Source organism: Dendrobates tinctorius, unplaced genomic scaffold, assembly GCF_039654945.1.
Source record: "Dendrobates tinctorius isolate UK_male_01 unplaced genomic scaffold, ASM3965494v1 ptg000030l, whole genome shotgun sequence".
NCBI classification, from domain to species: Eukaryota; Metazoa; Chordata; class Amphibia; order Anura; family Dendrobatidae; genus Dendrobates; species Dendrobates tinctorius.
In genome coordinates, this window is record NW_027361698.1 from 21,437,501 (window position 1) to 21,502,394 (window position 64,894).

The 64,894-nt window shown below is 43.5% G+C and overlaps 1 long non-coding RNA gene across 1 annotated transcript; it reads left to right on the forward strand.

Annotated features, from left to right (window-relative positions):
* Positions 1-23,592: 23,592 nt before the first annotated feature.
* LOC141086048 (uncharacterized) lies at positions 23,593-52,344 on the forward strand. The gene is made up of 2 exons (XR_012231484.1): positions 23,593-23,770; positions 51,752-52,344. It is a non-coding gene; the product is annotated as an uncharacterized lncRNA (long non-coding RNA).
* The last annotated feature ends 12,550 nt before the right edge of the window (positions 52,345-64,894 follow it).

Sequence of the window (64,894 nt, forward strand, 5' to 3'; positions counted from 1 at the left end):
AAGTAAACAGTGTACAGGGTCGGGACACCACAGCGCCACCACTGTGTAGAGGCCTTACTTGGGTACTGCAATTCAGCTTCCTTTCATTTCAATCCATATATTGTTCACTTCAGACAACCACAGCTCGCGTAAACAGCTGATCGTTGGGGTTGCTGGGTGCCAAACTCCACCCATCTGGTAATAACAAGACATCAATATCTAAATGGTGTACAACTCCTTTAAAATCAGCACAGCCCAAAATGTCAGTCCAATCTCAGGCTTACTTTAATTAATGACTTAGTAATAATAATTAAACACATACGAATGCATATTTTTCAGATTTTTTTCCGTGGAAAATTGTAAACATTTCTATAGCATATTTTTTTCTGAAACTGATTTGTAATAAAACATATTATGATTAGGTTTTATCTGGCTTATGTGAAGCATACCATGCAAATATATGTCCGCCCCGACCTATACTGTGTCATTTTATGTAATATACGATCATCCTTATGCAAACATTCTGCTTGTATAGCATTTTTTATATCACAAAATGACTTACCCTTATCGTTATCTCACTATCCTGTACGTTAGTAATTTATTTTTACTGGTTTGGATAGAAAAATAATATATGGTAAAAATGTGTAAAGAAATGGCAAAAATTCAGCCATTTCTTGAAGTCTCTGAGATATGCTAATCATAATCCTCAATTAAGCTAAAGTAGCTTAAGGTAAGACATCTTATGAGCATTAGCAGCTTAGAAAACATGACCACACGCACAATATCATTACGACAAGCCTGGCAGCAAATGGTGACAAAACATTCATCTCAGATATACTGCATTAAACAAGCGCTAGAATTTGTGGTGATTATTGGTTAACCCTAACCCTGATCATAAGTTATAAAGCGAGTGACTGTGAAGGGGTTAAGTCAAAACGGAAGCATGTACTGATGATGACTAAGGCGAAGCTCACTGGAGAGTTCATGGAGGTGATTAGAAAAGGTTAAAGTTCCTCCATATGTATAGGACAGACTTCTACTTTGCAGCAGTTCATCCCAACCAAATGTCGCTCATTAACACTATTAGATACAACTGGAACATGGTCTCATTCTGGTTCAGGTGCTGGGAATTAAAATAACGATATAGGGATAAAGGTTAATCCACAAAAAGAGAAAAGCCGAGCACTGGGATTGGGCAGGAGTGCACTGTCTTCTCCTCATTTCTTTCAGACAGCAGCATTTAGTCTTAAGTAAGAGTTCCCTCTGCACAAACCTCACAGATGAAGGTCTAAAGAAGGTATTAACTGGCCACTCAAAGGCTTTGTGATTATCCTTGAGGTCACACCGCAATCTTTCTGCCTTTTGACCCAAGAGGACATTATGTAGGTCCAGGCAGCCAAAATGTACTAAAAGACAATAATGTATTTTAGAGGTATTAACACATATGGCAAACATAATCCCTTCTACATGGAAACAATAGGCTAGACCAAACTCCTATCAGTGCATTAAGACTGGTCGACCCTTTACTACAGAAACTGTATTTATGTATGTATTTATTATTGCTTGAAAAACAGAGAAGAGACAAAGACCTGTGAGCATCAGAAGAAGACTTTCCATTTCATACACCAATTCAAGATTCTGAGTTCTTTTCAGTATGGAATTAATCTATGAATAATGGAAAGGCTGTGTTGAGAGGATTGTAGATTTGTTTTTTAAAGAAGCACTCCATGTATATGTTTTTATTAAATATACGTACATCTGTTATTTAATGTAGTGTGAATTTATTAATCTTTCCAGGAAGAAAAACCGCACTCCTGAAGCTGATGAAATATCGCTGGGTTTATTAGTACATGCTGTACATGTCGGCCGGGGGAGTGATAAAGGAGGGGAGAAAATAGCTGACAACGGCCGTTTCATGCTACCAAAGCGCTTCAACAGGTCATGACCTGTTGAAGCGCTTTGGTAGCGCGAAACGGCCGTTGTCAGCTGTTTTCTCTCCTCCTCTATCACTCCCCCGGCCGACATGTACAGCATGTACTAATAAACCCAGCGATATTTCATCAGCTTCAGGAGTGCGGGCTTTCTTTTCTTCCTGGAAATATTCAACGTTGTGGATCTCCATACCAGCACCCGAAGCTTCCAGCATTAGGTGCTCCAGATACCGCACACCACTAGAAGTCATATGGTAACAGCGGTGCCGTCAGCGTTTTTTCTTTTTATATATTATTATTGAATTTATTAATCTACTCAGTGTCTCAGGCCGTTCTTCTCTTCTCAGTTATTTCACCACTCTGCAAACTCTCCAGATCATGCTGCACTCTACGTGACCAAGAAGTGGCTTTTACAATGTAAAGCTATGGATAGTCAAAATGAGGCTCAATAAGCTTTCATTGCAAGGGCTCATACCCATCACGTAAAAAAAAAAAACGGTCCGATATCAGTCCAGAAAAGTGGGATGAGTGTCATGTGATTTTCTTGCGAGTACAATGTATCCAGCATTCGAATGACATCCAATTTACCTGCGAATGTGATACGATTGCATTGTGATTGTAACATGAACTTTTAATTACATAGAGTAATTCTCGGTCATATACACATAATTTTCAAAGGAAATATTCTTTTCTATCTATCTATCTATCTATCTATCTATCTATCTGTCTGTCTGTCTGTCTATCATCTATATATATATATATATATATATATATATATTAGATGGATAGATATACAGATAGATAGATAGCTAGATAGATACAGATAGATAGATATAAATATGTGATTGAGATACTGTATACAATCAGTACTTTGCCTGTATAGCTTAGTGTACATATATTTTATTAATAAATCAATTATTCTCTGAAAAAAAATGGAGTGAGGTCCCCAAAATTTTTATCAACCAGCAGAGGGAAAGCGAACAGTTAGGGGCTGATGTTTATAGCCTGGAATGGGGTTAATACCCATGGAGCAAACAGCCACGGGAGTGCATTGCAGTCACAGGCGTAGCTGTGATTGCAATGCAGAATAAAAGTGAGTGTTCGTCTTGGACAAGCTATTTGTCCAAGGCAGATTAAAAAAAACCTGCCACGGGCTTTTATTTTTGAAATGGACTATAGGAAGGTAGTTGGGTGGTCTGTTTCCTGCGTTTTCCATGTGGCCTATGGCCACAGATTCCAGCTATAATCCCTGAAGTAAAGGGTTTGGGTGTGTCAGTGTGGAGTCTGTGAGTTGCAAAACAAACGGCTCTGCAAAAGCTCAGCATGCGTGAGGGAGCACAGAACCAAGCCCTCGGCAACCAGATGCATTTACGGACTCTCTTGTTTCCCGGCTGCGATCCGGAGGATACCATTTGTGTGTTTGTAAGTTTGGAACATTAAACGTACATTTACTTTGAACTCTCCTGGGTCACTGCCTGTTCACTGCACAGTGAGGACACCTCTGCACTACATTTGGTTGGAGAATGCAGGCAGCGTGAATTGAGGCATACCCCGCCAGCTGCATGTCTGTCATTAGATGAATATCAACCTGAGCAAAGTCCACAAAATCCTAGGTTCAATTAAAACACTTTCAAAACCACATGTGTGAACATGGACGTGCAAAAATGTCCGGTACACCACCAAAGAACCAAGCCAGCGAAAAGGTCCGTTAAAAAAAATCATGTTTTATTAATATATTTTTTAAAATAGATGAACCAATGTCATACATAATTATCTACAAGGTGCCTCACAATAATAGGAAAAAAGGACCACCAAGGCACTAAAAATACATTGAAATTTTAGAAAAAATATCCCTTAGAATCCACTGACAGCAATACAAAATAACACCTAATGCAGTTATATATAGTAATAAGACTCCATGATCCTGTACGACATGTACACAGGGAAACAGGAAAAAATTACCCAATTGAAAATCCCATGTGACTACCCATCAGATACATAAGGTACTTAAAAATTAAATTGTATTGCATATTACCTCAATTGGAGTCAGATATACAATGGCGCACGGGAACCCAGTAATTTACTATAGTGCTGATGGCGTCCTTTCCCACCCCAATGCATGTTTCGTGATTCCTTCTTTAGGGGGCGTGTATAGATGTGGGGAATCATGTGATATAAATAGGAGTGTGTGACCAATTGTGCGCCGCTATTAAAATTGCCCATTACATGCAGCTGTATAGGGAAGTCAATTGTCCAGATATATGTAGCGCATCGTCCGCTCTGCGCATGACCATTAGACAGGCCCTCCGCCCCCGGTAGTTGGAGCGCAGGAGACCAGCGCCATCAATGTAATGATGGCGGTGCGTTCCAGCGTGCCATGAAACCGGAAGTCGTCAGACCCTAGTCACCGCCCAGCAAACGGAGCGCTGATCCGAGAAAATTGCTTGTCGTGCAATTCCCTAAAGAGAATAGAAAGGGGAAACAAGGCAAAAGAAGCAGTGCGCATATATATAACAAATATTTGCCACATATTACCCTAAGAAAGTTACGAGGGGAAAAAGGGGCAAATTTATACTAAAAGGGCTTATATGTCTCAATTCTAAATACAAAAGAATTACCATAAGTGCTCACATTGTTGAGCTAATATTGTATGCAGTACAAAGATATATAATGTGCAATCATAATATAATTACAGATTACAAACATGAAAATATCAATCTACATATATGCAAATATATATAAAGTGCAAATACATACAATTATATGTGCAAAATACATAAAAATATCAATCTACATATATGCGGATATATATAAAGTGCAAATATATATAATTATATGTGCAAAATACATATAAAGTGCTGATACGTGCAAAATATACTATTAAGCATATATATATATATATATATATATATACAAAAATAATTGTTTTATTATAATGAACACCTAATAGTTCATGAATTATATTAAAGTGCAAACAGTGTCGGAGTCCCACAAGGTTCAGTCCTAGGACCCCTGCTCTTCTCCATTTACACCTTTGGCCTGGGACAGCTCATAGAATCGCACGGCTTTCAGTATCATCTCTATGCTGATGACACACAGATCTACATCTCTGGACCAGATATCACCTCCCTGCTAACCAGAATCCCTCAATGTCTGTCCACTATTTCATCCTTCTTCTCTACCAGATTTCTGAAACTTAACATGGACAAAACAGAATTCATCATCTCACGTGACCCCCCCAACGAACCTATCCATTACAGTAAATGGCTGCCCACTCTCCCCAGTCCCACAAGCTCGCTGCCTTGGGGTAATCCTTGATGCTGATCTCTCCTTCAAACCACATATACAAGCCCTTTCCACTTCCTGCCGACTTCAACTCAAAAATATTTCACGAATCCGTTCATTACTCAACCAAGAATCTGCAAAAACCCTAGTCCATGCCCTCATTATCTCTCGCCTTGACTACTGCAACCTCCTGCTCAGTGGCCTCCCCTCGAACACTCTCGCACCCCTCCAATCTATTCTAAACTCTGCTGCCCGACTAATCCACCTGTCCCCCCGCTATTCCCCAGCTTCTCCCCTCTGTCAATCCCTTCACTGGCTCCCCATTGCCCAGAGACTCCAGTACAAAACCCTAACCATGACATACAAAGCCATCCACAACCTGTCTCCTCCATACATCTGTGACCTCGTCTCCCGGTACTTTCCTACACGCAACCTCTGATCCTCACAAGATCTCCTTCTCCACTCCCCTCTTATCTCCTCTTCCCACAATCGCATACAAGATTTCTCTCGCGCATCACCCGTACTCTGGAACTCTCTACGACAACATATCAGACTCTCACCTACCATCGAAACCTTCAAAAAGAGCCTGAAGACCCACCTCTTCCTACAAGCCTATAACCTGCAGTAACCACCGATCGACCAAACCGCTGCATGACCAGCTCTACCCTCGCCTACTGTATTTTCACCCATCCCTTGTAGATTGTGAGCCTTCGCGGGCAGGGTCCTCTCTCCTCCTTTACCAGTTATGACTTGTATTGTTCAACATTATTGTACTTGTTTCTATGTATACCCCTCCCTACATGTAAAGCGCCATGGAATAAATGGCGCTATAACAATAAATAATAATAATAATAATAAGTGCCTTATTAAAAAAAAACAAAAAAAAACACATCAAATATGTCAAAACGTGAAAGTGTCCATAATAATTTAATTGAGATTTTCAGCCTCCTGGCCATAAATAGGCAGACCCTTCAGATGATAATTCAAGGATGTGAAGATCAAACAACACACTCTATTCATAGACAATGTATATCTGTAGAATATAAACAAAATCAATTAAGATCAAAAATATATGAAAACTATAAAACCACTAAAACCATAAAACCATATAACCCCACCCATAAAAAGGGAGATGCTACTGAAAAAATTGTATGTGTGGATATACATATATATACATATGCCTATATATACATATACACATGCACACATCAAAGAAATGCACTAAAGCCAAAATTTTCATTTAAACCCATAGGGGCCAGGGTCCCTAGCCTGAAAATCCACTTGCTTTCCATTTGGGCTAATATTTTGCCCAAATCTCCTCCCCGTGAGCCTAAAGACACAATGTCAATAACTTTTGCCTTAAGAAGGCTCGAGTTGCTCTGATGATGGGTAAAGAAGTGTCTGGGGGGTGTTTTAAGGCCAGATAGATCTTCTGCTGATGCACTTTTATCAATATCTCTTTTACATGTTCTCTGGTCCTTATACGTAATTCTCTTGTGGTTAAACCGATATATATTTTGCCACAAGGATATTGTGCATAATATATCACTCCCTTGGAATAGCAGGAAAGATGATGTCTAATATTGAAGTCCCTGTCCCCTTTAGCATTTGTGAAAGTTTTACTCTTTTCCATATTACTTCAAGCCTTGCAATGACCACAGGGAAAAAAGCCCTTAACAGCCAGCCAATTGTGATCTTCAATATTTTTAAATGGCTCGTAGTGACTTTTCACTAACAGGTCCTTCAAATTTTTTGAACGTCTTGCAGTTATCAGTGGTCTCTCAGGAAGACACCTTCTCAAAATGGGGTCAGACATTAATACCGGCCAGTGTTTTTGAACAATATTAACTAAATCAAACCACTGGTTGTTGTATGTAGCTATCAGTCTAATATCATTAGACTTTTCTTTACCCTGGTTGTTATTATATAGAAGCTCTTCACGTGTCATATTTTTGGCTTGATTTTAGCCGTTTTGAATGGAACGACGTGAATATCCCCTATTTTGAAATCGCCATCTGAGATCCGATGCCTGATGTTCAAAAAGGTCATTATTGGAACATATCCATTTAGCACGCAAAAATTGCCCAATAGGTATTCCTCTAAATGTGGAGGGAGGGTGAGAGGATGATGCCTCAAGTAAGGAATTGGTGGACGTAGGTTTTCAGTACATATCTGTGGTAAGCTCACCATCAGATGAAGTATTAATCTGGATATCTAAAAATTCCAGTGATCAACCTGCTTTGTATGTCAATTTGATGTTTTTGTCATTTGAATTTAACTTGCACATTAATAATTCCAACTCAGCCATATTGCCCTCCCAGATGAACCAAATGTCATCAATATATCTCATCCATTGATGGACATGATCAATTCCAGATACCGGATTACAAACAAAAATCTCCCTTTCCCAAGCCCCATAAATAAGTTGGCATAGGATGGGGTGCACAATGCGCCCATAGCAGTGCCTTGTAATTGTAAAAATTTTTGTTTATTAAAAATAAAGCAATTATGGGTTAGGATGAATTTTAAAAGTATCAGGATCAGATAAATTAACTGTGATTCCATATTACTGGACCGTAAAAATAATGAAACTGCCGCAACCCCATCATCATGTTTGATAGATGTATAAAGGGACTCCACATCCACTGTGACCATTATCATCTCATCCAAGAGACTGACATGGTCCAATCTTTGTAGGGTGGATGTGGTGTCCTTTATATACGATGGGAAAGTGGCCACGAGAGGTTTCAAAAAGAAGTCAACAGTATCACATATTAATTCACAAAGACCCCCATTACCCGAAACTATTGGTCTCCCAGGGGGGTCCTGGGGGTCTTTGTGAATTTTAGGGATGAGATATAAAGTCGGCAATTTAGGTGATAAATTTTGAAAAAATTCCAACTTTTTTGGGGAATAATACCCTCCTGAAATGCTCTTTCCAAAATGTGTATCAAATCAGTCTGAAATTCGGAAATTGGATTACATGAAAGTTTTTTTATAACATCTAGTGTCATTAAGAAGTTTTTTGGCTTGCTTCTCATACAGAGAACAAGGCCAAATGACTAAATTTCCGCCTTTATCGGCCGGTTTGAAAATCTCATCATGTCACTGTTGCAATTCGTTCAAGGCTTTGTGCTCATCATAATTCAAATTAAAAGATCGCTTTTTTGTCCTAGTCAATAATTCTAGTTCAGATATAACCAGCTTGGTAAAAATATCTACTGTAGGGTAGATGCTAAGTGCAGGAAATTTTTTTGATTTGCTGAAAAGTTGGTTAGGAAAATTACTGACCTCAGTAGATGTCAAATTTTCATTGAGAAGAGACTCAAGATTGCAGAGTGCCTCCTGTTCCTTAGTAGTAGAAAAACATTCTTGTCCATCAGACTTAAAGTGCAGTTTGCGTAAAATGATTTTCCTTGCAAATAGATGTACATCTTTAGTAACTAAAAATGGATCTAAAGAGTGAGATGGAGAGAAGGTTAGACCCTTTTCAAGGACCCGCAACTGAGGTTCAGAAAGGATATGTGTTGAGAGGTTACCTTACACTTATCCTGATTAAATTTCCTTTCTCTCCTTTGCTGTTTGGGTTGTTGAAAGAATCTCCTTCTCTCTGAAAATCTGGTGATAGGGCCAGAAATTGATGTACCCTCATTGTCACTTCTAGAGGTACTACTTTCAGCCAATGACATCATAGAACTAGATGATTCACTTTTAGACACTGAATTTTTCTTTGCTTTATTGGTATATTGCCATCAAAATATTTTATTAGTGTCATGGTCCGATACATCTCTGGAAAATTTTTTAAATTTGCCATTACTGATGTCAGATTCCCATTTTTCCAAATCCTTCTCTATTGCTTTCAAATATTTGTCCAAGGCATCAGCTTGAATTTCTTTGTTCATGGATTCCTGTAGCTTAAGGATCTCATCATCTGTTTTCAAGGACAAGGTGTTATGTTCACTAATAATTTGAATAAAGGTTAGAGAGCAGTTAGTTGCTGCTTCTATCCACTGTTTTGTAAGAGTTTCATTATTGAGGTCAAAAGAAGGATATAATTGAACTCTTAAACCTCTGGGAATAATCCTGCGCTCATAATAATTATCCAGAGACGTTTTAGTCCACCAAATCTTGGTTTTCTTCAATAGCATATTTTTGTAAAGATGTATGTTCTTTATTAGCACGCCCCCTGAGGAAGGTTAACACATCGAAACGTACGTCGGGGTTTGTTTCTCCTGCGCTCACATTTGGAAGCATGACGGGTAATTATTCACTCATGATGTACTAGTGCTGATTGAACTATTCCTACTGTGCCTCCAATCTTTTTCACAGTCAATTGTGATGTCCTAGTTTCATGGGGTGTCTCGGTGTCCGGTGCTCTCTTAACACATGTGATAATTTTTGGCTGATGTACTCTCATTACTTTCATCTGGATTATATTTGAGAGAGCCCTGGACACTTGGATATAACATCATGATTGTTATTTCTGGGACTATCCAAGTTCATGTGAGATCTTTTGAGCACAGAGGCATTATTACTTTGTCCCACATGTGCCCATTGTGATAGCAGCCCACTTTAGCTACATTTCAGGATATTTTGGTCACTTCTATTGTGTATGTACCCTCTTTGTACACAGTCTGCTCATTTAATTAGTGTTATCTTTTTGCACGTATTTACATTTGTCATTTTTATATGACTAATAAAATTTGATATTTTTGTAAATTAGCATAGACTCTATTGTCTCCGTTTTTCCTAGCATTTATTAGGGAGTCGCTGCTGTTATGCAATTTTGCTCTTTTTATGAAGCATGGTAATTACCCATTAGTAAGTTATTTATTATGTTTTGGAGATTTGTTACTTTATTAGAACCAGTAGCATCATTAAAGGTATTGGAGGCACCACGTTTGAAGAGATCAGGAGCTTTTGTCCGCCAGACCACTTCCCTGGCTTTGAAATCCATAATGGTATTCACAATAAATGGACGTCTGTTTTTAAACCGAAAACAATACATGAATTTCAACCTGAGCGAAGTCCACAAAATCCTAGGTTCAATTATAACACATTCAAAACCACATGTGTGAACATGGACGTGCAAAAATGTCCAGTACACCACCAAAGAACCAAACCAGCGAAAAAGTCCGTTAAAAAAATCATCTTTTATTAATATATTTTTTTAAAATAAATGAACCAATGTCATACATAATTACAGTTGTGGCCAAAAGTATTGACACCCCTGCAATTCTGTCAGATAATACTCAGTTTCTTCCTGAAAATGATTGCAAACACAAATTCTTTGGTATTATTATCTTCATTTAATTTGTCATAAATGAAAAAACACAAAAAGAATTGTCCTAAAGCCAAATTGGATATAATTCCACACCAAACATAAAAACGAGGGTGGACAAAAGTATTGGCACTGTTCGAAAAATCATGTGATGCTTCTCTAATTTGTGTAATTAACAGCACCTGTAACTTACCTGTGGCACCTAAAAGGTGTTGGCAATAACTAAATCACACTTGCAGCCAGGTAACATGGATTAAAGTTGACTCAACCTCTGTCTTGTGTCCTTGTGTGTACCACATTGAGCATGGAGAAAAGAAAGAAGACCAAAGAACTGTCTGAGGACTTGATAAACCAAATTGTGAGGAAACATGAGCAATCTCAAGGCTACAAGTCCATCTCCAAAGACCTGAATGTTCCTGTGTCTACCGTGCACAGTGTCTTCAAGAAGTTTAAAGCCCATGGCACTGTGGCTAACCTCCCTAGATGTGGATGTAAAAGAAAAATTGACAAGAGATTTCAACGGAAGATTGTGCGGATGTTGGATAAAGAACCTCGACTAACATCCAAACAAGTTCAAGCTGCCCTGCAGTCCGAGGGTACAACAGTGTCAACCTGTACTATTCGTCTGCATCTGAATAAAAAGGGACTGTATGGTAGGAGACCCAGGAAGACCCCACTTTCTACCCCTAGACATAAAAAAGCCAGGCTGGAGTTTGCCAAAACTTACCTGAAAAAGCCTAAAACATTTTGGAAGAATGTTCTCTGGTCAGATGAGACAAAAGTAGAGTTTTTTGGGCAAAGGCATCAACATAGAGTTTACATTCAAAGAAAAGAACACGGTCCCTACAGTCAAACATGGCAGAGGTTTCCTGATGTTTTGGGGTTGCTTTGCTGCCTCTGGCACTGGACTGCTTGACCGTGTGCATGGCATTATGAAGTCAGAAGACTACCAACAAAATTTGCAGCATAATGTAGGGCCCAGTGTGAGAAAGCTGGGTCTCCCTTAGAGGTCATGGGTCTTCCAGCAGGACAATGACCCAAAACACACTTCAAAAAGTACTAGAAAATGGTTTGAGAGAAAGCACTGGAGACTTCTAAGGTGGCCAGCAATGAGTCCAGACCTGAATCCCATAGAACACCTGTGGAGAGATCTAAAAATGACAGTTTGGAGAAGGCACCCTTCAAATATCAGGGACCTGGAGCCGTTTGCCAAAGAAGAATGGTCTAAAATTCAAGCAGAGCATTGTAAGAAACTCATTGATGGTTACCGGAAGCGGTTGGTCGCAGTTATTTTGGCTAAAGGTTGTGCAACCAAGTATTAGGCTGAGGGTGCCAATACTTTTGTCTGGCCCATTTTTGGAGTTTTGTGTGAAATGATCAATGTTTTGCTTTTTGCTTCATTCTCTTTTGTGTTTTTTCATTTAAGACAAATTAAATGAAGATAATAATACCAAAGAATCTGTGTTTGCAATCATTTTCAGGAAGAAAACGAGTTTTATTTGACAGAATTGCAGGGGTGTCAATACTTTTGGCCACAACTGTATCTACAAGGGAACCCAGTAAAGTGCTATAGTGCTGATGGCGTCCGTTTCTTGATTCCTTCTTCAGGGGGCGTGTATAGATGTGGGGAATCATGTGATATAAATAGGAGTGTGTGCCGCTATTAAAATTGCCCATTACATGCAGCTGTATAGGGAAGTCAATTGTCCAGATATATGTAGCACATCGTCCGCTCTGCGCATGACCATTAGACAGGACCTCCGCCCCAAGTAGTTGGAGCGCAGGAGACCAGCGCCATCAATGTAATAATGGCTGTGCATTCCAGCGCGCCATGAAACCGGAAGTCGCCAGACCCTAGTCACCGCCCAGCAAACGGCGCGCTGATCCGAGAAAATTGCTTGCCATGCAATTCCCTAAAGAGAATACAAAGGGGAAACAAGGCCAATGAAGCAGCGCGCATATATATAACAAATATTTGTCACATATTACCCTAAGAAAGTTACGAAGGGAAAAAGGGGCAAATTTATACTAAAAGGGCTTATATGTCTCAATTCTAAATACAAAAGAATTACCATAAGTGCTCACATTGTTGAGGTAATATTGTATGCAGTACAAAGATATACCGTATTTTCCGCTTTGTAAGACGCACTTTTTTCCCCCCAAAATTGAGGGGAAAAAGGGGGTGCGTCTTACAAAGAGGATATACATTTGCGCTGCCACTGAGGGTACTTGCCGCGGCACTCTGTGCCCTGATGCTGCCGCTGCGCTGTCCGCCACCGCCGCGCTCCTGTCCCCCGGTGGTTTCATCCGCCCCACCGCCGCCGCCGCGCTCTGTCCCGTTCAGCGTGGGGGGGTCTCTGTCGCTCCATGCCTGCTTTCTTCCTGGAAAATGGCCGCCGCGCATGCGCAGACGGACATCTCGGCACTGAAATCTCGGGAGATGAGAAAAATACGGTATATGTGTTTAATAGTATATTTTGAACGTATCAGCACTTTATATGTATTTTGCACATATAATTATATATATTTGCACTTTATATATATCTGCATATATGTAGATTGATATTTTCATGTAAGTAATCTGTAATTATATTATGATTGCACATTATACCGTATTTTTCGCTTTATAAGACGCTCCGGATTATAAGACGCACCCCAAATTTTGAGGAGAAAAATAGGAAAAAAACTTTATTTTTAATAAAATGGTGGTGCATCTTATAATCCATGCGTCTTATTGCTTTCCAGGGGTGGTGATGGAGGAGGCCGGAGTGGAACATTGCTGCTGGGATGAGGGGGTGTTTTGATGTGCAGCGTGCCGCTGCCGGTGTCTGTTACTGCCGTCGCCCTCTGTCCCCTGATGCTTGCCACCACCGCCACGCTCTGTCCCCCGGTGCCTGCTTGCCACCACCGCCGCACTCTGTCCCCCAGTGCTTGCCACCACCGCCACGCTGTCCCCCGGTGCCTGCTTGCCACCACCGCCGCGCTCTCCCCCGGTTCTTACCGCCACCACCGCGCTCTGTCCCCCCGGTGTTTGCCGCCATCGCCGCGCTCTGTCCCGTTCTGAGGGTACTTGCCGCGGCACTCTGTGCCCTGATGCTGCCGCTGCGCTGTCCGCCACCGCCGCGCTCCTGTCCCCCGGTGGTTTCTTCCGCCCCACCGCCGCCGCCGCACTCTGTCCCGTTCAGCGTGGGGGGGTCTCTGTCGCTCCATGCCTGCTTTCTTCCTGGAAAATGGCCGCCGCGCATGCGCAGACGGACATCTCGGCACTGAAATCTCGGGAGATGAGATTTCAGCGCTGAAATCTCATCTCCCGAGATTTCAGTGCCGAGATGTCCGTCTGCGCATGCGCGGCGGCCATTTTCCAGGAAGAAAGCAGGCATGGAGCGACAGAGACCCCCCCACGCTGAACGGGACAGAGCGCGGCGGCGGTGGGGCGGAAGAAACCACCGGGGGACAGGAGCGCGGCGGTGGCGGACAGCGCAGCGGCAGCATCAGGGCACAGAGTGCCGCGGCAAGTACCCTCAGTGGCAGCGCAAATGTATATCCTCTTTGTAAGACACACCCCCTTTTTCCCCTCAATTTTGGGGGAAAAAAAGTGCGTCTTACAAAGCGGAAAATACGGTATATATATATATATATACTAAAAGAATTGTTTTATTATAATGAACACCTAATAGTTCATGAATTATATTAAAGTGCAAACAGTGATAAGTGCCTTATTAAAAAAAAAAAACACATCAAATATGTCAAAACGTGAAAGTGTCCATAATAATGTAATTTATATTTTTTCTAAAATTTCAATGTATTTTTAGTGCCTTGGTGGTCCTTTTTTCCTATTATTGTGAGGCACCTTGTAGATAATTATGTATGACATTGGTTCATTTATTTAAAAAAAATATATTAATAAAACATGATTCTATAACGGACCTTTTCGCTGGTTTGGTTCTTTGGTGGTGTACTGGACATTTTTGCACGTCCATGTTCACACATGTGGTTTTGAATGTCTGTCATTAGGTCTGACACACTGTAATCCAGGCCTGCGGACGAAATGTAGGAAATCCTAAGGCAACTGGTCCTCAAGCAGCAATAACAGCAGCAGACCAATAAACTGTTGCTTCAGCAAATTGCAGTCCTGCATGAGGCACCTTCAACACCGACCCCCCGGAACGTCGCGAGGCCCGAGACAAAGTCCGCTCCATTTTGAGGAAACTGAGTCCAGAAGACGACGTGAAAGCTTTCCTCACCATTTATGAGCGCACGACAGAGCGGGAGAACCGGCCAACTTCCCAGTGGGCTGAAATGGTGGCTCCGTTCAAGAGGGGTGACAGGCAAAAGGCCTACTTTGACCTCAGTCAGGGGGTCGCCTAGGACTTTGCCAAGCTAAAAGGTGAGATCCTTGCCCAACTGGGGGTTAATACCTACGTGAGAGCCCAATGGGTGTTTTCATGGACTTCTGTGGAGGGTCAGCTGGCCTGGTCTCAGGTTTATGACTTACTACAGCTTGTGGAAAAGTGACTGCAACCTGAGACTTTGACTCCGGCCCAGATGGTGGAGAGGGTGGTGCTTGACGAGCTGATGAGAGCTCTGCTAGCAGCAATACAGCATTTGGTTGGGAAAGGGGACCCGGGCACTCTGGACAAGGTGGTGGAACTAATTGAGCAGTACACGGCCACTCAGGACTTTAATACGGGACATGGCTCCACTTCGGCTGTCACATCAAGCCCCACCAACCCAGGAGCCTGGGAAAAGCCTATGACCCTCTACTGAGGCCAATCAAGACTGAGCCTGTATGGAGGAGGTATCCGAAGGGAGAGTGATAGCAGACCTGTGTCCTCTAAATCGGTCCCAAGGTCCAGTCACACCGCAGCCATCAAGTGTTGGCAGTGCTAGGGCCCTAGACATATGGCTGCCATCTGCCTCCTGACAGCTGAACCCATGGACTGTGGGTATACTCACCGTGTGTCTATGTATGCCCAGCCAGTCTGCACTGCCACTAGAGGCACTGGCGATACCGAACCCCAACTGTGCAAGGCACTCGTGAACAGGTACCAGACAGGTGCTCTTTTGGACTCGGGGAGCTTAGTGACTCTGGTTCATGGGTCCCTTGTTGCCGGGGACAAAGCCATTGAACGGAAAGTGGGAGTGGTATGCATACACAGGGAATTCGGAAAGTACCCGACCACGGAGGTTACGTTTTCCACCCCCTGTGGAGAAATAAGACATGTGTTGGGAGTGGTAAAGACTCTTCCGTATGGGACTGTGTTGGGAAGAGACTTTCCATTGTTCTGGTCCCTGTGGGAGACCAGGGTTAACCCTCCCAAGGTAAATGCTATTCCGGGCACGGATCTCGAAGATCCTGAGTCAGGGATGCCTGCTGTAGGGGTCACCAAAATAGTTACAGAGTGTAACCCCGATAGGCTTCCCCTAGAGGTATTGGCAGGAGAGGTCCAGGAGACCCCACCAATCCTGGAGCTAGAAATGTCCCCTGTTAAGTTCAGGACAGCTCAGCTCCAGGTTCCCACCCTGGCCTGGGCATGAGAAAGGGTGATTGAAATTAATGGAGTAGTTCAGCAACCAGGTGCTGAGATAGTTTATTCCCACATGGTTATGGATCGCCCTCCCAGGGCAGCGGGGTACTCGGTACCGGGCCGGTATCTCAGAGGGAAGTGTCACAGTAGCGGTGACCCGGTCCATGGCCCTGGACGTCCATGTAAAAGGGGATGGTGTTAAGCGTGGCTGATTAAAGTTTATAAGTGGATGATTCGTGACGCCACCTGTGGTGTTCGGCAATGAAGATGTTAAGCCGATGCTGCAGACAGATCCTCTGGGACAGATGGTGTGGTGCAGCAATGATGTTGTGGCCCTCCACAGGTAGGGCCGTAGTCCCAGGGCAGTGTAGATGAAGAGCTAGTGAGGAGAGCGTAATGGTGCAGTGTTAAGCACAGAGATGTAGCAGTGCTGAGTGGGTTGGCGCAGGAATAAGCGGAGGACACCAGGGTATGTAGTTCCAAAGCTTTACTCACAGTCTGTTGTGCATACAGGTGCCCGCCTCGGTGCTGTGTCCTCCAGGTCAGGGGCTCAGCCAACCTCCAGGCAAGATGAAGTACTCCGTTCCAACACTCCGCCAACATATGCCTTCTCTGAACGTCTCCTTTCTAGCGCTTGTCATGAAGTACTTGTGGTTGTGTGATAAACCCAAGTTCCTCCTTTAAGATGTTCCTTTGAACTCTACTTGTACGGCAGACAGCTGTAGCCTGCTTCAGGGACTCCTTGCTACTAAGTCCCGGCTCACTCACGTTGCTGTTGTGCCCCCAAGTCTTGTGTGGGAATAAAGTGGTGACAACTTCTATTCCTCCGGTGTCTGCTGCAGGACCATTAGTATCCATACAACCTCGGGGACCGGACCCAAGCCATGCGCTTAGAACTTGAGGAAGGGCCCTGCTCTGACCCTAGTCCTTAGTTCTCTTCTTCTCCTCACGTTCCATACAAATCTTTCTTCCTTATGGGGAATCAGGCTTTCTATATCTCTTTCCCGTGCCAGCAGCTCCAGGTCACAGGAGACTGCTGAAGCACCTCCTTCCATCCATCACACTTAGGGGATCTCCTCTCACAGACTGACCTAGTCCTAATAATCTCCCGCTCACTTGTGCAACTAAGCTCCACCCACCTCCCAGCACTCTTCGTGTTCCAAGCAGGGAGCCACCAAAGATGCTTTGCTACACTACTATGTTGTGTGGGATGCAGGTGTTGGAGTGTGGTCAGGTGTCTCCACCTTACCTGGATGGTGGGGCACCACACCTCAGGAGGAGGTGCAGTACCTCTGTGGCGACTGAACCCTCAGGGGTGCCACAGTTATCCACCAGGAGTGGTTATACTGGGTGGATAAAGTCTGGGATGAGGTGATGGAACAGCTGGTGGTGCCCAAATCCTACTGTCGGGCGGTGCTTGACATGGCTCACACCCACAACATGCTAGGAGGGCACTTGGGGGCCAAAAAGATGCAGTAGCTCATTCTGCAGCTTTTTTTTGGCAGGGGTCCAGAGGTACTGTGACACATGTCCGGATTGCCAACTATCATCACCCACCACGAGCTACAGGAGTACATTGGTACCTGTGCCCATCATAGAGGTACCATTTGAGCAGATAGAAATGGATTTGGTAGGTCCCATAGTGAAATCTGCCCGTTGCCATCAACATATTTTGGTCATAGTGGACTACGCCACACAGTACCGACAGTCGATACCTCTATGCCACACCTCAACCAAGCTAATAGCCCGCGAGCTATTTGCCACGTTTTGTCACTGTTAGGAATGGCGGAGCGCACTAAATAAAATAAATAATAAAGTGCGTTCCCGCTCGGGGTCCACCGTGCAGAAGGTGTTATAACTGCTGCTGATCAGTGGCAGGCGTGCTATATGGCGGTATAATGTGCACGGGGTTAAACGTCACCCAGGTGCGCAGAGCAATCACTGTTTAATCACAGAGATGCCGGTAGGGGTAAACACAAAAAGGCTGAGCCTGTTAGCATCACAGGTCTCAGATATATGCACACACGGTATCAGGTCACAGGTGCATGACCCAAGGAAGAAGGAACTGCGTCCGTCTAGACCTACTGTGTTTGTGCGGCATTGCTACTGCGGGCGCCAAAGAGAGCTGCAACTGCAGCGCGGCATAGGACACTGCCGCGAGACGATAGTGCCGTGAGGAGTAGCACAATCGGACGCTAATGTAGAGGCGCAGTGTGCACAGTGGCCTAAAGCTTGCCACTGACTGGCGCTGACTGCTGAACTAATTCCCTATCCACAAGCGAAATATCAGAGGGAAGGGGTTTCAAATGAGTCAGTCACCAGAATCATACATTCGTCACCATTCACACATCTAGCAAGTAATGTCTATACTAGCGCATGGCCGAACGGCTATGCGGTCCTTTTATAGCCATGCGCTGCTGGGACCTTCCAGATCTCTGCGATGGACCAATCAGATCAGGGGAAGGACCTGAGCATGTGACTCCCAAGCTCCAATGGGAGATCGTCTCATGAGCATGCACAGTGGAGCGGCAGCGGGACTTAGCCTCCGGAATGACTTGCTGCAAAGCAGTATGTGAGGCTCTGGACTCCTGTTGTGTAGCTACAGGAATCCGATGCCTAACATTACCCCCCCTCCTAGGGCCCCCCTCCTGAACCCTCCAGTTCACCACCCTGTGCCCATCAGAGGCATAGGTCTCAGACTTGTCCAAAGGCAAGTCTGATGTCCCGGCAGGTGACACAGAAAACCGGGACACGTGGGGGGCATCAGAGGCGGCAAAATCTCCAGGTTTGAGAAGGGACACCTGAGAGACAACGGGAGCAGCACATAGGCCAGAAACCGAAGTTAGAGTAGAACGCCGCAGAGTATCGGCAGGCATCTTCACTCTCCGTGTAGGGGAGGCATTCCGAGCACAAGAGGCGCATGCCCGAATATATTTTTTAGTGTCCCGAGCCTTATGCGGCCACCAATAAGACCTCGCCAGTCTTCATGTAGCCACAGTGGCCACCCATCCTGGACGCATGTGCTCACGCGAGAACCTTCGGCCGAAGGTGAGGGGGAACAAAGATTTTGCCTGGCGGCACAGAGGTTGGCCACTGCGGGGCCCTGTTATCGTGGGGAAGAGGGTGTTGACAGTGGCAACCGCAAATGGAGCTTAGTGCCGGACGCGCCTCAATACTGGCGCGAGACACCTCTATGGCTCTGGAAGTGAACACTCTGGCTCGGGTGACTCCAGAGGTTCAAAGAGGTTTGGAGCCGGAGTAACCTTCCGTCTGGATTGAGCATGCTCCAGCCTGCACTCCGAAAAATGGAGATCAATGCGGGTAGAGATGGCAATCAGCTCCTCCAGACTTGCAGGAACCTCTCTGGTAGATAGAGCATCCTTAACATGCTCTGCTAAACCTCTCCAAAACACAGGGATGAGAGCTCTATCAGACCACTCCAGCTCGGAAGCCAGAGTCCGAAAATGTACGGCATACTGACTGACTGAGAGCGATCCCTGAGTTAATGCCAATAGCTGAAGAGAGGTGTCGTGCGTGACTCGTGGTCCCAAGAAGACCTGCTTGATAGCTGTTAAGAACTGAGCAGCGGTCCGAACCTCTGGGTCACCACGCTCCCAAAGCGGTGTGGCCCACTCCAACGCCCTGCCTGACAGAACAATAAACCCCACCTTAGCCCGTTCCGTAGGGAATCATGCAGCCCGTAATTCCAGCTGGATAGAGCACTGGCTCATGAAACCCTTACAGGAGGCGCTATCGCCAGAAAATTTATCGGGCAACAGGAGGCGGGAAACTGTCGGCGCAGGGGAGTACGTGGACCCACGAGAAACCACCTCTGCGATCGCCTGAACACCTGCCTCAGTTGACTTCGCAGCAGAGATATCACTCTCAAGAGTAGCCAACCGGCCCTCCAGCTGCCAAATGTACTTTAGTAATTGCTGCTGTTCTGACATTACCAGCCAGACCCTGGTGCTAGTATAATGTTAGGAACGGCGGAACGCACTAAATAAAATAAATAATAAAGTGCGTTCGCCGCTCGGGGTCCACTGTGCAGAAGGTGTTATAACTGCTGCTGAGTAGTGGCAGACGTGCTATATGGCGGTATAATGTGCACGGGGTTAAACGTCACCCAGGTGCGCAGAGCAATCACTGTTTAATCACAGAGATGCCGGTAGGGGTAAACACAAAAAGGCTGAGCCTGTTAGCATCACAGGTCTCAGATAAACACACGGTATGCACACACGGTATCTGGTCACAGGTGCAGGACCCAAGGCAGAAGGAACTGCGTTCATCTAGACCTACCGTGTGTGCGGCGTCGCTACTGCAGGCGACAAAGAGAGCTGCAACTGCAGCACGGCGTAGGACACTGCCGCGAGACGATTGTGCTACTCCTCACGGCACTATCGAACGCTAATGTAGAGGCGCGGTGTGCACAGTGGCCTAAAGCTTGCCACTGACTGGCACTGACTGCTGAACTAATTCCCTATCCACATGTGTAATATCAGAGGGAAGGGGTTTCAAATGAGTCAGTCACCAGAATCATACATCCGTCACCATTCACACATCTAGCAAGTAATGTCTATACTAGCGCATGGCCGAACGGCTATGCGGTCCTTTTATAGCCGTGCGCTGCCGGGACCTTCCAGATCTCTGAGATGGACCAATCAGATCAGGGGAAGGACCTGAGCACGTGACTCCCGAGCTCCAATGGGAGATCGTCTCATGAGCATGCTCAGTGGAGCGGCAGCAGGACTTAGCCTCTGGAATGACTGGCTGCAAAGCAGTATGTGAGGCTCTGGACTCCTGTTGTGTAGCTACAGGAATCCGACGCCTAACAGTCACCTTGGGCTACGAAAGAGATCCTTACAGATCAGGGAACTCCTTTTATGTCCAAGGTGATCACCGAGCTATGTAAGTTGCTCCAGATTAAACAGCTACGTGCGTCGGTGTACCACCCACAAACCGACAGGTTGGTGTAGAGATTTAACAAAACAATGCTAAAAAAGATGTTTGCCAAGGATGGGAGGGATTGGGACACATCACTGCCCTATCTAATGTTCGCACAGAACCAAGCAGAGCAAACTCTTGGCACCCCGAGCGTAATATGGTAGTGCAATTGTAAGGAGGTGACGGAGACCCTCAGTGCTCCCTCTCTCCTGTATACTGGGCATGAGTGCCTCATCTGATGCCCTGATGGTTTGGTTATCAACTACAATGTATTACTGTTGTTCATGTGCTGTGAATGTATTGTCTTAATGTTTTACTATTGTGCATTGTAATATATAACATGATGTTAGATTAGGGCTAGTAAGAGGTTAACTAAGGGGGCTGAATCAGCAGCCTCAAAGGAACAAGTCCTTTGTTCCCCAGTCAGTGGCCGGGCAGGAGGCTCCTACAGCCAGGAGCAGAAGGTGCCCCTGACGATGGGGCAAAGCCACCGCAGACCTCTGTCTTAGTCTGCTGGGCAGTGCAGAAGGACCCTGGGACCGTGGGACCGTCATCAGAAAGACTGTTGTCCCTCTCCATTTCATGAGGGAGCCACTGATATTGACTGGTCTCAAGTAGCTGCAGTGACAGAGCAGGAAGCATTATTTCATGTACAGTAAAGTTTTCCCTATTGGGGCAGAACTGGGCCTGGCGTGTTTTTCCTGGATCCTCATCCTCAGTGGCTGCAGTGAGCGTGGAAAGAAGGTAACTGGCTGTGCTGTAGGACTGGGATCGCACCTGCCTTTATCATGTGCAAGGGGCCGGGGTGCTTATGGACTGTTGCTTTAAGAGACTCGGTCATGACTACCACCCTGTGCCACCTTGTTACATTTGGCGTAGTCGGCAGGATCAAGCCCAGCAGCCCTGCAACCCCAAGACTGATGGAAGAGATTTCTGAGATTTGTGAATATTGTTGACCTCCGTGAAAGAGTTAAAGATGGAGTCTGACAGTGACTTTAAGATGGCGCTGAACACTGACAAGGATACAGAGGTCAGTGGTGCGAAAATGAAAGAAGGTGATGCCTTTTGTGGGCGTCATGTAAGAGATTTGGTGCCAAAAGGAAGAAGGCCGCACCCCACTGTGAAAAATGCCCACCCGAAATGGGTGCAGGCAAAGAAGAAGCTGCCACCTTCCCAGTCTGATCAGAAGAAAAGGGTGGAGCAGCAGAAAGTGACCCCACCAATGATTGGGTGGAACCCAGAAGGAGAGACGCCATTACCTGATACCATGCAGACACCAAGTACGGTATGTCTTTCCACGATGGCATTGGCAACCAGGATTGGAGGCGATCTGTGGCCGGGCGGAGATGGGCCTTCATTTCGAGGCCTGATGGTTGAAGGAGCTGGAAGAATGACACCCATTCCAGCGGCCGGACAAGCAGCCAGTGGAGACCAATATGCAGCAACACAACAAAAAGGAATTAGGGAGCAGGAGTTCCTTTTTTAAAATCTTTTGAAGAAGAATTTTTACCTGGTATAAATGTTGTTAAATGCTTTGGTAAGGTGCGGCTGGAGGAGTAGTACTGTGACCAACGCTGTGTTGCTGCATATTGTGTTTTCTGAATAAGCCGCAATAAGGGCTGTTTTCTGACATTTTAATTACTCTCACTTTATATTGCATTGCATGTCACTTTGCTAGCACATATAGTGACGTTTGATTACACTATCTAGTCCCCCTTTAGCAGGCTACATATTTTTTCAAACACTTTTGGTTTAGTTTGCAGATGTAATTATTTTCCATGATTTACTGTGCCCTTCCTTGATTTTTTAGAGATTCCATTTTCATCTTTTCCCTGTCTTTTTAACCCCATTTTAACACCTTTTGTATTCAATAAAAATTATTTTAATTTACTCTCCTTTTCCAGTCACTTTGTACTGCCATGGCAGATTATGTGTCTATTCTATGTGGTACAGTAAAGGGTGTTTTACTGGATGGGAGATACATTTCTCCCATCAGATTAATGTTTGGCCGGGTTTTTCCCTAAAGACAGGACCTGCGATGATGTCATGGTCACGTGACCAGCCCATGTGATGTCTACCTCACTTATGGGAGGGGTTATGGGCTAGGTAATGGAGGTTAGTGTTTGGCACATGGTGAGTTTGTGTCTGGAAGTTGCAGGAACTCGGCTGGACTTAGCCTGAACTTGTATACAGGATCCCCGTGCTGCAGGACTATAGCAGCAAGACTCTCAACAACCCTGGGAATGGCACCTGGCGGATGCCACGGACCTGGCAGCTGCTTATTTAGCCCGTCCCGTGCAAGGGGTGAGTCTGGGACCAGTGGTTCTCCAAGCTGGAGTATATTTATGTTTTACCTTACTTTCTGTTAACCGGCTGTTTGCAACGTGACATTAATCCACTGAAATTGGACTTTACGCCTGTGTTGCCTAGTTACTGTAGCCCTGCCATTACCTACCAGAGCGAATCCCTACAACTATGTATTACTGTTGTTCATGCGCTGTGTTTGTATTGTCTTAATGTTTTATTATTGTGCATTGTAATATATGATGTTAGATTAGGGCTAGTAAGAGGTTAACTAAGGGGGCTGGATCAGCAACCTCAAAGGAACAGGAAGTCCCTGTTCCATAGTCAGTGCCCAGGCAGGGTTGCCCATGGCAGGAGGCTCCTACAGCCAGGAGCAGAAGGTTCCCTGGATGACTGGGCAAAGCTGCCGCATACCTCAGCCTTAGTCTGCCGGGCAATGCAGACGGACCCTGGGACTGTCATCAGAAAGACTGTTGTGGCTCTTTAACAACAGTGGCTGCAGTGAGCGTGGAAAGAAGGTAACTAACTGTGCAGTAGGATTGGGACCACACCTGTCTTTTTTCATGTGCAAGGTGCTAGGGTGCTTATAGACTGTTGCTTTAAGAGACTCGGTCATGACTACCATCCCATGCCACCTTGTTACACAGTCACCCTCGGCAACCGGACGCATTTATGGACTGTCTTGTTTCCCGGGTGCGATCCGGAGAATACTATTTGTTTTGCTTGTAAGCTTTGGACATTAAACGTACGTTTACTGTGAACTCTCCTGGGTCACTGCCTCTTCACTGCACAGTAAGGACACCATTGCACTACACTTTGTTTTGTGCATGAGGCATTTGAAAGAGATACAGTTTAACCAGTTCAAGATCAGGCCATTTTACCTCGTTCCTGACTAGGCACATTTTCAGGTTTTTAATCATACAATCATTCATGTGCTTTTATCCCCTTCACCCACTAGCCTGTTCTCACCTTCCTGACCAGGCAATTTTTTTTTCTTCTGACCAGTGTCACTTTATGAGGAAATAACTGTGAAACACTTCAATGGATCCCTCTGATTCTGAGATTATTTTTTGTAACACATTGTACTTGATGATAGTGGTAAATTTTGGTTTATATGATTTGTGTTTATTTATGAAAATATAAAAATTTTTACAACAAATGTGAAAATTTAGCAATTGTCAAACGTCAAATTTTTATGCTCTTTAACCAGATTGTTATATTACACAAAAAAATAACATTTACCACAGGTCTGTTTCACATCAGCAAGCATCATTTTTGAAACATTATTTTTTTTGTTCAAAAGTTAGAAGTCTTAAAAGTTTATCAGCAATTTCTAATTTTTCCACAAAAAATTAAAAAAACAGTTTTTTTAGGGATTCCATCCCATTTGAAGTGGCTTTGATGTGCCGATGTGACAGAAAATACACAAAAGTGACACAATTTTAAAAACGATACCCCTCAAAGTGCTCAAAACCACATTAAAGAAGTTTATTAACCCTTTAGAGGCTTCACTGGAATTAAAGCAATTTGGAAGGAAAAAATAAAAATTTTACTTTTTCCTACAAACATATTGCTTTAACCTCAAATTTTCCATTTTCAAAAGAGTAACAGGAGAAAATGGACTGTACAATTTATTGTGCAGTTTCTTTTCATATGTGGTGAAAAACTACTGTTTAGGCGCATGGCAAGGAAGTAGCACCATTCAACTTTTGGTGCTCAAAATTGCCTGGAATAAATAGTGTTTGCAGGGCCCCTGATATGCCTAAACAGTGGAAACCCCCAAAAAGTGACCCCATTTTTGGAAACTAAGCCCCTCAAGGTGTGGTGAGCACCTTGAACCCACAGTGCTTCACAGAATTTTATAACTTTGAGACGTGAAAATGAATAAATACATTTTACTTGCAAAAATGTTGCATTAGCCTCAAATTTTTCATTTTCACAAGGGTAACATGAGAAAATGGGACCAGAAATCGGTTGTGCAATTTCTCCTGAGTATGCCGATACCCCACATGTGGTGGAAAACTATGTTTGGGCTCAGTAGGGAAGGAGCACCAATTGAACCACTCTCCATAATCTTTGAAAATTCTTGGAGAACAGGAGAAGTCCCAGTAGACTGGAGAAAGGCAAATGTTGTTTCTATCTTCAAAAAGGGGAAGAAGGTGGACCAAGGGAACTAAAGGCCGGTGTGTCTGACTTCTATACCATTTCTGAACAATTTATTAAACAACATGTATGTACGTACCAGGATAAGAATGAAGTGACTAACCAGAGTCAGTATGGGTTTGTAACTAATAAGTCATGTCAGACTAACTTAATTCCCTTCTATGACAGCATCTTTGACTGGGAGGATCAGGGAAATGCTGTAGATATAGTATATCTTGACTTCAGCAAAGCATTTGACAAAGTATCTCACACCATCCTTATTGAAAAAATGACTAAGTATGGAATGGATAAGGCAACTGTTAGGTGGATTCATAACTGGCTAAGTGATCGGACCCAAAGAGTCGTGATAAATGGCTGCACATCCAGTTGGAAGAATGTCTCAAGTGGGGTACCACAGGGTTCTGTTGTGGGCCCTGTATTGTTTAACATCTTTATCATTGATTTAGATGAAGGGATTGAGGGCACACTGATTAAATTTGCTGATGACACAAAGTTAAGAGGGATAGCTAATACTAGAGAAGAGAGAGAGGATTCAAAAGATATAAATAAACTGGAGCAGTGGGCAGCAACTAACAGAATGGTTTTTAACAGGGAAAAATGCAAAGTAAAACATCTGGGCAATAAAAATAAAAAAAAGGATATACAGAATGGGAGGAATAGCGCTAAGCAGCACCTGTGAAAAAGACTTGGGTATACTAATAGATCACAGACTGAACATGAGTCAACAGTGTGATGCAGCAGCAAAAAAGGCAAATGCAATTCTGGGATGCATTAACAGAAGCATACAGTCTAGATCACGTGAAGTCATTATTGCCCTCTACTCCTCTTTGGTCAGACCTCATCTGGAATTCTGTGTCCAGTTTTGGGCACCACACTTTAAAAAAGACATCAACAAACTGGAGCAAGTTCAGAGAAGAGCGACCAGAATGCTGACCGGTCTGCAAACCATGTCCTATGAGGAACGGTTACAGGATTTGGGAAAGTTTAGCTTGCAAAAAAGAAGACTGAGAGGAGACTTAATAGCTGTCTACAACTATCTCAAGGGCTATCACATTGTAGAAGGATCATCTTTATTCTCATTTGCACAAGGAAATACTTGAAGCAATGGGATGAAACAGAATGGGAGGAGGCAGATTAGATATTAGAAAAAACTTTTTGACACTTAGGGTGATCAATGAGTGGAACAGGCTGCCACGAAAGGTGGTGAGTTATCCTTCCATGGAAGTCTTCAAACAGAGGCTGGACAGACATCTATCTGGGATGATTTAGTGAATCCTGCTTTGAGCAGGGAGTTGGACCAGATGACCCAGGAGGTCCCTTCCAACTCTACCATTCTATGATTCTATGAGATTGGTAGCGCAATTTTGTCTGGATTAAGTTATGGATGCCATGCAAGATATGAAGACCTTGACATGACAAAAGAGCAGAAACCCCCGCAAGTGACGATATTTTGGAAACTACACTTCTTGAGGAATTCATATAGGGGTGTAGTGAGCATTTTCAACCCTCAGGCCATTCACAGAATTGTAAAGCATTGGACTGAGTCTTGGAAAAATTACCATTTTTTCACTAAAATGTTGCTTTGGTCCCAAGTTTTACATTTTCAAAAGGGATAATAGGAGAAAATGGTCATACAATCTGTTATGCAAGTTCTCCTGAGTATGCCAATACCCCATATGTAGTCAAAAACAACTTTTAAGGCACAGTGCAAAGCTCAAAAGGGAAGAAGCACAGTGTTGGAGTTTAAATTTTGCTGGAATAGTGTGAGGGTGCAACGTCACAATAGCAGAGCCCCTGAGGTGCCAGAACAGCAGAGCACCCCCCATAAGTAACCCTGTTTTACAAACTGCATCTCTCAATAAATTCATATAAGGATGCAGTGAACATATCGACAAGACAGGTGTATCACATAATTTTATACAATTGGGCAGTGAAAAAAGCATAATTTTTACTGGTAAAATTTAGTTTTAGGTCCAGATTTTACATTTTCACGTGGGGAAATGGATAAAAATGTCACAAAAATTTGTCACACAATTTCTGCTGAATGTGGCAATACTTCATATGTGGCTGTACAGTACTGCTTAGCCACACTGAAAGACTCGGAGAGACGAAGCAATATGTTACTCACGGAGAACAAATTATCGTAGAATTGTTTGCGGACTACATACAGTGGGTACAGAAAGTATTCAGACTCCTTTAAATTTTTCACTATTTGTTTCATTGCAGTCATTTGGTAAATTCAAAAAAGTTCATTTTTATCGCATTAATGTACACTGTACTCCATCTTGACTGGAGAAAAAATAGAAATGCAAATTCATTAAAAAAGAAAAGCTGAAATATCACATGGTCATAAGTATACAGACCCTTTGCTCAGACACTCATATTTAAGTCACATGTTGTTATTGTGATCCTCCTTGAGATGGTTCTACTCCTTCATTGGAGTCCAGCTGTGTTTATTTAAACTGATAGGACTTGATTTGTAAAGGCACACACCTGTCTATATAAGACCTCACAGCTCACTGTACATGTCAGACCAAATGAAAATCATTAAGTCAAATGAACTGGACAAAGAGCTCAGAGACAGAATTGTGGCAAGGCACAGATCTGGTCAAGGTTACAAAAGAATTTCTGCAGTACTCAAGGTTCCCAAAAGCACAGTGGCCTCCATAATCCTTAAATGGAAGACGATTGGGACCACCACAAGTCTTCCGAAACCTGGCTGTCCAGCCAAACTGAGCAATTGTGGGAAAAGAGCCTTGGTGAGAGAGGTAAAGAAGAACCCCAAGATCACTGTGGCTGAGCTCCACAGATGCAGTAGGGAGATGGGAGAAAGTTCCACAAAGTCAACTATCACTGCAGCACTCCACCAGTCAGGCCTTTATGGCAGGATGGCCCGACGGAAGCTTCTCCTCAGTGCAAGACATATGAAAGCCCGCATAGAGTTTGCTACAAAACACATGAAGGACTCCCTGACTATGAGAAAAAAGATTCTCTGGTCTGATGAGACGAAGATAGAACTTTTTGGTGATAATTCTAAGCGGTATGTGTGGAGAAAACCAGTCACTGCTCATCACCTGCCCAATACAATCCCAACAGTGAAACATGGTGGTGGCAGCATCATGTTTTGGGGTGTTTTTCAGCTGCAGGGGCAGGACGACTGGTTGCAATTGAAGGAAGCATAAATGTGGCCAAGTACAGAGATATCCTGGATGAAAACCTCTTCAAGAGTGCTCTGGGCCTCAGACTTGGCTGAAGATTCACCTTCCAATAAGACAATGACCCTAAGCACACAGATAAAATAACAAAGGAGTGGTTTCAGAACAACTCTGTGACCAGTCTTGAGTGGCCCAGCCAGAGCCTGACCTAAAACCAATTAAGCATCTCTGGAGAGACCTGAAAATAGCTGTCCACCAACGTTCACCATCCAACCTGACGAAACCGGAGAGGACCTGCAAGGAAGAATGGCAGAGGATCCCCAAATCCTGGTGTGAAAAACTTGTTGCATCATTCGCAAGAAGACTCATGGCTGTACTAGCTCAAATGGGTGCTTGTACTCCATACTGAGCAAAGGGACTGAATACTTATGACCATGTGAAATTTCAAGTTTTCTTTTTTAATAAATTTGCAAAAATGTCTACATTTCTGTTTTCAGTCAAGATGGGGTGCAGAGTGTACATTATTGAGAAAAAAATGAACTTTTTTTACATTTACCAAATGGCTGCAATGAAAGAGAGTGAAAAATTTAAAGAGGTCTGAATACTTTCCATACCCACTGTATATAGAGCCCCTAAATGCCAGAAGAGCAGAATCCCCTCTCAATTGACACAATTTTTAAATTACACCCCTATGGTAATTTTCTAGAGGTGTAATTTAAAAATTGTGGTGACACATTCTGAGTGTGAACTTGCGACTAAGAGTGGTGAGAGCAGGACCCCCCCCCCCCGCTCACCGCCCAGCATCCTGTTGTTTTCCCCGAAGCTGTTTCTTTATCGTGGACAGAAACTTGAGAGACTGCATGTGCCGGTGTTGTCAGTGCCACCGTTGGATTCCCGCCTGACAGAGACTGCAACTAGACTACCCGTGTCATCCCTCACCTCCCCTGCCAACCTTCCAGTTCTTCCCCATTCCTCGCCATCACCCTACAATCCCTCACTCCCTGCGGAGAGCACATCCTCCTGTAAATAAACCTGTTTAACTCTTGCTCTGCCTCCACCGGCGTGACTGCATCCCGCGTTCCTGCAGGTTATTACACTTACATCGGGGTTTCCATCTAAATTTCTGAATTACGTAATGCATAAGAAATCACTGAGGGATATATTCACTATAATGAAGCAGCAAAGTTTCTCTGTACTCAGATTTGCCTCTGTTCAGCGGTGTCCTTTACAGAGGTTCACAAAACTGTTGGCAATCGCACTTTTATGCATGCTTAAAAAGACAGACACTGCTGGATCATACGCCAGACAGAGTCCACAGTGTCCCCATGTGCCTCACTATAGGGAATCTTCTGCCGGGGGTTCCAGATGAATAACATTTTTCAGAAATTTACATGGAAAGCTCGATGTAAGCGCTCATTGTACAGCGCAAGATAATGTGAGCCGAGCCTTACTGTGATTTTTGGGAGGCAGAATAAACAAATCTACAGCAGGTCAAGAATTGCTTTTATTTATTCTTTACGCGGTTTTTCGAGTAGTATAAGTGATTAGATGACTTTATTCTCCAGGTCGGTGCGACTACAGCAATGTAAGATTTATAATTTTTTTATGTTTGGCTGCTATAACACAATAAACCATGCCATATTTTGAGAGCTATAATTTTTCTATATATCTGATGACAGAGTAATGTTAGGGCTTGTTTTTTCTGAGACGAGTTGACGTTTTTATTGGTACCATTTTCTAGCACGTAACTTTTTTTGATCGCTTTCCATTCTGATTTTTGGGACGCTGAATGAACAAAAACAGCAATTCAGGATTTTTTTTTGTTTTATGCTCTTCATCGTATGGTAAAATGATAAGGCAACTTCATTCTTTGGGTCGGTACGATTACAGCAATACCACATTTATATAATTTTTTATGATTTGCCTCTTTTACACAATAAAAACTATTTTATATAAAAAAAAATCGCTTTAGCAGTGCTATATCCTGAAAGCTACAGCTTTTTATTTTTCTGCTGATGGAGCTGTATAGCAGCTGATTTTTTGAGGGACAAGATGATGTTTTCAGTGATACCATTTTTATTTCCATCCGGCTTTTGATCACGCTTTATTTTATTTAAGTTCGGTGGTATGATGAAAAAGGAACGCTTTTTTGCCATTTTTATATGGTGTTCATGAAGGGGTTAACTAGTAGGGCAGTTTTATAGGTCGGGTTGCTTGGGCCTCAGCGATACTAAATATGTGTACTTGTACGGGAAAATGTGTATATGTAGTGTTGAATCCTCTCACCATGTGGCTTCAGAAGGTGCAGCTGCGGCTGTTGCTCCAGGACTCCGTACTCGGCTCTCTGTATCACAGAGCTCCTCCAGTTCCACGCTGTATACCAGGACCAAGAGATCCTGCCAGGGAAAACTAGGAAACGCCGCTTCAGTTCAGAGAATGTGTTACAACTTTATCCGGGACTGCTTCAAATAGGTCTCGCGCCACCTTCGGAGCCATCGTGGGATCTTCCAACCTCCTCCTTCCAGGACCCCCGGACTGATAAGTTAACTCACTTAATACTGTTCATAATCTTGCACCGTTTATTGTTTTACAATCTGTGTACATCTTAAACCGGTCAAACTCTTGTGCACCCTGCGTGGAGCGCTTACTGTTAATTTTCTTTTCCTGCATAAAGTATCTGTTAACTCTTGCTCTGCCTCTTGCTTGTCACTGCATCCCGCATTCCTGCTAAACCCTTACACTTGGCGTAGTCAGCAGGATGCAGTCCAACAGCACGGAGGCGGCATACCAAGCAGTTGGGGGTGACCCAAGGTCTAGTATCTCACTTGGGGCAATGTCTGATCTGCCAAAGTTTACAGGTAGTAATACCATGTTGTGGAGCTGGACTGAGTGCATACAGGGTATGATGAGGATGCACCCCATGACCCCTGCCCTGGAAGCTGAGGTGGCAATTATGGCATTAGATGGTGAAGCTAGAGATTCAGTTATGTTACGGGTCCCCAGGGAGCTGGATTTTAGAGGAGACCTATGGAGACTTCACTGACGTAGGGGAACTGAGAACGTCTCTTTTTAGCTGCATGCAGAGGAAGAGGGAGACTGTGATGCAGTATATGAATGCATTGCAGGAGTTACATACTGCGACAGTGCAGAATGACGGCATTGGAATAGGGCCAACGAATATAATGCTGCAAGACTTATTAGTGACAGGCTTGCGGGCCGCACTGACAAAACAGGCCCTACCCGAGAGCGTGCGGGTGAACCCCCGTGTGACTTTTTCCAAAATAGGAAGTGAAGCGCACACACGTGAACAGGAGCAGGGGTGACTGTCTTGGCAGGGATGGTCTGGAGCGTAGAAGTGTCCGTGAACTCAATTGCCGAACTCCAATGGGTGGAATAAATGAGGAAGGAACTTCAAAATATAAAAGGAGAATTAGCAGATGTTAAAACGAAAACTGAAGCTACTACAAAAGCTTCAGGGGCCGGAGAAGGTCCTGAGTCCCGTCGCAAAACGAGAATGCCCCACCCACAGAGACTTCTCATGTGATTTAATTGTGGTGGAAGCAGACATTTCGCACGGGAGTGTCCCCGCCGAGGGAGGATTCAACCCCGACATCTGTTAAACTAAATGGCTCCGAGCCGGGGTGACACCGCTCGGAGCCAGAACAGATGCGAGGGAGTAGTGGAAGTCCCGCAAGTTTGGTGTCTACGTGCCCTATGGTCTGGGCTGAATTTGAAGGTCATTCAGTGTGCTGTTTGGTGGACACAGGTGACGACAATGCTGGATGCCTATTTTCGGCAGAATTTTCCCGAAGCCATAACAACCCAAGTGGTGCCCTGTGGTAAAACTGTTCGCTGCTAACCAACTGCCTATCCCCATCATAGGAGTAGCATGGATGCAAATCTCCATTTGTGGCAAAGATCTGGGATGGACGGAGTGGTGCTAACACAGGGAGAAGTGAGCAGCGGATACGCAGTTACCCTGGGAATGAATGTTCTAAAAGAATTTGGAAGTCTCCTCATTCACGAGCCCACCAATGAAACTTTGAAGCAGTGGAACCCCCACACCCCTCAGGGAATGTTTTCCAGCAGCTAATATGGCTGACTCAGGCTCAGGAGTTGTGTCAGAATGGAGAAGTATTAGGAAAAGTGATCGTGCCCACTTCGACTAAACTCGTCCTGCCCCCTGGGCAAACTGTACTCACTCTGCCTGTCCGAGCTCACGTCCCTTTGGAAGGAGTAGAAATACAAGTTGAACCTTCCTTTTCTGAACAACTACCCTTTGGGTTTTTGGTAGCCTGAACGTTAGCCACCGCGCGAGATGGAGCTGTGCTCATACAATGTGTGAACCTGGAAGATCAAAGCATTACCATCTTCCCCAGAAGTGAAGTAGCTCGAGTCGTGGGCCTGCCTGAAGAGATTATGCCGCCTCAGGCAGTGCAACTCAAAGTTCACCAGGGGGACCCCTGGACTGTGACAGTGAATTCTCCATTGAAGACAGAGCATCAGCATGTCCAAGATGGATGAATTATACTAGAGCGAATGCGAGCTGAGTTGACTGAACTCACCACGGAGCAGGTTCAACAGGTTGAAGCTCTCTTAGGGAGATATAAGGACGTATTTGCTCAACATGAGGATGATTTTGGCAGTACCACAGCCATTACGCACAAGATACCCACAAAAAACACGGCACCCATAAGAGAGCGTTATCGTCAAATTCCCCCCACAAGTTTACCAAGAGATGAAGAGTATGTTGGGACAAATGCTGAAGAAAGGGGTAATCCGAGAAAGTCAAAGTCCCTGGGCAGCCCCGATACTCTTGGTGCAGAAGAAAGATGGCACTTTGCGTTTTTGTATGGACTATCGTAAACTAAACGCCTGTACCATGAAAGACTTGTAACCTCTCCTCAGGATTGAAGAATCTTTGTCAGCACTAGGGAAGGTCAAATTCTTTTCCACCTTGGATATCACCAGTGGCTATTGGCAAGTACTGATGTCAGAATAGGATGGAGACAAAAACTGCCTTCATCTTGCCTATGGGCTTGTTCAAGTTCAACTGTATGCTGCTCGGTTTGGCCAATACCCCCGGTACTTTTCAGCGGGTCATGGAATGATATCTGGGTGATCAGAACTTCGAAGCCACACTTATTTATCTAGATAACATCATGTTTTACGCTGCCTCATTCGAGGAACATCTACAGCACCTGGAACAAGTGTTAAGTAGTTTGCAGACACACAGGTTGAAAGTGAAACCCCAAAAATGCCATCTGTTTCGCTCTCAGATCGAATACCTGGGTCATGTAGTATCTGCGGAAGGAGTGAAACCTTCTAGAGAGAAAATTGCGGTGATACAGGATTGGCCTACACCAGAGACTGTAAAGGATGTTCGAGCATTTGTGGGACTAACCGAGTACTACCGTCGGTTCGTGAAGAACTTTGCCCGATGAGCCAGACACTGCAAGAACTGTTGAAAGGGATGCCCTCAAGTGCAAAAAGATGGAATATTCATTGGAAGGAACCCCAGGAGGAAGCCTTTAGACCTAAAAGAAAGCACTGACTGAAGCACCCGTGTTGGCCTATGCAGACTTTGCTCAACCGTTTATTCTCCACACCAACGGTAGTTTGCATGGACTTGGGGCTGTGTTGTTGCAGATACAGGGAGAAAGAGAGAGGGTGATTGCTTATGCAAGTCGGTCACTTTACGATTCTGAACGTAATCCAGACAATTACAGTTCTTTCAAGTTGGAGTTGCTGGCATTGGTGTGGGCCATGACGGAGTGGTTCGCAGAGTATCTGTCCGGGTCAGAGGTTCTTGTACGCACCGATAACAATCCTTTTGTGCATCTGGAAAATGCGAAGCTCGGGGCCCTTGAACAGAGATGGGTGGCCAGAATGGCGAAATTCCGGTATAAAATTGAGTACAAGAGAGGAGCAGAGAATGTGCACGATGATGCCCTGTCTAGAGTTAGACACACTGAACCTGGAAAGAATAGAGACGAAGAATTAGAAAGTGAAGACAATCCCCGATTTCTAAGATCCACCAGAACGGTGGCCGTGAAGCAGCTCCAAGTACAAGCACAGTCCACAGGACGCATTCTGGGCTGGTCTCGAGATGACTGGGTCTGGCCACAACAAGAAGATGTAGAACTTGCTCTGCTGAGGCAGTGTGTGACTTCAGAGAAACTCCCCAGCCTTGCTGAAAGAAATGCACTTACTACAGACACCTTGCAGATACTTCGTCAATGGGAACGTCTTCTGATGAAGAATGGCTTACTCTACCGGAAGATACAACTACAGTCAGAACCGGGAGCTATCTGGCAAGTGGTAGTTCCAGAAAGCCTGTTATCCGAGATCTCCACCGAGCCTCAAGAGAAAGGAGCATACTTTGGTTCAGAAAAAACTTTTCAGTGGTAGCAACGGTTCATTTATCATCCCCGGCTTAAGGTGGTGGTTGAAGAGACTTGCGAATTGACCAAACCACCAGAGCAGAGAGCTTCCACGCAAACCATTGTGACATCTGCTCCCCTGGAACTATTAATGATAGACTATTTGATCATCGGTCCAGCTCACCAAGGATATGAACATTGTTTAGTGATGATAGACCATTTCACCAAGTTCGCGGTTGTTACTCCCACCCGAGTTCAAACTGCAGAATCAGCCACACATGCCATCTGTAAAAATTTTATTCAAGTTTATGGCTGTCCAAAACGGATCCACTATGATCAAGGAGCCTGCTTCCTAGGAAGAGTAATGGAAGAATTGCATCGAATATACCGAATAGACAAGTCACAGACAACTCCATACCATCCTCAGGGAAATGGCGCATGTGAAAGGTTCAACCCTACCTTGATTCAAATGTTAAGAACTTTAGAAGAAGATCGAAAGGCCAGATGGCCCGAATACATATCAGAATTAGTCTGGGTGTACAATAATCGAGTACACCGAACCACGGGGCACACGCCTTATTCCATCCTGTTTGGTCAAACAGGAAAAAGTATCACTGAGTTAGAGTTGGATCCAGAGGAAGAATACTCTCGAGCTGGGGTGTCGTCATGGATACAGGAACATCGTCATTGTCTGCAGACTTTGCATAGACTAGTACAGACCCATCTTCGAGAGCTGGAACATGCTGAGAAAACTCGGCCACGGGCAACGAATCTTCAGGTGGGGGAGAGTGTCTTGATCAGGGAAAAACGTCCCCGAGATAAATTGGAGCATCTCTGGGAGAAAGAAACGTATCGGGTCAAATGACGAGACAATTCTGAAGGGCCTGTGTATGAGATCCAACTAGAAAGGGAAGAAAACTCTCACACTTGAGTTGTACACCGTAATATGCTGCGGCCCTGCCTATCGAGAGACCCAGAATGAGTGGAAGAGGAACCAGGGTACCTAGAACCGGTTGCTGTGGTGTTAAAAGAAGAAGAAGATGAAGAAGATGTTGACCAGAGAGCCCGAGCTCCCCAAGAATGTTCCCCTGGAACATTTTGAAACCTAACTTGGACCCCTAGACCATTTAATCCAAAGATATTCCTCACAGAAGATAATAAGATCACACTGCTGCAAGATCCCAATATGGCTGCCAGGCTGCTTTCACAGCTATAGACAAGAAGATCCCTCCTCCTTCCCTACTGTGGGTGAGTAAACATCCCTGCTCCTATTACTGAACTGAGCTCTGCCTGCACGCAGCCTTTACAGAGGAGCAGAAACACAGAGGATTGACCAACATCCACTAGGTGGGTGACGGATGTAGCAAAGTGGTGACAATCTGCCCGAGTAAAGTGGGAAGAAACAGGTGCCGCTGGGACCCACTAATAGACCCACCATTAGGCCCTCATGCTAAATTGACTTGTATTTTCATGGTGATATATAAAGCCCACTCACCCCAGCAACAGTTGCTCTCCCCCTCCCCTGGAGGAAGATATATGCAGCAGCAATCATAGCTGGAAGCTCCAAATAATTTTCAACATTTATTAGAGGCAACGCTATGCACGACACCTATCTCTGCTTTGTTAAGCACTATTTCTCTGAACAACAGCTCAGTCTTTCCGTTCCTGTCATGATTTAAAGAACTGACATTATGCCCACCGGGAAGGTACATATATGAAAGTTCCATGGAGATGGGGAGACCTGGGACTCTCATGAGTCATAGGGAAGCTACTTCCTCTCTCATAAAATAATCCTCACTGCTGAATGAACCGCCAAGCTGCTGTTAGGCAATTTTTTTTTTCTTTCTTTCTTATCCATGCTATAAAGTACACTAGTGGCTAGGCCACTGAAAGGCTTGTGAGAAAAAGGGGAGTGATCCCCATCTAGTGGTGCATTTGGAAAGTACCAGCTGAGAAATCTCTCTGATCTCTCGTCCCACTTCTGCCGAGAGATATTATATTTAACAGTCTGGATACCTGCCCACGGTTTTTAGTGGCGAAACTTACTACTTCACCAGTTTTTTTTTTCAGAAGAAACGGACCATGGTCAAGATTGGTAGATCAGCTGGCACAAATGCTAATAGTGGGTCTCAAACAACCAAAAAGATGGAAAAATTTATCACAAAACAAAGTGGACATAAACAAGGGCCATTGCAGTATAAGGACCCAGGTGATGACCCAGATTTGGAGGAATCGCAGGAGGATCCTTCTGACTTTGCAGACTCACATAATCCTATTTCTAGAAGCTTCATTAAAAGTATTTTGTCCTCAGCCTTGGCCCCCCTTGCGAAAGATTTATTTACAATTAAAAAGGACATTCAGCAGATTGGCAGCAGAGTGGATGAGCTGGAGGAGGCGCAGTCAAAGCTGTCCGCCTTCGCTGGGGATCTAAAAACGGGCCTTCAGCAACAGGAAGATCATATCAATTCCCTCTATACTGCAATGGAAGATATTGAAAACAGGAACAGAAGAAACAATCTCAGAGTCCGGGGAGTGCTGGAGGCGACCGACCGAGAGGATGTATCAGCCATTGTTTATGAACTCTTTCTGCCTATGCTGGACACAGAAGAAGGAAAGATGTTAATTCTTGAGAGAGCACATAGGGCACTAAAACCCAAGCCTAAACAATCAGAATTCCCTAGTGATATAATTTGCAGAATTCTGGACTTCCGCATGAAAGAGAAAATTCTCAAAAAGACAAGGACACTAAGCTCATTGGAATATAAAGGCTCTACAATTCGTGTTTTCCAGAATCTGGCACCATCAACCTTGACTAAGAGATTCTTATTGAAACCCTTTATGAACACCCTCAAGCAGAGACAGTTTCCTTTCAGATGGCTTTTCCCATTCGGTCTATTCATCACAGCAGATGGCAAGAGATTTACAGTTAAGTCATCTTCCGATATTGCCAAAGTATGTGCAGAGCTGGGTATTCAACTCGACTCGCTGCCTGATCTTCGTCTCGCCCGCACTAATTTCAGTCTTCCAGATCTGCCATTGCAAGAACCCTGGAGAAGAGCGAGCAACTCTAAAGAACAAAGAAGCAGAAAAAGACAAACAGGGAAGCAGCATTCCTCCAGCGATTGAATTAGGGACCCTTGTTTCCTAACCATCTCTGTATGGATCCTTTAAGCTGATCCACAGTGACTGCCTAGTTAACAAATGGAACAAATTGAAAAATTGTCATGTTTTCTCCTTTACACTCCCTGATGGGTATTACAGTGGTATTTGTAATTTTGCTTATTACAAAGAACGTTGTTAATTTAGGGCAACAAGCCCTTTTTGTTGAATATATGCTAATGTTTTTGTCTTTTACCTTCCCCTCCCCAACCTTTCCCATGTCCATCGGCGAATCACCTTTCATCTTGTCCTGAGCCCCGGCGCCCACTGACCCGACATGGCTGATGGTATGCAAGAAACGACAGTAGCATCATACAACATAAGAGGACTGAACGCGCCAATTAAAAGAGCTCAGGTATTGGCACATATTAAGAAATTGGGGTCTGACATTGCACTCCTGCAGGAGACCCACTTTATACAGGAAAAAACCCCGAGTTTTGAGAAACACTACTAAAATACATGGTTCCACTCGTTTTCCTCTTCCAGGAAGGGGAGGGGAGTGGCAATCGCTCTTGCAAAAAATACACCATTTCAGTATATCGACATGGTTCATGACAGAGATGGTAGATATATTTTCATAAATGGGAAGTTGGCACACAAACTGGTCACGATAGGATGTGTATATGCCCCCAACACAAAACAAGACACCTGGTTTTCCAGAATTTTGAGAGAGACAAGTCAATTTGTAGAGGGCACTTTGATCCTGGGAGGTGACCTGAATGTTCCTCTTGAACCACTAATAGACTCCTCTACTGGGAAATCTAGTGTTCCTAAGAATGCACTAACACGCATCCGAACAACCCTACATCTGAACCAACTGATTGATACTTGGAGATTTCTCCACCCCACTGTACAAGACTTCTCACATTTCTCACAAGCGCAATCGTCTTATAGTAGAATTGACTATCTTTTTATCCCATTCCAGATGTCCTTACATCTGAAAGACTCACAAATAATTCCGAGCGTTCGTTCCGACCACTCCATCTTAATAAACAAACATATGATAGGCCATAGACCAAATAATATCCCTTGGAGGCTAAACGAAACTTTAATTGCAGATGAACCCTCCAGAAATAAAATAAAAAAGAAAATTCAAGAGTACTTTGAGAACAACTTGAGTGAAAATATTCAATTTTCTACTATCTGGGAGGCTCACAAGGCCGTAATAAGAGGTGAATTGATTTCTATGGCCTCGCTTAAGAATAAAAGCAGAAACGAAAAAAACGACACTCTTTATAAAGAGATCCAAACACTAGAACGAGATCATGGAATGACACTGGACCCTGATGCCTTAGCTCTCCTCTCACAGAAGAGACAATCTCTTAGAGACTTACTAAACAAAGACTCAATAAAAATTTATACTAGATGGAAACACAGGGTATTTGCTCATGGAGACAAAATGTAAAAATTTATGACAACCATGATTAAAAAGCGTAAGGCTAGGTCTTATATATACGGTAAAGGGGTCGGATGGAGCCAAAATTACAAACCCAGACGGGATAACTTCAGCTTTCAGGGAGTACTATTCCACCTTGTATGATTTGTGACCAGGAGAGAATGTAGAACAGTTAGAAAAAAGACGAGTGAATATAAAGGAATTCCTACAATCTATAAACCTCCCTACCTTATCTGAAACACAACAACAGGAACTGACAGCCCCTTTCACGATAGGGGAACTCCAGTCTACCCTGTCAGACTGTCCTATGGGCAAGTGCCCTGGTCCAGATGGCCTCCCGGCATCGTATTATAAGACTTTTCAGGACACGTTGAGTCGGCTTTTATTGAAGCTGTGCAATGGTGTACTGGGGGGTGCGGCCTTTGCAGGACAGACACTGGAAGCACACATATCCTTAATACACAAAGAAGGTAGAGACCCCGAACTATGCAGTAATTACAGGCCAATCTCACTATTACATTATGACCTAAAAATATTTGCAAAGATGCTAGCCACAAGGATAGGCCTGATCCTTGACACACTCATCTCAACTGAGCAAGTAGGTTTTGTCAGGGGTAGGGAGGGAAGAGACAACTCCCTAAGAGTACTGTACCTGATGCAGCATGCACACAGCCTCCACAAACCCCTAGTCTTAATAGGCACCGACGCAGAGAAAGCATTTGACAGGGTGGACTGGACATTCATGCGTGAGACTCTTGCGAGGTTTGGTTTTCCTCCCACAGTTATAGATGCCATTTTTCAAATGTATTAGTCACCGTCTGCGAAAGCAAGGGTAAACAGGGATTTTTCTCCACCCTTTGAGATCAAAAATGGCACACAACAGGGTTGCCCCCTTTCACCAGCTTTATTTGTCCTAACCACTGAGACGTTAATTCAGAGTATTACACAGCATCCAGCAATAGGGGGTATCGAGATCTCGGACTCCTCTCATGTAGTAGCAGCCTTCGCAGACGACATTCTCTTGCTCCTATCGGACCCTGAAAAAGATATTCCGGCGGTGTTGGAGAGGTTTGAGGCATTTGGAGAGTTATCGAACTTTAAGATTAATCTAGAGAAGCCTGAGGCGATGGGGATAAATATTCGACACACAACAATCCAAAATTTGAAAGCTAAATTCACAATAAAATGGAACTCTAAATATATTAAGTATTTAGGTATTAAACTGAGTCCTCACTGGAACTCCCTTTTCTTACTCAACTTTGTACCCCTTCTCGATGATACTCTTGAAGCCATTAAGTCATGGAGAGCACCCTATATTTCCTGGATAGGAAGAAAAAATCTCATCAAAGGATTTATTTTACCCAATTATAGTTATATATCAAGAATGCTACCAATTAAAGTCCCTGACACGTTTATTCAGAAGGTCCGATCTCTTTTTGAGAAGTATATATGGGGGGGCTTAAGACCTAGAATAAGCTGTAATACTCTTTCCCTACCTAAACATAAAGGGGGTATAGGATTACTGGACAAACAAAAATACCACGCAGCGGCAAGTTTGTCGCTATTAATCGATTGGACGAGAGAGAGTAATCACAAACTTTGGACAGGGGTTGCTAGCGAGTCACTTTCAGTACCAATCTCTACTATCCTTCACTCGCCAACGGGTTTTGTAAGGAAGGTTCTCTCCCCAATTGCAATAACAAAAAATTTAATCAGGACCTGGGCCAGATTCTCATCCTCACTAATGCCACTTCCATCACCCTGATAAAAGTAGGGGACCTACCTGGCCTCTATTTAGATCGCCCTTTTCTTAAGGGCCTGTCACACTAAGCGATGTCGCTAGCAATATCGCTATAACTAGTGACGTTATAGCGATATTGCTAGCGATATCGCTGTGTGTGATACTTACCTACAACCCATTCCCCCGCAGGTTATCGCTGATCACGCGAGAACAGGCTGGACTGTTTCTCGTCGTCAGCTTCCTGCGGCGCTTTCTGTGGAGAGACGAGCGACGCGTGGACGCCGGCGAGAGGACGCAGGATCGCCTAGTGTGACAGGTAAGTAGCGACCCCCGTCCCCAGCGATGTCGCTGGTGAGATCTGCCTGTGTGGCAGCTCACTAGCGACCACTTAGCGATGTACCAGCGATCCTGACCGCTTCATATCGCTGGTCGGGATCGCTGGTACATCGCTAAGTGTGACAGTACCTTTAAGGACACAGACTCTCTACATAAAATAAACGAAAGTCTAGATGCTTTCATGGAGGATGGTGTGATCCTCCCTCTGCAAGATTTACAAATGAGATTTCCACTCTATCATATTAACTTTCTTCATTACAACAGGCTCAAAAACTCGATCAGATCGTATTTACAATCTGGACTTCCGCACAGAGAGTTGACCGCTTTTGAAAAGTTGCTGACTCAGAGAAATAAACCAAGGGGCGTGTTGGGTAAGCTTTACCAGATGCTCCTGGCCCACTCAACCTCGGTTAAACAAGCGTTTATAATGAAATGGGAAAGGGACCTTGAGGTTGTATTGCAAGATTGGGAGGTTGAAAAGATATATAAAAACTTGCATGGTCCTTCTTACAAAGTCCTTACTAGGTGGTACACCACCCCTGACACTAGAAAGAAGTGGCAGCCTGATGCACCCTCTAATTGTTGGAGATGTTTCGGGGAGAGGGGATCTTATTTACACATATGGTGGCAGTGCGAAAATATTCAACCATTCTGGAGGAAAGTGCTTAAAATTGCAACAAGACTTTGTCAGCTTCCAAACCCCCCATCCTTGAAATTGATTTTTCTAAACTGGTCAAGCGATCTTGCACAATACAAGCAAAAAAAAATTCGTATGTATTTGTTAGCAGCAGCCAAAATGCTTATCCCCTTACATTGGTTATCACAGGACTGTCCTACCCTGGCAGAATGGTTGCACAAGATGAACCAAATATATTACATAGAGGAAATAATAGCCAGCACGACCTTTAAGATAGGTAAATTCAGATTGACCTGGGCGCCGTAGACACTCTTTAGAGAAACAGATGAATACTTAAAACTACTAAACCCTTAGTAAAATTTATAAAATTGCCCTAAGACCAACTAATCTTGGAGCAACATTGGTTGACCATTGAGACAATAGGGCAAAACCCCCTGCCGAATGGACATCACCCCCTGACTGGAATTCCTACTCCATCCCACCCTTAATTACTCCCCCTTCTATCCACTCTACTTCTCTACCTAACTTTTATTCTTTCTACTCAGTTAAAAGTTTGTATTTTGTTACGACTGATGTGTACATCTTTTCCAGGGATCTACGTCAAAGATTTTGTCTGGGACTCATGAGTTTAAGCAATAAAACTTAGATGGATACTACCTGGTTTACTGCATAGCAACAAGTATCAAGCAGTAATATATGAGATGTGAATATACGATTAGTAAGATCAAACTTGAAATGTGAGAAACTAATAATGCTTGATCATATCAGTCACATGTAATGTTATCTCTCTTTGTTAAACCAATAAAAAGATGTTTAAAACAAAACAAAAGGTGCAAAAGAAAAGAGAAAGTCCACGTAGCCCTCAGGAATCCTCGCCGGTGGAATGGCGAGCGAAAGGAGTGGGGGAATGTAGGAAGATGGATCAAGCTATGGCTGCTTCCTGCGTCTCCGGGCCGGAATAGTCGGGCCTGTCACCAGTGTGGCCGGGGGAAGGACTTTCTGTCCAGAGCAAACCTGATTGAACGTGGTGGGTCAGAGATAAATAGAGGCAAGCGAGTGCGTCGGGGGTCTTGGTGGGAAGACAGATTACTCAGAAGGATGTATACAGAAAAAACAGAGGAGTACAAAGCACCTTACATAAATCGTATTAAATTTATTAAATATCTGTTTTACATAATATGTTAAAAAAGTTATATAGACAATATAACAAAGTGAAGGACACAAAACATGAGGTCCGACACAATTACAATAATATAGGGACCGGGAATATTGAGAAGTCATAAAACATCATATTGTAAACATTATTACAACTGCTATTGCAACATAAACATAATATTGGACCAAAAATAGAAATATACTGTATATATATATAAATATATATATATATATAGCACTCTGGGTGCAATAGAAAACATGAAGCAAAATGCCACTTTGATATATGTATACCCAGAAGAACCTCAAAAATAAAATAAAAAAGTCCAATAATAAGAAAAGTCTCACCCCAGTAAATCCTTGTAAGTGGTCACACCATACAGCCCCAACGCGTGTTTCGCGTGGGCTTCCTCAGGGGGCTGTGCATCGGTTTGTGTGTTTGTTCCCATATATATATATCCCATACAGCTGTACCCATTTAGAACATAATGATCGGCGCATGTAAATGAGTCACACAGGGCCTCATGTAACGTCACTCCCGGCCTCCAATATGGAGTGCACACTCCCTAGCCGCTACCATAGCAACCAGAGTCTCCCACTCCACGTCAGGAAAAACGTTCCCGTCCATGTTTGCCATGGACATAATAGACGGCGCATGTAAATGAATCACACAGGGCCGGATATGACGTCCCCCCTGGCCTCCAGTGCAGTGCACGCACACCCCAGCTGCCACCATGGCAACCAGAGACTCACACACCACACCAAGGATGCCAGGAACAACGCTCCCGCCCATACGCATCATGGACATGCGCACATGTCCACAGAGCATATGGCACCATAGCAACAAGCATCTCCAAACGTGACGCAACCAACAGGCCCCCCGCCAAGAGCCGTCAGAAAGTACAAAGACCACCATAGTGATCTGAGCCCCTGCAACACCCAGCAGAAAAGCCAGGAGGATTGCGCCAGTGATAAAAAGCTCAAGGGACAGTGTAACTAAATGAGAGCTTATATGATTACATAAGTGTATATAAATAAAATCACAGGGCTAATATGCATGGACCAATAGCTGAATTACATATATAAAGGGACATAGTGCAAGAGAAAATTCTATATAATAAATATAATGAATAGGAGTCAAATAAAGACTCAAAAAAGTGACAAGTGCAAAATAATACAAATATTATAAATATTAGTGACAAATAGATACAATACATACAAATAGATTCAAATAAAGTGCCACAATAATATCACAAGTAAAAGTGACAAATACAGAATATGTGACAAATACACTCCATCTTGGTCCATCAAAACAGCAAAGGTCCTTATTAGTCCTTATTCCACTTGTTCTTATGGACAGCCAAATAGCTCTGTTCATGAAATTATGGGCAGTTCAATCGGGACACCAACATCAAGATAAACATAAACTGAATTAAAAAAGAAAATATCAAGTTAAAATATGTAATAAAAACACATAAAAACACATAAAACCAAATCCATATCACAGGTATGAAGCAAAACTCAGTTGCTTGTTTAATCCATGGGGGACCAAAGTTCCCAGGGTTGCAATCCACTTGCACTCTCTCTGGGCCAAGGTGCGTTTATAGTCACCACCTCTGATCCCTAATCGAATCTTATCTATCCCATAAATTTTAAGTTCCTTAGGGTTACAGTTGTGTTTTTCCCTAAAGTGCATGGGGAGGGTCTTAAGTGCGCTTACATCATCCACATTACTAGCTGCCACGATGTCCCTCACGTGTTCACGTGTTCTTATGTGAAGTTCCCTTGTGGTTAAACCCACATACATCAGTGAACATGTACACCGAGCATAATACACTACATTCGTAGAGTTACACGTGATATACTCATTAATCTTAAAATCCTGGGAACCATCACTATACGTGAATGATGTGGCCCTTATCAAATTATTACAGGCCAGGCAGTTACCAGAGGGAAAGAAACCCAACCCCAAATTTGTCAGAGGGTTTGGCTACATAATGACTATCGACTAGTATATCTCTTAAATTTCTCGATCTCCTCGCCGTCATCATGGGTCTCTCTGGTAGATAACTCTCAAAAAATGGATCAGTCTTTAATATTGTCCAATGTTTAGACATAATGGCCCTCATATTTTCCCACTGATGGTTGTAAGTGGAAATAAATCTGATAACTGCCTGCCTATCATACTTCCTATCAACCCTCCTAGGTTGACCACCTGATAGAAGGGAGCCCCTTTCTGTTTTTTTGGCTCTCTGGTACCCCTTCTTAATACTCCTCCTACTGTACCCACGCTCCAAAAATCTCTCCCCAAGGTCCAAATCCTGTTTTTCAAAAGATTCGGACATGGTACAAATCCTTCGCATGCGAAGGAATTGTCCAGTAGGTATATCTTTAATAGCTGACCCGACATGTGCTGATGACGCATGAAGTAGAGCATTGACTCTACTTACCTGCACGAAACCTCCGATCCTCACAAGATCTCCTTCTGTACGCCCCTCTTATCTCCTCTTCCCACAATCGCATACAAGATTTCTCCCGCGCATCCCCTCTACTCTGGAACTTCTACCACAACATATCAGACTCTTGCCTACCATGGAAACCTTCAGAAAGAACTTGAAGACCTACCTCTTCCGACAAGTCTACAACTTGCAGTAACCACCGATCCACCAAACCGCTGCACAACCCGCTCTACCCTCGCCTACTGTATCCTCCCCATCCCATTGTAGATTGTGAGCCCTCGCGGGCAGGGTCCTCTCTCATCCTGTACCAGTCGTGACTTGTATTGTTTAAGATTACTGTACTTGTATGTATTATGTATACCCCTCCTCACATGTAAAGCGCCATGGAATAAATGGCGCTATAATAATAAATAATAATAATAATTGACGGACATCTCCTTTCTAAATACATCTGTACAAATGGAACCATCTTCTTGGACCTGTATTTTAATGTCCAGAAAAGAGACCTCCTGATGATGGTAAGTATATGTGAGCCTAATGTTTGAGTCGTTGCGATTCAGATCCGACATAAAGGAATGCAGTTCTTCAATTGTACCCTGCCATATAAACAAAATATCATCAATAAAGCGGAACCACCCAATAATCTGGGAGGCGGCACGTGCGTCGTCTGGAAAGATGGTCCTTTCCCAGAAACTCAAAAAAAGGTTTGCATAAGCCGGCGCACATGCCGCCCCCATTGTGGTTCCGCGTTGCTGTAAATAAAAACGATCTTTAAGAGTAAAAAAATTATGTGTTAGGACAAATCGCAACAACTCAAGCACAAGGCCCCGCACATCAGGATCAAGATTACTTGCTTCCAAGAAAAATTGTGATGCCATCAAGCCCTCCTCATAATCGATACATGTGTAGAGTGACTCTACATCCGACGTCACCAGCAACATGTCGGGTTCAAGATAAATTCCTTCCAATCTTCTAAGGACGTCCGTTGTGTCTCTGACATAGGAGGCCAGAGTTTCAACTTGTGTTCTTAGATAGTGATCAACATATTTACATACTAGATCACACAGCCCTCCTATGCCAGAGACTATCAGATGCCCAGGTGGACTAATAGCATCCTTATGGACCTTTGGGAGGAGATAGAACGTGGGCACCCCAGGAAATTGAATAGAGAGCTCATCCCTAATTTTCTTGTTGATGATTCCCCTATCATATGCCATATCAAGTATGTTGTCAATCTTATTTTGAAACATTTTCATAGGATTCTCAGGAAGTAGAGTGTTATGAATGGGTCACCGAGGAGGAAAAAACCTAAAACAAGCTAAGCCCCAGAAAAACCAGAGAGGTTGGTAACTATGCAGATTGCAGATCCCTGATCCTAACCACACAACTAGCAGTAGCCGTGGAGCGTACCTACGATGAACCTAGACGCCTCGTCATGGCCGGAGGACTAAATAAGCCTAAAGCAAGAAAAGGGGAAAACTAACTGCCCCAGAGCAGACCCCAAAGGAATAGACAGCCCCCACACATGTATTGACGGTGAAACAAGATGAAAACACAAACACAGGCAGGAAAATAGGCTGAAGAAACGATGGGGCCCAAACTAACTAGAAAGGAGAGGAAAGGAAAGACACTGTCTGCAATCTGCCCATAACCCTACAAAATAATGTCCAACAATTCTGATAACAAAATTAACCCTGAAGTCACTAGACTTCTCCCACTATATCAGCCCTCTGAAATATTCTGAGACAGAGCAAAAAGAGGCCAATCTAATAAGGGACAAAAAGCAAATTGGCAAATACAGATAAATAAGAGTGGAAATTCAGCACAGCCCCACCTGGGTCTGGCTGACCACACAAAAAACTGAATAGAACAACAAAATCAAGTGTGAACATTAGCAGAAAAACTTAGCTTGAGCTGACTGGAACAGAGCTGAGAACCAAGACCTGACAAGCAGAAGGAATCACCAGCACCAGAGTAGGGCATCGGCTGTCTTAAATCCAATCTGAGATTCCTGAGGTCCAATCGTCATCCTCATTATCAGGTGGCAGATCTCTACTGATTAAATCAGCCTCACTACCTCCTGTTACCACCAGAGGGAGCCTGGAAGGAGAACTCAAAACTGGTAGACCAGAAAATGAACTCACAACAGTAGAGTATAAATATCTTTGTCACATAATTGCCTAAAAGCTTCCCTTTCATACTTCTCCACCGGTCACACTACCACATTCCCCCCTTGTCAGCAGGTTTAATTACAATGTCATCCAAACATTTTAATTGTTCAAGTGCTTGTCTTTGAGAAAAGGTTAAATTATGATGTCAGTTTGGGCATAAAACGGCCACCTGAAATACATGGCAACTTTGGCCCCAATCGACTCCCCTGATGCGCTATAACGAAACGCGTCGGGAGAAGGGGTATTTTATTCACCATTCATGGGGATGGAAGCATACCTGATTAAAATCCCACAATTTGGTGAGACTGTTCCTTTTGCATACATGCTATGAGATTTCTGTGTCATGATAATTACCTCAAACAAAGAATGAGGTGTGCAATGGAATAATGAGGTTATATGCTTATATATGTTAAATACAATACCTCAACTGAGGTGATATGCTTTTTTAAAATTTTTGAAGGGTTTCTAAGGGATACCATTATGGAATATCTCAATGTTAATAAATGTTTAACTCCATATCAACATGGATTTATGAAGGATCGCTCCTGTCAAACTAACCTGATCAGCTTCTATGAGGATGTAAGCTCTCAAATGGACCAAGGAGAATCATTGGATGTCATTTATCTCGACTTCTCTAAAGCATTTGACACTGTCCCACATAAAAGATTGGTAAGTAAGATGAGAAAGCTTGGGCTAGGGGAAAATGTGTGTAGATGGGTAGGTAGCTGGCTTAGTGATAGAAAACAAAGAGTGATTGTTAATGGGGCATACTCAGATTGGACCAGGGTTACTATTGGGGTACCACAGGGTTCTGTATTGGGCCCCCTACTATTTAATATATTTATTAATGATCTAGTGGATGGCTTACACAGTAAAATATCAGTATTTGCAGATGATACAAAACTATGTAAGGTAGTTAACACAAAGAAGGACAGTTTGCAACTACAGACAGATTTGAGTAAATTGGAGAATTGGACTGAAAAATGGCAAATGAGGTTTAACACAGATAAGTGTAAGGTCATGCACATGGGAAGGAGAAACAGATGCTACAATTACTTACTAAATGGGAAACTGCTGGGGAAATCAGACATGGAAAAAGACTTAGGCATCTTAGTCAATAAGAAGCTAAATTGGAGTGTCCAGTGTCAGGCAGCTGCCACCAAAGCAAATAGGGTCATGGGATGCATTAGAAGAGGTCTGGGGACACGAGATGAAAACATAATTCTCCCTCTGAACAAATCACTCGTCAGACCACACTTGGAGTATTGTGTGCAATTTTGGACGCCGGTGCTCAAGAAAGACATTACTGAACTTGAAAGGGTTCAAAGGCGGGCTACTAAATTGATAAATGGAGTTGGTTCACTACAATACCCAGAAAGGTTATCAAAATTCGGTTATTTACTCTAGAAAAGAGAAGACTTAGGGGAGACTTAATATATATGTACAAGTATATCAGAGGGCAATACAGAGATCTCTCCAATGAACTGTTTGTACCAAGGACTGTGACAAGAACAAGGGGGCATTCTCTTCGTTTGGAGGAAAGACAATTTCTGCACCTGCATAGAAAAGGGTTCTTCACGGTAAGAGCAGTGAGGCTCTGGAATTCTCTTCCTGAGAAAGTGGTGATGGCCAACTCACTGAATGAATTTAAGAAAGGAATGGATGCTTTTCTTGTGAGTAACAGTATAGAAGGTTACGAATAACAGAATATTATAGGTAGATGGTTGACCCAGCTTAGGGGAAGGAATTTTTTTCACTATGAAGAAAATTGGCTTCTACTCTGTGGGTGTTTTACCTTCCCCAGGATCAACAATGCAGAACAGCTGCACTAAAAATAGGCTGAACTAGATGGACATAAGGTCTTCCTTCAGCCTTCAAAACTATGTTACTATGATATATGCTAAATATAGTACCTCGACTGTGACACAAATTAAGCATTATAATGTCATGAATTTTTGTGCATTGACCAATTTGAATAGAGCCTGCAGTAAACATATAACTGGGGCTTATTGAGTGTTAAGCTGATTTGTGGTACATATCCACTAATGTGTGTCAGTGTATAAGCAAGGGTTTTGCCATACTAGGGCGTGGATATACCTATATATGCTTTATAAAATACGATGAGATTAATTTTTTCGCATATGCTGGATCAGAGTACGGATCAGCAGACATCTTGTTTTTTAGATGTTCATTCTCATTGGATATCACTGACTGAAGGCCTAGTGGGCAAACTGCAATAGTTGGCATTGGGATATAACTGTTTTTTAGGCAATGCCTGTTCATTTATACCCAATGCTTGAAGGCAGCTACTCTACACAGGGTCATGTGTATAGTGTCTGTTAAATATATAATAAAAAGACACTTTCAATCAAGGAATAGTTGATTGACGTTCTATATACCAGTTTTTCTTGTTTTTTTGTTATCTACTTGAGCACCTTGCACTTTTCTAGATTTTATATTTGTTAAATAAAAGTTATATTTTATCCCTATCCATTTGCTGCTACACATATTTATTATATAGAATTTTCTCTTGCACTATGTCGCTTTATATATGTAATTCAGCTATTGATCCATGCATATTAGCCCTTTGATTTTATTTATATACACTTATGTAATCATATAAGCTCTCATTTAGTTACACTGTCCCTTGAGCTTTTTATCACTGGCGCAATCCTCCTGGCTTTTCTGCTGGGTGTTGCAGGGGCTCAGATCACTATGGTGGTCTTTGTACTTTCTGACAGCTCTCGGCGGGGGCCTGTTGGTTTCATTACGTTTGGAGACGCTTGTTGCTATGGTGCCAGATGCTCTGTGGACATATGTGCATGTCCATGAAGCGTATGGGCGGGAGTGTTGTTCCTGGCGTCCGTGGTGTGGTGTGTGAGTCTCTGGTTGCTATGGTGGCAGCTGGGGTGCGCGCGCACCGCACTGGGGGTGGGGGGGACGTCATATCCGGCCATGCATGATTCATTTACATGCGCCGTCTATTATGTCCATGGCACATATGGGCGGGAACGTTTTCCTGACGTGGAGTGTGAGACACTGGTTGCTATGGTAGCAGTTAGGGAGTGAGCGCTCCATATTGGAGGCCGGGAGTGACGTTACATCCGGCCCTGTGTGACTCATTTACATGCGCCGATCATTATGTTCTAAATGGGTACAGCTGTATGGGATATATATATGGGAACAAACACACAAACCGATGCACAGCCCCTTGAGGAAGCCCACGCGAAACACGCATTGGGGCTGCATGGTGTGCCCACTTACAAGGATTTACTGGGGTGAGACTTTTCTTATTATTGGACTTTTTTATTTTATTTTTGAGGTTCTTCTGGGTATACATATATCAAAGTGGCATTTTGCTTCATGTTTTCTATTGCACCCAGAGTGATATATATATATATATATATATATATATATATTTCTATTTTTGGTCCAATAATATGTTCATGTTGCAATAGCAGTTGTAATAATGTTTACAATATGATGTTTTATGAGGTTTCAATATTCCCGGTCCCTATATTATTGTAATTGTGTCGGACCTCATGTCTTGTGTCCTTCACTTTGTTATAATGTCTATATAACTTTTTTAACATATTATGTAAAATGGATATTTAATAAATTTAATACGATTTATATAAGGTGCTTTGTACTCCTTTGGTTTTTCTGTATACAACTTTTAGTTGGAGTATACCTTTTGTTTGTGGTTATTGTTTTTTAACCTCATTTTTTCTGGAATTTTATTCATAGATTACTCAGAGGGAGATGGTTGTCTGAGCCAGACCAAAGATTCAGCCCGCTCCGCAGCCTACCCTCCTCTGCACACAGTGACTGTACAGCTATAGACGCCAGTACCTTTACGACTTGTAACCTTGAGGGTCCAGACAGATCGGTGCCCCCAACTATATCAGGCACGTGACGTAGTGCTGAGTACTCTCACCACGCGGCTTCAGAAGTTGCAGCTGCGGCTGTTGCTCCAGGACTCTGTACTCCACTCTCTGTGTCACAGAGTTCCTCCTGTTCCACGCCATATACCAGGACCGAGAGATCCTGCTGGGGAAAATTAAGAATCGCGGCTTCAGTTCAGAGACTGTGTTACAACTTTAGCCGGGACCACTTCAACTACGTCTCGCGCCACCTTCGGCGCCATCTTGGGATCTTCTAAACTCCTCCTTCCAGGACCCCCGGACTGATAAGTTAACTCATTTAATACTGTTCATAATCTTGCACTGTTTATTGTTTTACAATCTGTGTACATCTTAAACCGGCCAAACTCTTGTGCTCCCTGCGCGGATCGCTTACTGTTAATTTCTTTTTCCTGCATAAAGTACCCGTTAACTCTTGCTCTGCCTCCTGCTTGTCACTGCATCCCGTGTTCCTGCTAAACCTTTACACTACATCAAAAATTATGGAGGGGAAGGGGAGTAGAGAGGAAAGAATGAAAAGGATAATAAAGAAAGAGAGAGGAAAAAATAACAGTACAACATCTTTTAAGTTAACTTGGTGACAAAATCATCGCATTGTTAGATGCCTCAAGCTTTTTATTCACACATGTGGTGCAAGTACTTTGCAAATTTTTAACAGTACACTATTTTGTTGCGCCCCTACTATTCTTGGCAGCAGATGAAAACTTGGGATATAAATTTAGGAGCAAAATAAACCACAACAACAATGATTAATTAACTCTCTCCTAACTCTTTAATCTTCTGAGAAGTTGTATAGGACAAATATATACAAAGTAATCAATAACACAAAACAAAAACGACCATAGGTAATTAAAATTTTTGTTTCCTTGCCTTTTTTTTTAAAAGGATGACACTAAGTCACCGAGATTAATTTGTTTAGCAACTTCAGATTCTATCGAAATTGTTGCCAACCCAACCAACCTCTCTTGCGTCATATTTGCCCTTAAATATGTACACTTTTCTTTCCATCCCTAAAACTTTTTGCCTTTTCAAAAGATTTTTTATAATTTTTTCTCTGGCGCCCCCTTTGGGTTGGCGCCCTAGGCGGCCGCCTAGTTCGCCTATACGTTCGGGCCGGCCCTGGACATGTCACTGTTCATTAAGAAGTCTGTGTTTCACATACAGAAATTGTATCTATTCACTTGCCTGTATTTTTTTTTACACAAACTGATTGTCCCCAAAACAAAAAAAGAAAATGAGACATGGGAATTTTTGATCCAATTTGCAAATCAAAATCTCCTTTTCAGGTAAATGGGTCAATGAAAAAAAACAATGAACTGCACTTGTATGTCGTCCTGTGTCATGGTTATTCATTTTTTACTGTATAATGGACATAAGACTGGTAAGTACCACACTGGTAAGCAAAGACACATAGACAGAAACCAAATGAAAATCAGATCAAGAACACTGAGGGAAATCAGACAATTTTGCCTTGTTTCAGAAAGAAAATGTGTGAATGATCCCTTATTGGAAGTCCTAGTACTGATTAAGTGTGTAATAAGCACCTAAGCTACTGGGCCTGATCAGGGCTTTTTTTGTAAAAAAAATATTTGCCGGTACGCAATATTTGCCCCCAACCTCCTCTGTGCAGCCCCCGACCTCCTCTGTGCAGCCCCCATCCTCCTCTGCGCAGTCCCCATCCTCCTCTGTGCAGCCGCTGATGGTACCACGTATGTACACACACATGTACTGTACACACACACGTACTCACACTCACATACACACACATACTCACATACACACGTACTCACACACACGTACACACGTACGTGCACACACACGTACTCACACACATACATACTCACATACACACATACTCACACACACGTACTCACACAAACACATGTACTCACACACATACACGCACTCACACGTGCGAGTCTCTCGCAAGTGAGTATGAGCCCTATCCCACAAAGTAGTGTAGTGCGCCTATGTGATGCCCAGACATATGCTGCAGCAATGAGATAGATGCTTACCCATAGTGAGTGAGGACCTGAAGGCAACCTTCCCGCGACCCCTGACGTGCATTTTGCGTGCTCGCTTTCTCAAGGTTCATTGGAAAGAAATGGGCCGATTATGCAAATGACTCTCTGACCAAACTTTGATCATAGTGTGATTCAATTCTCTTGGATGAGGAGAAGATGGAGAAAACAAATTTCTCCATCGTCTCTATTGTGTCAGTCTGTGGAAATTGAACTGGACTCAGATGTCATTCAAGTGCAGGCTGGTGTTTTCCACACTCAATGACTTGCATAGCCGAGTGTGATCCCAATATCGGATCAAACTCAGGCATGCAAAATATCGGCCAAGTACACGCCTCCACACACTAACAATGGTCTGAGTGTGATCTGATGCTTTGTTGGATCGCACTCGGACAGAAAATATTCTCATCTGCACCTGCCCTTACTCAGATTGGAATGATTTTATGAGTGTTGGCACATTTTTTGCGACATTTTGTGAAAAGCGCAACTTCTGCAGCTATAAAGTCAGAAAACCAATTAAAGACAGAAAAAAAGACAAGTCGCATGCGCCATTCTGATGAATTTGGCATAAAAAAAAGTCATCGAAAACCACAAGTTTAAAAATGAACGTAAAAGCCCTGCAAATGATGAATCATATTATGGGCTCCTCACTATTCATTGCTTGTCTAGGACATACTGGGCAGTGTCCACAGCACAACTCAGACTGTAGCAATTCACTTGTTTTATAGGAGACCGTGCTTGAGTGATTTAGCTCCGAGCTTACCATGACAATGTTTACTCATAACCCGATTAAAGTTTATATCTGACAAGAGCGAAGTCTGGCCAGTCACCAAGACTGTGCAATGTAAATTATTTCCATTCTCTTCCCCGGCCTCAGATGTAGATAATCTGTTGATCATACCTTAGACTCACAGATCTAAAGTAGGTTTAGATTTTCTCCTTTCAGACCTGATATATGAGTCAGAGTTAAAATAACACAGAGGCATATATTGGTGTATGATATTCCCAACATCCATGTCATGCCTTCTTCTCTACAGTTTGGGACATGAAAGAACTTCCTAAAGATTCCGACACAAACAAGGGTTTAATCATCAAATGAAAATATCCACTAAATACGAGGTGTAGAATTTCAGCAGAGCTGAGCTTTTGCTTTCTTCCTTTAATTGAAGGAGATGTGATTTCTTGAAAAGAAAATAGCAGTAATAATATTGTATAATATGGTCATTTCTTACCAAATACCAGTTGTAGTCTATGTGCCTCAGCCCTCCAGGGCCATTGACCTTAACTAGTTTTAGAATCTACTTACCGTAAATATGAGTTTAAGTTAATTAGCCTTTTAGACCTATCTATGTGACCCCAGCCGCATGGAATGTATATGTTGTCTGGCTATCTATCCCGAATATGTAAAGTGTCCCATCACAATTAACCGTCAACACTCAGATTGTAGCCAGTTAGCAACTAAAGTAATAACCAAAATTCAGAAAAATTATTATTTATTTTATTCTATTTCCTATTTTCAGTAGTGCCATAATATTCCATGAGATAGACACAATGAAAAATGAATGGTCCAATATGGTGCAAAGACACGGGCAATGACTAAATAAGAGGTGCCATTTTTAAAAATCTTCGATTCACTTCCCTAGGACGAGTTTCACAAGCCCCCGCGGACACAGTGCCAACATCACTGGAGTGGAAAAGGTCCGGAAGGTGATATATAAATATTTTCATTTATTATTTTACATGGGTCAATGTTTCATTTTAGAACTCTTCAAATCCATTGTTTTGGGGTTTTTTTTACTGATTCCAAGCTTTCAAATTATATTTTTTTTTTTTTTTACAAAAAATGATATTAAATGTATACTCACTTTTATGACTTCTAGCATAGGAGTTTCCTATTTTGTTAATATGATTGTTAAAAAAACCTTCTGCAATTATTTTTTATTATACAGAACTCCAAATCCTTGATTTAGACAAGATCACTATAGGACGGCTGCAGGTGGTCAGCGTGACATTTGTTGTCTGTGCCATTGATTTGGACTTTTGCATACCTGTAGATACAGAATTATTGCAATCCATATTATTGCCATTATGATTAAAGATTAATTCTTATGGTCTTTGGTTTGGACTCATGTATCTTTCATGTTTAGAAAAAAGTATGTTAAGTTTTCAGTTGCAAAAAATAGTAATAGCATCAATGAATTTCACTATTTGTACAGTACCTCAGTAGTTTCTTCTAGCACATGAGTTAAGAAAGAGAATGGCAGAGGGAAGAGGGAATAAAAGCATGAAGAACATGAATGAGAGCAGAGGGAAAAATAGATTCGTATAAACATTCAGAGCCTGAACAATGCTTGCTGACAACCTTTGTAATTGCATTGTAATGACAGCTATTAGTGCTTGTCAATTTAATATCCATAAATTAAGACAAGGCAATGGGTGGATAGCTGTATAGACTGTCAGGGCATGCTGGGATCTGTAGTTCTCCAACAGCCAGAGAGCCATAGAGACCACTGACTTGACTTGGAGGATAAAAAGTGAAAAAGCAACTGTTAATTTTATGCATCAGTTAGAACTATGAGCCAAGTCTTAGAGCTGAAATATAAGTGTGGAATTGATGACAAGATGATCAGATGATTAAAAGTAGAAAACTAATCTATAAGAACACTAAACCTGATGTGTTTCATAGCTGCTCAGTTTCATGTTAGCCAGTAGAGGGCAGTACTGTCAAAGGATTGTATTCAGTAGACTGCTGTTTGAAATAAGGTTTTCCCCCAGAGTTTTCAGGTCTTGTCTGGAATATTTCTCATTTAGTAGATGGCATCCAAATAGAATACTGTACGCTACAGAATGATGTTTTAACTTTGAACTTTTTTTTGCTATTTTTTAGGTATTTTTTTTAAATTAATAGTTATAGATCTTCCCATATGTTCTTTAATAGAGATTCAACTTGGGCATTACTTATTGACTGTAGGCAAAGAGTAGTTGCATAGGCACAGGGTTGTGTTTCTTAATCATTTGCCTCCATTACAATTGCCTGCTTACAGCACTTAGGACTCATGGTTGTATTACTGCTCCTTACAAATACCAAGTTGTAAATAGCAATGATAGAGCAGTCATTGATTTTCATGGGGCTCAACTAAACTTCTGAATACTTCTCACTTTATGTAGCATTTTCTCCTGTCAAATTATCTAAAAGTTTTTGAGAAAAAATATCCTGATATGTTGCTACAGACGCCAGATTAAAGAATTCCAAGCTCCCCACACGGGAGTGACAGCACTTAGGGCATCATATGGTGAGATCAGAGGTGATTAGTGATGAGCGAATATACTCGTTACTCAAGATTTTCCGTGCATGCTCGGGTTATCTCTGAGTATTTGGATGTGCTCGGAGATTTAGTTTCTGTCGCTGTAGCTGCATGATTTGCGGTGGCTAGACAGCCTGAATACATGTGGAGATTTCCTAACAAACAGGCAATCCCCACATGAATTCAGGCTGTCTAGCCACCGCAAATCATGCAGCTCCAGCGACAGAAACTAAATCTCCGAGCACATCCAAATACTCGGAGATCATCCAAGCATGCTCGAGAAATCTCGAGTAACGAGTATACTCACTCATCACTAGTCCCTACAGATCTGTACACTTGACTCCTGGTTACTTAAGCTCTTTTCAAAAGAATACTGGTGTAAACTGTAATGTCCGTGGTAGTGGAAACACTGTGCCGTGGCCCAAGGAGAGCCTGGAGGGATGTGATAAGGCGAACCCCTGACTCGTCGATAGAGCCCCTCATGGTGGGGTTAGACTTGGCTCCCGAAGGATGCCAGGTGCTACTCAAGGGCAGACCTCGAACTCATGGCAGCTCACTTCCAATGGGGCAGGAAGAAGGAACGGCCAAGAAAGGAAAAACTTGGCAAGTACAGGCAGACACGGCAGAAATGATGGAAGACAAGGCAGGTGCAGGCAGATATGGCTGGTATACAGTCTGACATGGCAGGTGCAGGCAGGTACAGCTGGTATACAGACTAGCAAGACAGGTGCAGGCAGGTATGGCTGGGATAAAGACAGGCATGGCAGGTGCAGGCAAGTTGCTGCAAGGCACAAGGAGGGACAAGCAGAAATGAGCAAAGCAAGCGGGATCAGGCAGGTACTAGTAGGAACTAGTGGGTACTGGCGGGTACACACAGAGAGGGGATCTAAGAACTGGCAATCTTGCAGACGAACTGACAAAACACGTTGCTCAGGCACCTTCTATCAGGTGGAGGTGCCTTAAATAATAAGTGTTTCCCAGCAATTGGCTAGGGAATTTAGGACAGTGCGCACTGTTCCTTTATGAGGGAGGGCGCGCAAACCCCCTAATCACAATGCACAGGGGTATGCGAGCCATGGGCAGACCCTGGGTAGCAGCAGGAGGACCGAGAAGTGCGGGACAGGGGCCTTGGCAGTGGTTTAGTCGGCCTCCCTGCCAGAAGGAAGAGGAAGCATGCAGGGGTGCTGACGATACATAAACGTGGTTGAAATTTCACAATTTTTAATAGAAACATGAAGTTGCGCAAAATTGTGTGACTTTTGGCATTTTTACACAAGTAGACAATGCTTGGGCTTGACGTGGCATAGCCAAGTGCACCTGATAAATTAATGATAATTTACACTACAAAAGTGGTGTAAATTAAGACAGAAATGAAGGCCAGCACCTGGCTGGAGTACATTTTTGGTGATGGTGCATGGCAGTTGAAAGATGCACTAACTTCAGCTTCCCCATGACCCACAAACCAACCGCATGTCTTTATCCCATTCTTTCTACTGCTTCCAATAAGCCCCTTTCTTTTTTACTGTCTAATTTTCATAAAATTGCTTATGTAGTTTGGCCAGGGATGTGCAAATCAGTGGGTGGTTAGTCGAGGGGGCATCTTTTGACAATGCTCAGTGTTCACACCCCAGCTTCATCAGCACACTACATGCCTACATGCCTGACATATGGCACAGCTAGCTGCAAGATTTGCAGAGCTAGTGGTAACAGCTGGCTTAATCCTGTGTCCCCACTGTCCCCCTGGGCATGCACAGTGCACCGATGAAGCCAGGGTGTGTATACACGACTTTAGGGCATCTTGTCAGGAAGGCAAAGAATTGCAAAGAGCCATCAGTGATGCTGCTTTTGAAAATAATTTTACGCATGTCCAAAGGAGCTGGATAATATGATTTTTGGTGGGTTGATTAGTCTGGGGAAAGAAAATGCAACCTTGACTACTCGCCCACTGATTTGTATATTTATGGGCAAATTAAATAAGCGATTTTATGTAAATTAAACAGAAAACAGGTGTAAGGGGTTTGTTGGAAGCAGTATAAAGAGTGAGATAAAGACATGGGGCCAGTTTGCGGGGCATCTATTGAAGAGGTATACTCATCTCAATGAATTACGCTCATTACACTAGCGCTCTGTAAAGTTGCCAAGAGCAGTAGTCATGACCTAGCTGCTGTCCGGTAACACTCTGGCACTTTACAGGAAAACAGTGTCCCAGTCCCAGTTTGCTATCAGGTGTGGGGTGCATCACACTCAGCTTCAGCAGTTCAGGAGCACAGTCTCTGGAGTTCCCTTATCAGTCCGTTAAGACAAGGTTCCAGTTCACACAGTCCTGACCCTGCTCAAACATCTGATCATCCATTTCCTCCCCTCCCCTTTTGTGATCAACAGTCCCTTCAATCCAGCAGAGGGATAGGAAAACATTGGTAAAACAAACTGGGAGTGGAAACACACTCTTCTGCCGTCCTGGCCAACACCGAGGGTTCCCAATATGCTTAAGGCCTCCTGCACTCAGGAATGCAGAACAGTTCTTTCTTCAAGCAACTAGTACAGCTGAAATTGGTGTCACAGGTGTGTCAGATAGTGATCCTGGATCCGGCTGTAGAAGGTCTTTGTGTTTAGCTCAAGCACCTTCTTGATTTTTGCATCTCTGTTATGGAGCGATATCCTTCTCCCTCTAGGACCCAACAGTTACCTCCACCTTCTGCTGCTAATCACACACCTGTGCTGAAGGTTTAAATGCATTCAATTGCTGCAGCATCATGTGGATGTTAGCTCATACTTGCCTCAGTCTTCTTGGAAGCACTAGCAGTCGGTTAGTGTCTTCCCTGAGGACCCTTGGAGGATTGCTTGCGTGACATTTCAGTGGCCTTCACAAGCTAAGTATTTCCCCCATCCCTCTACCCTCTAAGTCTTTAGTTTTAGTGTGGACTGACCTAGCAGGGTCTATCACTAGGGTCAAGCAGGAATTAGGTTCCTGCTTGACGATAGTTGCAGAAGCTATTTAGGGATGTTTAGTGCTGACAGGGTGATTTTAGATATGCCTAGGGGTCTCCACTCCCCTCTTCCCTTGTGTTTTGGCTCCCCCTTCCTGCTTCCCTTTGCTGTGCACTTACTTATCCTTCATCCAGTGTGACAATTGGTCACAACTAGCCTGTCCTTCATAGCCGCCAGTTAGATCCACAGCCATCCTGATTTTCCCACATGTGCCGTTGAGGGGGACATATACTGCCGCCGCAGCACCTATCACTTCCAAAAGACTAAGGTCTGGTTTTGCCAGTAGAAGACATGGAGCTGATGGTTTCCCTGCTGCTCATCTAAGTACGCTCGGTGGGGCCTGTGATCATAAGTCCTGGAGGGGTGGGAACAAGACAATTGGCTCTTCATGCCGGGGTCGGATGGTTGCCTGAGGGTTTGCCTTCTTTGGCTGGACGATCGCTACTGCCACTGTGTACCACCCGAACCTCCTTGTTTCTTTTATGAAGCAGACACAGTCCCATTACTTGGGAGTGGACCCACAATGCACAGACCCAGCGTTTAGGTAAAACCGGTCACCTGTTCCTGCCTCCTGAATGAAGCTGTAGTCCTTTGTACTGCCAAATTACTTGATGACCCCTCTTGTCATCTGGTTACCAATGGCTCCGCCCTGGGAAGGCTCAACTGACCCTTCACCCACTTCTCTCCTTCCTTCTTCCCCTGCACCACTCTGGCTATCCACAGGACTTTCTGAGGCTCAGGGGTATCTTTCTCACACACACTTGGCAAAGGGGAAGCTTGGCCCCGGATAAGCTTTATAGGGGCTTGAAATTCCCTTATTGCCACCGCAGACCCTGCTGCAGGGATTTGGCAACACAGACTCAACCTCCTTTCAGGATCCTTCACTGAGGTCATGACTAAGGTCTCCTGGCTACACCTCTTTCTTTAGCTGGGCTATCATCCACTTCCCTTCAACTTGTCCAGATTCCTTCCAGAATGCAATACTATGTCGCCATTTGTCACGCTCTCCATTGTGACTTTCTCTTCTCCGTACAATTCAGGGAACAGCAAGCTCATTGCAACAAACGTTTACTGGTCAGTTCAAGTTCAACAGGGTATAACATGTGGGACAGGGCACAGCATTCCATGTTTCTTACTTCCTTAGTAGAATGCATCTTCAGCCCTACCACGTGTTCATCCTGAACTATCCCTAAGCCCATTGACTCCATCAGCCTCAGGAATTTACTGTCCACTTCAGCAGTGTACCCGGGACCAGCCACCTGCCCTTCACATAATTCCACATTCACCGACCTCTGTATGTCAGAAGAACAGGTGCTCTCCCTACTACCTGGGCAGAGCCCTAGGCTACAGATGCTGCATGAATGTCCACAAGGGATATCAGTATGCCTCAAACGATTGGTTCATGCTGGCCCTAGCAGCCTATTGCACCTGAACTTGACCTTGTCACAGTACTGCAATATCTCACTTACTATAAGGAAGTGCTCACTTTTCACTAAAACTAGTCCCCCCCCACTGGGCTAGTTCTATCCATTAACTACATCCTATCCTATTGACAACCTATTTTACTTATACCATTGCTAAGGCCTGTTTCACACTTCAGTTTTTAGCATCAGTTAAAATCCGCCAAAATGGCGGAAAGCGGATCCGTTGCTGTACTGATGACAATGGATGCTACCGGACCGTTTTTTTTAACGGATCCAATGTAGGAAGAATTTTAAAGGAATCGTAGCCCGGGAAAGGAGAGAGAGAATTTTTGCGGCCGCCAGAAATGATTTCAGGGTTAAATTTACGGCTGACTTCTTTCCCCCGGGCATGCGCACTATAAAATGCGGATCCTGCAGCAGAAAAAACGTTGCATGCTCCGTCCGGGCATGTCGGCGGACGGCAAAAATTTTGCGGATCCGCAAAATAACGGATCCAACGGATGGCCATCCGTCAAGATCCGCCGGTAATACAACTCAATGGGGAAAAAAAACGGATCCGCCAAGGAAAATGGCGGATCCATTTTTTTTGCAAAACGGCGGATTTTGAAGGATACTGACAAACGGAAGTGTGAAACATGCCTAAGCCACTTAACCATATGAACAGTACTTATACTACACTATTTCTAACCCTGTGCTTACTCTGCACTATTCACTACTCACATTATATATTAACACTTTACATTACTTATATGCTGTACATTCCCAGCATGCAATATAAAAGATGCACATCACAATTCACATTACACGTAAATCAACATGACACTGTACACACAGCGCGATTATTGTCTTCAGGGCTTGGAACGCAGCAGAACAGTCCATCACTCCCTTTATTAAGAAAGGTGTGCAAAATTCCACATTTAATGAATCGGGTCCTTTGTATCCTATCATATAGTCTCCTACACATGATTCTGCCTTGTGAAATGCCTTCTATATGGACAGATGAAAATAAGAAGCTGCCAGAATACCAGGCATCAGTTTATCAAGAACAAAAAAATGGGACTTTTAAATTTAAGATGCCTGATCCTTCTTGGTGAAAGTTAGCCCTGTCCTGCCAAAATCCCCAGGTTCAGCTAACTTTACTCTAATATGTACAGGGTCTTCTAGAGCATACTGCTCCTCTGCCTCCTAGCTTGCTGCATGCTCGGGTAGGTGAAGATGGACTCCTGATGTAATTGGACCAGTGCCAGTGGCATACTTGTGTCTGCAGCATGGGAAAAGCAAAGAGGCATTGAAGTTTATAAGATCCAGCTATCCACACAGCTTCAAATTGCAGGTTCTAAGTACAATGGCATGTAAAAGTTTGGACTCCCCTGATCAAAATTACTATTATTGTAAACAGTTAAGCAAGTTGAAGATGAAATCATCTCTAAAAGGCCTAAAGTTTTCGTTGAATTTTTTTGTATTTGTTATTTTTTTCATTCTAAATATTACAAAAAGGGAAATGGGCTGATGCTAACGTTTTGGCAACCTTGGAGATTTGTGTGCTCAGATAATTTTGACCAAGGTTTCAGATCTTAATTAAGCTGTTAGGATTATGGCTTGTTCACTATAATTGTTAGGAAAGGCCAGGTGATGCAAATTTCCCAGCTTTAAAAAAAAACCCAGTGCTATAGACCAATGAGGTTAAAATAGAACTCTTTGGCCACAATGATAAAAGGAATGTGTGGAGAAAAAAGGGCACAGAATTTAAGGAAACGAACATCTCACCAACCATTAATCATGCTTTGGGGTTGTGCTGCAGCCAATGGCACAGGAACATTTCATGGGTAGAGGGAAGAATGGATCAATGAAATTTCAACAAATTTTTGATGCAAACATAACACCATCTGTAAAAAAGCTGAAGTGGAAATGATGATGGCTTCTACAAATGGATAATAATCCTAAACTGATGTCAAAATCCACAATAGACTACCTCAAAAGGTGCAAGCTGAAGGTTTTACAATGGCCCTCACAGTCCCCTGATCTGAATGTAATTGAAAATCTCTGGCTAGACCTCAAAATAGCAGTGCATGTAGGATGACATAGGAATCTCACAGAACTGGAAGAATTTTCCAAGGAAGAATGGATGAAAATCACTCAAAAAAGAATTGAAAGACTCCTGTCCGGCTAAAAAACATTTACAAGCTGTGATACTTTAAAAAAAAAGGTGCTACTAGGTACTACCCATGAAGGGTGCCCAAAGTTTTGCATCAACCTATTTTTCTTTTTGTAATTTTTAAAATGTAAAGGATGAATATATATATATATATATATACTGTATATATAATATAACCGTGGTAGCGTTACTCTGTCTGAAACCTTTATAGACTGCGCAAGCGCGACACGCCTGCGCAGTCTGGCTCCAGGCAGAATGAGGCATCCAGCGGTAAGAGGAGAGTGTATGGCGCCGGAGATAGCAGTACAGGTACACACTGCATACCGCTATCTCCGGCGCCATACTTACATACTTACCTGACCGTGTGGAGCGCTGCCATGGCGCTTCTCTTCGGCCGTAGTGCACATGGGAATCGCACATGTGCATAGCGCTATCCGGTGCCATTTTACTGAAGACACATTTGCAGTGTGTCTTCTGCAATATAGCGCCGGACAGTGGGGTATGGGCATGCACGTACTCCGGCGCCAGACTTCCCACCCGGCCTCCGGCAGAACGGGACAGCACTGGAGACAGGGAAGAAAGGTGAGTATAATTTTTTTTGCATGTGTGCAGTTTAATAGGGGTCAGGGGAACCATGCATACCAGGAAAAGGGGGGTGAGGGGACCATGCATACCAGGAAAGGGAGGGGGGTGAAAGGACCATGCATACCAGGATTGGGGGGTGAGGGGACAATGCATACCAGGATTGAGGGTGAGGGGACGATACATACCAGGATTGGGGGGGAGAGAGGACCATGCATACCAGGATGGGGGGTGAGGGGACCATACAAACCAGGATTGGGGAGTGAGAAACCATGCACACCAGGATTGGGGGGAGAGAGGACCATGCATACCAGGAATGGGGGGTGAGAGGACCATGCATACCAGAATAGGGGGGTGAGGGGACCATGCATACCAGGAATGGTCGGTGAGGCGACCATGAATAACAAGATTGGGGGGTGAGGGGACAATGCATACCTGGATTGGGGTGTGAGGGGACCATGCACACCAGGATTAGGGGGTGAGGGCACCATA